The sequence below is a fragment of the Rhinolophus ferrumequinum genome, chromosome 6, assembly GCF_004115265.2.
Source record: "Rhinolophus ferrumequinum isolate MPI-CBG mRhiFer1 chromosome 6, mRhiFer1_v1.p, whole genome shotgun sequence".
NCBI lineage: Eukaryota > Metazoa > Chordata > Mammalia > Chiroptera > Rhinolophidae > Rhinolophus > Rhinolophus ferrumequinum.
This window is the reverse complement of record NC_046289.1, coordinates 42,152,200-42,214,654: the sequence shown is the minus strand read 5'-3', so window position 1 is coordinate 42,214,654 and position 62,455 is coordinate 42,152,200. Positions and strand designations below refer to the sequence as shown.

The following is a 62,455-nucleotide window of genomic DNA, read 5'->3' as shown; positions in this document are numbered from 1 at the left end:
CAACTACTTGATGGGTCTTGGAAAAACACACTTAAAAAAAAATGTGTTTGATGATGTAAAATCCACATTCTCAGGACTTCACAAATGAAAAGATGCAGAATATGGAGGCGGGAGCGTTCCTTGGAATTTTATATTTCTAACAAAAGCCTAGGTAATTTTTCATATACGGGAGTTTAAGAAGTGCTGATGTAGTCCAACCTTTTTTTTAAATGTAATTTCAAACTTACAAAAATGTTGCCCCAAATAGTACAACGAATCCCCAGATACTTTTTACCCTTCCTCATTTCAATATTTATATACCTCTTCTCTAACAGGGAAAAACTTGGCTTCATTATCCACAATGTATTTACTTACTTGCTCAATCCTAGGGTGTACACAATGTTATTTCAAAATCACTAACCCCTGTCTGAAAAAAGCCTACTAATTAGAATTCAATATATGTTTCCGTTCTTTTTGTCTTGAGCTTGAGGGCACATAGTCTAAATAGTTTTAATTACTTGGGTTAGTTATAGCCTCCTTTCTATATCAGTATGTTATTCATTTGAAATAAGGTTCGGATCATTTGTTTCTTTTTGTATCAATTTTACAGTTCCCCCCGAAGCTTGTTGATTTTATTCATTTTTTAATATAAAACATTAACATCCAATCATTCGTTTTACAAAGAGCCTGGGAATGTGAGATGATGTTTCCAAGGCCACTGAGTGAACAGCAGGGCCAGGGAGAGGCCTCTCTCCCTGGGTGTTGAGTGTGTTGGGTGTCCCAGCTCCCACAGCAGTCCTGTCTCCATTTTACCACCTTCCCTCAAACATTCTGGGCTTTGGTAGGTTCTGGTCAATGGTGTTGATTTGGTTTCCATAGCTGGACTTGCTTAGTTAGGTGCTTGAATTAATAATGGTTTCAAATCTGTGTAGTGTTAGCTCCTTCTCAGTGATTTACATAAGACCTTCACAGTCCAGTTTGGCAGTTTCTTATAAAGCTAAACTTACACTTAGCACAACACCAGCAATCCCACCCAAGAGAAATGAAAACACATGTCTAAATAAAGGCCTTTATACAAATAATTATACCAGTTTCATTCATAATCGCCAAAAAGTGGAAACAACCTAAACTCTATGAACTAATGAATGGATAAATTGTCATGCAGTCAGTCATACAATAGAAAACTACTAAGCAATAAAAAAGGGAACACATTACTGGTTCATGCAACACATGGATAAATCTCAAAACTATTATGCTGAGTCAAATAAGAGACATTCTGGAAAAGACAAAACTCAAAGGAAGTCAGAAAAGTGGTTGCCAAGAGCTGGGAGTAGAGGACGGTGGTTGACTACAAAGGGGACAGCACACAAGAATTTTTGTGTGATGGGAATATTATGCATTTGATTGTGGCGGTGGTTACAGGATGGTGTGTGTTTGTCAAATACATAGACGGTACAACTAAATGGTTAATTTTACTCAATAAAATTATACCTCAATAAAGCTATTTTTTGTTGTTTTTTAAACAGGCCTCCCAGTTCTACTCTTTCTCTCTCCTATTCTTACCTCTAGTCTGGATCTCTACTTCTAATGGGAAAAGCAATCTTTTACTGGTTGTGGGGAGCCTTTGGGGTGGGGGAAGAGATTAGAATGTATTAGGTGTGAAGTGCCTGTGGGACAGCCAGAAAAACAATATAATGAATTGGCATTTTAAAGAAAATTAATAAGCCAGGGAGCTTAATATGCACAGAAATGAGGGAGAAAGAAGAAATGGGCCTGAACAAAAACTGGGGGTGTTGTGATGTAACTGGGTCCTTGACTGGGGTGTTCTCTAAAGGGATGGATTCATTCATTCCTTCTAAACATTTATATAGTACTTCCATTGTTGGGCACTGGGGATGCAATAGTGCCATCTAGTGAGGCTGTGGGCACAAGCTGGAGAGGACACTGCAAATTGAGATGTGAGCTTTACAGCAAATCAACAGGTGCAGTGACTGGGGGAGTGCAGGGGACTGTGGATATAGAGCAGGGGACCAGCATCCAGAGCAGGGTTGGTGGCAGAAGACCTGCTAAGAACTGAGGATAAGGAGGCATTGTCTGACGAGGGAGGGAGGAGAGCTTGACAGCAGAGGGAATGGTGTGTGAGTGTGAGCCCACTGTGTGCAGGGCACTGAAGGTCAATTTGGCTGGGGGAAAGGGGGGCTGCAGGAGTTAATGATAGGTGATGAGCTTGGAGAGGAAGAGACTTGGGACCTTGTGAGAGTTTCCAGCAATGGAAAGCTACTGCAGTGTTATAAGCAGGGGTGTGACATTATCAGATATGTGATTTAGAGGTGAGCTGGCTGCAAAATGGAGCCAGGATTGGAGGGTAGCAGCAGAGAGGCTTGTTATGATACTGTTGCAGTCATCCAGATGAGAAATAGTAGTGACCAAGGGGCTGGAGAGAAGTGGAGAGGTTTGAAGGCTATTAGTACTGTCAAGATTTGGTGATTGAATGTTGGAGTAGAAGGGGAGGCAAAAGTCAAACATGGTACCTTGGACTCTGGTTTGGGTGGCTGGGTAGATGGTGATGCCATCCACTGGCAGGGAGCAGGTTCAGGGGAAGAGATTAAGATGTGTTAGGTGTGAGGTGCCTGTGGGACACCCAAGTGGAGAATCCAGAAGGCAGTTGGATAATAAGGGTATGCAAGGGTCAATTAGATTTGGCATCAAGAAGGTGGTGATCTTGGTGAGAAGAGCTCCAATGGAGAGACTGAGGCCAAAGCCAGACTGAAGAGTCACTAAGAGTTAAGTATTAAGTAGCCAGCAGCCAAGCCCAATTCCTAAATGATACAGATCCCAACTACTTAACAAACAAATTTCTAATGGTTCAAAGACTTAAACATAAAAACAAAGGAATAAGAGCACTATAAAATATAAGATATTTTTAAAAATTATCTCAGAGTGGGGAAGACTTCTTAGTGTGATACAAAACGAAACATAAAAGACATAAATTTGGTTAAGCTGTCACAAAACAACATAAAGTAAAAACCAAATTATGAGCTATAAAAATATTTGAACTCATATTGGGTGAGGACCAATTTTCTTAATATATGAAGAGCTTTTATAAATCAATAAGAAAAATGAACAACTCAATAGAACAAGAAGGCAAAGGCATAGTTCATAGAGAAGGAAACAAATGGCTCTTTAATATATGAACAGACACCCAACTTCATTCATTATAAAAGATTATTTAAACCACATTGTGATTTTTTTTCACCTATTAGATCAACTTTGTTGTCTGAGAATTGTGGCGAAACAGGTACTCTCATACATGGCTGGTGGGATTTTGTATTCGGACAACCTGTATAGAGGACAATTTGGCAATATCTGTGAAGCATGAATGCATATACTCTGACTCAGCAATTATGCTTCTAGGAATTCATCATCCAGATTTACTTGCATTGTGCAAAATGATTAATTCCAAGCTTATTCACTGTAACTGTGTAATAGCAAATATTGGAACCATCTTTATGTCAAACTAAGGATATAAAAGTATGTCTAGGGCCGGCCCAGTGGGGGAAGGCTGCCGATTGGATTCCCACATGGGCCAGTGGGCTCTCAACCACAAGGCTGCTGGTTTGACTCCCACAAGGGATGGTGGGCTGCGCCCCCTGCAACTAGCAACGGGCAACTGGACCTGGAGCTGAACTGTGCCCTCCACAACTAAGATTGAAAGGACAACAACTTGACTTGGAAAAATATCCTGGAAGTACACACTTCCCCTGCCCCAATAAAATCTTTAAAATAAATAAATAAATAAAGTATGTCTATCCTTACTGGTGTCTATCCTTATTGGTGTCTGGTCCAGTAGGAAGTTGAGGAGCTGTGACTAGAGTTCCATGAGAGCACAGATGCAGATGCATTATTTGATAATCATCAATTTAGGGGCAAAGTTCAAAGAGAGACAGAATCAGTTCATCTTAGAAAAGAGGCGTCTGGTCAAGGCAAAGACCAAATTTTATTTGTCTCTGTATGCTCAGGATTAAACATTGCTAAGAATCTGATATAACAATGAAATCTACAGGCAAGAGCTGAAGAAACCAGAGAGGGAAAACCCGGGAAATGTGAAGAAGAGAGAGAGAAAGGAAGCCAAGATGATATGATTTGGAAGCCAGAGAGGGAGTCTGAGACTGAGCATCACACAGCACAAGAATAGGACACTCGTGGGCCAGAACGATAGTGTTGACTTATGAATCAATTCTGGACCTGGTACTCCATTGGACTTCTTGTGTTGTGGGAAAATTAACCCTCAATTTCCTCATCGGAAATGGAAAGCGTTGTATTTCATGTTGAAATCTGGGTTACAGCCCCGCAGCAAAGACACCCAGACTCTCCGCGCCTTTTCCGCGTCGGTCGCCTAGGAGACGAACGCCACTTCCGGCAGAATAGTCTCTTCTTCGGAGGCCCCGCCCCTCCCCCGGGCGTGCGCTGATTGGCCTGTTTGAAATGCGCCGGGCGCGAGCGCACCTGGTCTTGTCTCGGCACCGCAGTGTTTGAGCGCCGTCCCTCAGCTGCCGTGTGCCGGTCCCCACGGCTGCTCTCTGCGACCCGCAGTCCTCGCCAGCCCTCCTCATCTAGCCCGGCGTCCCGCGCGCGTGTCTGGGCAGCGCAGAGCCTGCTGCCATGAAGCCAGCGTGAGTACGGGGCGGCGGAGCCCCGGCCGGGCCTCGGTGCTGGGTGGGCGTCTCTTCAAGCCGCCCCCCGCAGGGGGCCGAGCAGTCTGCACGGAGCCCGGCGCTGCCCGGGCCGCAGCCCCCAAAGTGGGAGTCCGCACGTGGACCGCTCAGGGGGAGCCACGGCGCCGAGACCCAGCCGGGTCGATCCCGGACCCCGAGCCCGGCGCCTGCCGCTCTGCTCCGGGCTCTCGCGGCCTGGAGAGGTTGGCCCCAAGTCGGGGGAGGTTTCTGCCACCACGCCGGTTCCCGTTAGCTGGTTGCCATTCAGCTCGCTCGCCATTCAGCTGGCTCCCGGACGCCTCCGGCAACATTTTCTTAAGTTCTCCCTTTCGCTGTGGGCCGCCCGCGCTCCAGGTTGCGTTTTGCCGAGTTAGTGCGAGGTCGTGTCGCAGGTGGGGCGGAGTGTTGGGGTCTGGTATTGGGGTTCGTTAGGTGGTCTCAGGCCCTGGAGAGCCCTGGCAGTCGTGAGCATTGCGTGTTTTGTTAGCCCACTCCGTGGCCTGGAGGCCGAGACCATCCCATTGTATAGGCTGATTACTGTTGCCCTATTCTTTGACCGCCCACATTCCTTACTAAATCCAGTACATTTTCCGCGAAGCATAATTCCTTGACCGCTACTGCGTAAAGAAATAGTTTTGCACCGAAGAGGGTTGACTGTAATTATAATTATCTTGTAGCTACTCGTTTGCAAAAGGCTACTTGTTTTCTTAAGAGGCCACAGTCAAAATCTTTTTTTTTTAAAGTGTTGAATTGAAATAAACCTATCATAATATTTTGCACTTAAAACACCAGTTTGCTTCTGTTTCATGGGAAAATGTTGAGAAACTATTTTAATAATCTATGGTCCAAGCCAATAATTTAACTTAACTTTAGTGTTAAATGTTCATCCAGCCTATAGGTAAATTGGGGTCGGGGTGGGGAAGCATGCCAGAGAATTGGTGAAATAAATCACAACAATCTTCTTTTACTGTACCTACTGATAAAAAATAAAATTCAACTGAGTAAATTTTAAAAATCTTACTGCCTTTATTCGACAATTCATAAGTCGGGCAGCATCCCATTTAGCAATAGAAAGATCTGAGTTGCTGTACAAAAGGGGAGACTTTTATAGGCACAAGGGGGCAGGAACAAGCAAAGAGCCCATTGTTTCAGGCAAGGGCACCTTCCTTTGGTGACCACGGGGGTCTATGAGGTGGATTACCTCATTAGTGCTAACCAGGAAATTCCATACCGACTGACTGAGATTACATTGCTGGGAGAGACTGAAACTGCAATTAGATTATTATTAAACCTTGTTTTGGTGATGTGGGCTTAGACAGTGACTCCATTTGGGGCCTGTTCCCCCTTTTTTTTAACACTAAAGAGAGCAAGAAATTGCAGTTTAGGGACCACATTTTGTTTGGGGTAGGATGGTAGGTTTTGAGAATTCAATAACCAATTCCTTGAAAGTATAGATGTAAATCTTGATAAAAGAATGGGCTCATCCATCTGCATTCTTTATAATTTTATTGAAGTTAATCACTTGTCAGTCTACCTTGGCAATGGCTGTTGGTGCAGTGTGTACTTGTACACACGTAAATGTCTTTCAAGATAAGTGTAGTCAATTATCTGTAGATTTTTCAAACTTGTAGTACCTGTGTAAAATTGTTGCTCAAGAAAATATCCAAGCTATTTTAATATAGAATAAGTGGGTACCAGCCGGCCTGGTGGCTTAGGCAGTTGGAGCTCTGTGCTCCTAACGCCGAAGGCTGCCAGTTCATTCCTGCATGGGCCAGTGGGCTCTCAACCACGAGGTTGCCGGTTCAACTCCAGCAAGGGATGGTGGGCTGCGCCCCCTGCAATTAACAATGGCAACTGGACCTGGAGCTGAGCTGCGCCCTCCACAACTAAGATTGAAAGGACAACAACTTAACTTGGAAAAAGCCCTGGAAGTACACACTGTTCCCCAATAAAGTCCTGTCCCCCTTCCTTCGCCCCCCCAAAAAAATCTAAAAAGAGCAAATTTAGAGTAAGTGGGTACCATAAATGTCTCTTAAACCAAATTTCAATTACTTTTGGATTATGCATACCATAGACACTCTTATACTAATGAAATTTATTCTTATTCGTGTTAGTTATTTAGGGTTTAGTGTTTTGGAACTGCTAAGGAATAATTTTATAAAAGCCCAGGAAGTTTGTCTCTGTGTAAATTATAGGTGAAGTTTTTGTATGTTAGTGTTGAAGTGAAATTTTTTTTTTTTTTTTTTAAATCTATGTCTAGGAGGAGTAAGACGCCCAGGAAACTTGTAGTGAAAAAAGGATCCCAAACGAGTCTTAAAGATCCAGTTGGGGTAAGGTCTCCCTGTAAATTTATGTGTGTGTATTTTCTCTTCATTCCTTTTATGTCTTATGTGTACCCTTAGAAGGGATGGAGATGTGGAAGTGGAGTCAAAGAACATTTAGTTAAAAAGATTGTACTAAATTGCTTAAGGCTAGTTCGAGCTTTGAAATTTTGTTTCTATGTTGGATTCATTAGTCCAGTAAAATGAAGTTTTTGGTTGTTGATTGCATACTTCTTATAACTAATTATAATTTGAAAAGTGAGATAATGAAAAATCTTCAACTGTCCCAGAGAATTCTTCGTGCTCTCTGAGACAGGGGAAAGCTTTCTGCTTGGATGAGCGTCCTCTCCCATCTTTAGGACTATTCAGCCCTAACTGATGGCATCCTTCATGAGGAAAGCCCCAAACTCCATGCTTTTGGGGACCAAGTTTCATTAAGACTTTGATGTAGAACTGTTAATTCAGTCTAATGACTACTCATAATTGCATGTACTTCACTAGGTTCAGGCTTGGGAATTTGCTTTAAAAGGAAATGGCAAACACAAGAAGGTTGGTTTGCTCTGGGGTATTTTCAATCTCCCTTTCACTGGCACTGGAGTGAGACTCTTGGTCTGAGTTGAGGGAACCAGATGCTTTGCACATACAGCTGAACAGTTTTTTCCTCAATCCTGTCACTGACCAAGAAAACCACATTTCAGCTCTTGCACCTATTTATTTGTATATTGTGTTAAGCTGCCAAGTTTTAACTGACATCCAGTTCCAGAAAATTCTAACAGATTTTCAAATAATTCTCATTGTGTGATATGTTATTGATTTTTAGAGATTTTTATGTTAGTAGTAGTGTAACTTTATTAAACCTGTGCTGATAAAATAGTGAAGAGAAGCTGTGGATTTGATGCTTTTGTTATCAAAATTTATTTTCATTTTATGTGCATTTAACATCTCATATTATCTCTAAAATCTGTTTGTATTTGACAGTATCAGGTAGTAGGCTTTGGTTTTCATAGTTCTAAGTTTATACTGATCTCTTAAATTAAGAGACCAAATATTTGTTCAATGAATGAATGGAAAGCTTAAATGGTAAGTCAGGTAAAAAGTCAACCTTTGTTCTTTAAGCACTTTCCTGTGCTTTCAGGTATACTGTAGGGTGCGCCCACTGAGCTTTCTTGATCAAGAGTGTTGCATAGAAGTGATCAATAGTACGACCGTTCAGCTTCACACTCCTGAGGGTTACAGACTCAACCGAAATGGAGACTATAAGGAGGTACTTCTTATCCGAACCAAGCTGTTTTTACTTGATATGTTCTTTCCTGAATGGCTTTTCCATTTTTTAAATTTAACAAAAGTTATGTGTTTCCATTTTTTTGAAAGACATTTGTTTACTGTAGCCACCATATCGAAAGTGTTTTTAATCCCTGGGATACACAGACATACCTGTGGTATTCTGGAATTAGAAGATTGCTTTTAGAGGATGATTTCTTATACGGGGTATTTATTGCTTCTTAGCACGTCTGTCAGGGACAGTTTAATGTGGAATGACGTATATGATAGTGCGAGGAAGCTTTTATACATACACGGAATTTCAAGTGTGGGGATTAAACTAACATTTAATAGGCATCCGTATACTTGTATCTACCTCTTATGAAGTATTTTTATTTTTAGTAAAATGTTGAGCAAAGTGAATTCAATTGAGTTCAACAAACGTGCTAAGCTGGAGGGTGGAAGGAGATTTTTAAAAATGAGTGAGACACAGTTCTTGCCTTTATGGAGATTATAGTTGGGGGCACAGATGGAAGTAAGTAACCCTCATACAGGTAAAATAGAAACAGGTGCGCTAAAAAGGATGACTGTTGGAATGCCGAAGAAAGGATTAATTCAGGCAGTGGTGTCCACTTTCGAGCTGCCATTTACTCTCTCTTTTTTTTCTTTCATTTTAACAGTTTTTAATGAAAGCTGTATATGAGATTACTTTATTCCTGCATCTTCTCAATTGTTTCTTCCTTATATTTGCCCTTTTCCTTTCCCACTTGGCGAGATTTGGCTTTCCGTTTAAGGATCTTTTGTCCAGCTTTAGTCTGGTGATAACCACCTAGCTGGGGTGAATGCCCACATGAGCTGTTGTGCCATTAGCCTTCTCCCGCTGCACTCGTTCAATGTAGATGACATATTTCTTCCTGTAAACCTGGACTACTTTGCCAATTTACTGCCCTTTGTAACGTCCTCGGACAACCTGAACTTCATCATCCTTTCGGATGGGCATGGATCAAACATTGTACTTCTGTCTCAGCTCTTTGGAAAGAGGAGAAGACATAATCTTCCTGCGAATGTGGGAAGATGCATTGAAATGTCTTTTACGGTTCTTGTTCCTGTCAGAAGTCACAAAGGGGTTGAACTTCATTTTGGCCACTGGCGCTTCAGCGATGGCTGCAGAAAGGAAGAGCCCATTTATTCTTTTATGCACATTACTCCAGTGAAATTGCTCATCAAAAGCCCACCAGTGGCCTCTTTGCTGCTAAATTTGTTGGATGCCTCTTTGTTGTCATTATAATCTTCTCAGGAGCACCCTCCTTCCTGAAGCACTCTCCTGTCCCACCTCCAACTCTCCATGTTCTGTCTTTCGTTGGCCACTCTTTGCAGGCTCCTCCTCCTTTTCTAATCTCTAAATACCAAGTTCAGCTACACCCACAGCTCTCTTATCTATTTATACTTTTCCATGGCTTTAAATGTTGATTATAGGTAATAATACTGAAATTTTTATCTCCAGCTTAAATCTTTTCTCTAGCTCTAAACTCAAACATCCACTGCGTGGATGTCACACAAGCACCTCAAATTTTACATCTCCAAAGGAACTCTCGATTTTTCCCCCCTCTAAATCACTTCCTCCTTTATCTTCCTCCTTTACGACCATGTGCCTTTTTGCTCAAGCCAGAAGCTTTGTTCCTACCTTTCTCTGGTGCCTCTCATATCCTGTTCATCAGTAGGTCCTACCACTTCTCCTCCAATGTATATCTTGAAATTGTCCTTTCATTTCTATCTCCACTGCCACCACCTTCATCTGAGCCCTGTCACAGAGACTAGTGGTTCTCAAACTCTGGTGAAGGAACAGCTTTTTTCAATGCATTGTGACTGATACTTTTGTGCAGCTTAGCCACATGGAACTAACCATGTCAGTTAGATAATAGAACCGGTTTATAATCTGTTTAGTGAGATAAACCCATTGATCGCATCCTGGGATGTTGCAGCCATGTCAAATGGCTGCAAAAGTTTCTAAACATTTACTGTCAATTTCTGCAGTTAATCTTCTGTTAGACTGGAAATAAACAGTTCTCAGAAGGCACTGGTTTACTGACCTCACTCTGAGTAGCAGTGATAAAACCATGTTGAGGCCTAACTGGACTGCCTGCTTCTACTCCAAATCTTCTCTAATCCATTTTCCACAGAGCAGCCAGAGTGATCTTTTAAAGAATAAAGCAGATCTCACCATTTTCCTGTTTAAAAGCTTCCAAGGAATATACCATGTTTCTCCGAAAATAAGACCTAGCTGGACCATCAGTTCTAATGCATTTTTTGGAGCAAAAATTAATGTAAGACCCGGTCTTATTTTACTATAGTATAAGACCAGGTATAATATAACATAATATAATATAATATATAAATATAATAAAATATAATACCGGGTCTTATATTAATCTTTGCTCCAAAAGACACATTAGAGCTGATGGTCCGGCTAGGTCTTATTTTCGTGGAAACACGGTGGTTTTGGGTTTTTTTCCTCCTTTCTTCCACCTCTCTCCCCCGCCACTCCGGTTCAAGCCATTGTTTCCCAGTCTAGTTGTGTAGGACACAGCTCCCTGGCCCATGCTGGTATTATGAGCCTTGCGCTCCCTCCAGCTGAGGCAGTCAGTCGGCCGCTCACAGCAGCTCACTCTGGCTACCGGCCACTCGCGCTGGCCACCGGCCACTCATGGCGGCACATAGCAGTCCTCGGCAGCTCAGGCCAACCTCCGGCTGCTCACAGTAGCCCAGCTCCAGGGTGAGCTGTTGTTCACAATCTTAGCCGTAGAGGACGCAGCTCACTGGCCCATGTGGGAATCAGACCAGTGGACCTCAATGTTAGGAGCCCAGCGCTCCAACCACCTAAGCCACCGGGCCGGCCCACAGTAGTTTTTAAAGAGGCAAAATCCTGCTTAATCTGCTTCCTGTCTGTCTGGCCACCTTATCTCTTAGTACTCATCCAGTCCTGGATTCCTTAGATAAGCCAGAATTCTGCTCGGGGCTATTCCCTTGGCCTAGATGTCTTTTCCCTTGGCGCTTAGCATGGATGGCTCTTCATCCTTACATTTTTGTTTTATCTTAAATGTCACCTACTCAGAGTATATCCAGAAGTAACACCTTTCCCACCTTCTCACCTGATCGGCACTCTATAAACTTCCTTGATAGAATTTACCACAATCTATAGATTTATTTACTTGTGTATTGTCTCTTTCCCCTGTAATAATATCAGCTTCAAGGGATAAGTACCTTCTCTTTTTTTTGAGTGTTTGCCAAACACTCAATAAATGTGGATTAAGCATGAATGAGTGGTCCAGGAAGGCTTCATGGAGGAGTAGGCCTTTGAGAATGTCAAATAGTTGAAAAATGACTGATTGAGTTTTACTTATTAGAGTTCTTTTTTAGTATATGTAAACAGTACAAAGAGGTTTGGTGAGGATTAAAAGTTCTGCCTTGTGACAGAAGGCAACACTGAATAATAAAAACAGTGTTGGGCTGGAAATGGTTTTGATACCAGTTAACTCCGGAGGCTTGGGTTCCTCCTTTGCTTCGGTTTTCTTTACCTGGAAAGGAGGAATTTGTTCATGAGGACTTGGAGGTCATCTGACTAACCTGTCAGCATCATCTTGTGTATATCCTTTCAGTTCTAAGATTCTTCGTTCTTTTTGTCAATTCTAAAGCTTTTTCACTGGATTAGGAAATAAAACTTCCACAAAGGTGAGAGTTGGCCTAGCTGACGTTGGTATATATGAGCTTTAACAAATTATAAAATGAGCAGAATAATTAATAGTACCTCCATTGGAGGTTGTAAGAGTGAAACGATTTACTACCAAGGTAAGGCAGTGCTTGGGACATGGTCAGTGCTAAGTGTCAACTGTTGTGTACTAATCTGTACATGTCTCCTTTTGGGGGACAAAATTGCTCATTTTAAAAACATAAGGGTCATGATATTGATATATGAGCAGGTTGAATTTAAGGTAAAGGGTGTAAAACAGAAAAAAGGGAGCCATTTGATAAAGGCTACAATCCATAATAAATTCTATCAAATAACTTAGGTACCAAATAACTCAGGTACAAATAACTTAGCACTGACATTCATGAAGCAAAAACTGCAAGAAATTCAGAAACCTGAAGAAACAATTGCAATGTCTGCAATCCAATAAAATTAGAAAATAAGAAAAGTAGAAATAATAGAATTCAAGCCCATGGACAATTAGGACATTGTAATTTACGTAATTTATACCCCGATCTCCAATCTAATTTTTAAAGTAAGAGTTTGGAAATATTTTTGGTAATATGGTTATACTTTATGATTATATTTTGAAAGTGATTTGATAATTGAAGTATTGCTTTCTTAAAGGTCACAATTTATTTAAAATTTATTTCATATAAGAACTCAGATGAGTTTATATTTAGAATTCATTGCTGGTTTTAAAAAACTAGTACATCAAAATACTTGGTTTTATGCTGCTATACCATTTTAAATGACAACTTTATAAGAAAAAATAGAAAGCAGTAAATGGAGTAATACTGGAGGATTTTCACAAGTCTGTGAATCATTATGGTGCCTTTTGATCTTCTTGGTCATTTAATTAAAACAATCAGCCTTAGTTTATGAAGCATTAGTGGACTTAAGATTTTTCTACATTCTCTTTAGTAGTTATAACTGTAAATATTTACCAATTTATAATTGGTATAATTAAGTATGTCATGACTTTTTTAAGGGTTCCAAGTTTAAAGAGCATTTGTACTTTTTTCTGTGTGCATCTGGATCTTATATGTTCATAAAGGAACATCTGAATAAATTTAAACAAATGTGTTTCTAGCCTATAGAGGAATCCATTTATGCACTTTTTATTCTTCCCCACAGACTCAGTATTCATTTAAACAAGTATTTGGCACTCATACCACCCAGAAGGAACTCTTTGATGTTGTGGCTAATCCCTTGGTAGATGACCTTATTCGTGGCAAAAATGGTATGATTCTTGCAGTTTCGTTGGATTTTCCTTTTTCTCCTCTTCTCATAAACTTTTTTGATACTTATGTATGTGGTTTATATTCATCCTTGAATTCAGATTTGTTAGGGTGATGTTAAAACTACTTTTTTGAGCTGGTTAATTTTAAGTGTGTTTCAAGACAGTGAAGAAATATTATAAGTGGAGGGTTTAAGATATAATCCAGTGTGACTTGCTCTGTTGTAGGTCTCCTTTTTACATATGGTGTGACGGGAAGTGGAAAAACCCACACCATGACTGGTTCTCCAGGGGAAGGCGGGCTGCTTCCTCGTTGTTTGGACATGATCTTTAACAGTATAGGGTCGTTTCAAGCTAAACGATATGTAAGTGTAATTCTTTTTGTGTTGTAACTGTTTCACTTGAGTACATAGGGACCAAGATACCTGTGGATACAGTAGCATTAAGGGAGAACGAATTGGAAATATTAGCATTGTGTACATTTTGAAACCTTAAATATATTTAAATAATAAATATTTCTTATTTCTTAAATATGTGTCTAACTATTTAAGTCAAATTCTCAAAATCATGGTCTGATTTTTGCCCCCAATTCAGGTTTTTAAATCTAATGATAGGAATAGCATGGATATACAGTGTGAAGTTGATGCCTTATTAGAACGGCAGAAAAGAGAAGCCATGCCCAACCCAAAGACCCCCTCTGGCAAGTAAGTGGTTACATATGTATGGCACACTAGCCTAAGGGAAACCCGGTCCCAGAGTTTCCTCAGGCATAAGAAATGGTGAACACAAGTGGAGAAGGTGATCTGACAGTTGACTTTAGTGAGACCAAAGATGAGGAATGTTCTTAAGTAAGTTTATTTGCTCAGATGTTTTGTGTTTTGATGTTTTGTTTTTTGCTTTTGTTTTTTGAGCACACTGCCTTTGAATTATTAAGGTCCAGAATTGTCCCCCCTCAGACAGACAGAGAACACGCACAATAATGCAAGTCACACAACGAGGTTTATTTCCAGCCAGCTGGGGTCCGAGTCTGCCCGACGCAGCGGGTTTTAACAAGGACCCCAAACACTTAAAGCCAAGGGTTTATATAGCATTTTCAAGGCTTTCCATAGCTTCAGAGAGTACTAGATAAACTTACAGGACTTACATAGCTTCAAAGAGTATAAGATTTACTACAGGACAAGGCGACCAGGAATATAAGATAAGCTACAGAACTTGCATAGCTTCAAGGAGTATAAGATTTACTACAGGACAAGGCGACCAGGAATATAAGATAAGCTACAGAACTTGCATAGCTTCAAGGAGTATAAGATTTACTACAGGACAAGGCGACCAGAAGTATAAGATAAGCTACAGAACTTGCATAGCTATAAGGAGTATAAGATAAGCTACAGAACTTCTAGTCTCCATGCTGCAACTGCCCACATCCTGGAATTTTATAATTATGTTGTTTCAGGCTAGGGGCTGTTAACCCTGACCTTAAGATAGCAGTTCTCATGCTAACAGTCTCTTACAGAATCAATGCTTATAGAAGGTGCCACTCTGGGTGGGAGAGGGTATAAAAGCCTGTGCTGTGTATCTGGGAGGACATGGGAGTATTGTTGGCCAACTGTGAGTGTGAATAAAGTTGCTTTGTGCATTTCTGCTTGCAATGGTAGGTCATCTATGTTATATCTTTTAGTTTCCCCTTGGGATCATTTACTGTTGATATTGACTCACAATGTATAAGATCAGACTTTTCGGCTTTCTTTCCCCCTTTTTTTCAGACGACAAGTAGATCCAGAGTTTGCAGATATGATAACTGTACAAGAATTTTGCAAAGCAGAAGAGGTTGATGAAGATAGTGTCTATGGTGTATTTGTCTCTTATATTGAAATATATAATAATTACATATATGATCTACTGGAAGAGGTGCCGTTTGATCCCATAAAGCCCAAGTAAGTAGTGAAGAGAGCCCTTTAGCTGCTTAATCTTGGGGAAGGCACTTCACCTCAGTGAGCCTTAGTTTCTTCATCTATAAATGGTGATAATGCTTTCTTTTGCATTCAAAATAAAATATAACTTGTATATTACACAGTTGGTACTCAATGAGTCGTTTTATTATTAACTAGATATGCAGGTATATTAGGGACATAGTGGGTTTAGACATCTAAGGAGAAGAAAGACCTGAATATTCATCTTAGATATTACTGTTGATAACTCTTGACCCTGGGCTATATTTTAAGAAAAACCTTAATTGTATAAGGAAGTGTCCCTACAGATGTGCCTTGGGGCTACCTTTCAAGAATCTGACCTTAAATGTTGGGAATTTGTAGCCATTTTAACCATCTGTGTCTTAGTGATCTCTACAGAATGGAGCCTAAAGCTGTTGTCTGTACAACTAATACTCACAGACCTTCCCTCATTGGTTAATATGAACTGGTATATTGTCATTCTGCCAGAGTTAAAAGCCTACTCCTTAGATTTCTTTGGGTCTTTCCCTGCTGAGAATGAAAACCAATTACAACCTGGCATCACAAACAATAAACCTGCATTTTGCCAGAACTTACTCTGTAATCTCATGTCTAATGTTAATATCTTGTTCCTGAGTTGATGGTTTCCTTCTTAAGCTAAATGCTAATCTTCAGTGCCCTCTTCGTTAGGGCCTCTCAAGACATAAATAATATGAAGACCTGTGATTTACGTTAAACTTTCGTGTATATGTCCAATCCAACATTATTGGAGAAACAGCTGGATTTAGAAAACCATTAGACTGAACAGATGTCAGTATATCCAGTTTTATTTACATTAAACAGTGTATGGACTACTTTCCCATTTGTTTCAAAGTGTCCGTTCTGTGTACCCATTTTCCTAAACTTGTGTGATGTCATTCATTCACTGCCACCAGTCAGTTTCATGTGTGCACATGTGCCAAGTTTCTGTTTGGTTTGTTCTAAATGAGATTATTTTCAAAGGAGCTTATTGTCTTGATTTATTTAGTTGCACAAAAGGACTGACTTGTGTGCCTTGTAACCTTTCTGGTAACTTTGAACTCACAGGGTGTTTATTTGGCACTGAGTTCAGGTTTTATTTGTTACAGTGGTGTATAGCCTGCCTTTTTTGAGCTGATTAACATTTATGATTAACATTTTTTTAATACAATGAAGAAATATTACAAGTGGAGGGTTTTTAAGATATGACTCATTGTAATTGTCACATACTCTGGCCTGAGCACATTGCTGAGAGATGGCTGCTGTAGAAACAGTAACTCGTAACTTATACCTTATTCCTTTGGTAGGTGGAACAGTTGCAGCACGCCCATGAGGAACACAGACTTTGTGTATGTGATGGGGCTCTTTTCTTAAGGAGAGGGGTGCAGTTATACTAGTATTTGGCATCTGTGGCATGTATTTGCATGTAGGTGATTTTTCATTGGTACTGGGCTGACTGCTACCTATGAGCCCCTCCTTGCTTCCTGAAAATCTGTCATTTACTGACTGATGGTGCATGGTAAATGTTTCTGCCCCCACCATTTACAGGACTGAGGCCAAACAGGCAAGCACCCTTTCCCATCCTTATCTTACCATATAGACTAAAACTTGACCAGCCACGTTGGAAGGATTGCCAATCCTAGTATACACCAAACTCTTTCTGAATTTGTTTTTTGGTGACACTGAGGTCAGAACCAGTTCTATCTGGTGATCTTTTAAAATTAGGAAAATGCTAGCTTTTGATGCTTAACCTGTGCATGTGATGTTGCTATACTACTTTGATCTCTAATTGTTTAGTAAGTGTTGTTTCGTATGCTTTGCCAGAACAAATTAGAGCAAAAGTTTTAAAACAAAACAGGTTCCTGTTATCCTATTATGTAACTAATATTGACTATATATCCTTACAGTCATCTGTCTAGTATTTTTCTGAGATCTTGCTTAGGCTTATTCCATTTATAAGAATGGATGTCATGTTGCCTGGAATTTTAGTCCTAGTCTTGAGATATTAGTAACTCATAATTTAGGAAACTAACTTTTTTTTTCTTTCCCATAGACCTCCACAATCTAAATTGCTTCGTGAAGATAAGAACCATAACATGTATGTTGCAGGATGTACAGAAGTAGAAGTGAAATCTACTGAGGAGGCTTTTGAAGTTTTCTGGAGAGGTTCGAGTTAAAATCAGAAAACTATAAAACGATAAATATATTTGACAGCAGTACTTTTTGGTTTAGTAGAAAGCATGTACATTGAAATAACTGAGTTCAAGTTTGATCAATGATTTTTCTGTCATCATAGGCCAGAAAAAGAGACGTATTGCTAACACACATTTGAATCGTGAGTCCAGCCGTTCCCACAGTGTGTTCAACATTAAATTAGTTCAAGCTCCACTGGATGCAGATGGAGACAATGTCTTACAGGTAAAGTTGTAGTGTGTGGAATTTTTCTTGTTCTAACTGAATCCCTAATTCTTGGAATTAGAGTTAAATAAGGGAGGTTTCATTGCAATGAAGATTGCTCTAGATTAATATATGTGTAGGTAATGACTTTAATTGTTCCATTAGATGGTGTAGTTTTGGGAAACTGGCTGTTGAATCTTAGAACCTGGAATTTTGCTGTGAAAAAGATTTACAAATCTTTATAAATCTCTTTAATGGAGGAGATAAAATAGAAGAATGTGTGATTCATTGTTTTATCTCTGAGGACTCATTTTGTGTGTGGGAATTCAGTTAATGGTTTTAAAATGTCAGTAATTAACTTTCCAGGGTGGGTACAGTTTAGGAGATGGCCAATTCTAAATTGTTCTTCTCTTGGCTAATAGGCCAGTAGGGCCCCCCTATTGGTCACCATTTACTGTTGGGCCTGTCGCGCTATAAGGCTTACATCAGTTATGACAGCATTTGAGCCCAAATATGAATCATTTAATAACTTGAAGCTATTAAAGTGTAATTCATTCAAACCGTATTATGAAGTTGTGGTATCATGAAGGTTTCCAGATGGCAGAAAGATAGGGTACATCATGGTACTGAAGACCACCAGCAATCAAATTCTGATTAATTTACTATCTGACCTAACTACTAAACTCCTCATAATGCAGAGAAGATTAAAGGAGGTAGTACATGTCAAGTTGAGTCCAGTGTTTGGCTTATATTTAGTCAGCACTTGATAAATGTTAGCTAGGAAATGCTTGTAAGTCAGGCTTCCACATACACTTGATTTCCTTTGAATCACATTTCCTATTACAATATCATACCTCTTGACTTTTATTTCTTAATAACATTATTAGCGTATTATGAAATTATTAAATATCTGATTATAGAAAAATTTAGGATAGCCCTATTCTAGACTATTTAGCAGCTATTTATTGAGCTCCTGCTGAGTGTTAGGCCTTGTGTAAGGTGCTGGAGATAAAATCATTAAAAGGCAGACTTTCTGCTCTATGGAACTTAACAGTATAATGTAGAAGACCAGTGTGCAAGTAATCGTTAATGTCATGAGTATATTTATCATATGCTTTTAGCAAACTCTTCTCCCAAAACATGTATTCTTGGCTCCAACTGGTACATTTTGTATTGTGCAAATATTCTATTCATAATACAGTAATTTGTTGATCTAAATATTTAAAGAACATTGTAAACTAGTTATACCAGTAGCTCATGTTATGTTATTGGCATTATGATCAGGAAAAAGAACAAATCACTATAAGCCAGCTGTCCTTGGTAGATCTTGCTGGAAGTGAAAGAACTAACCGGACAAAAGCAGAAGGGAACAGATTACGAGAAGCTGGTGAGTGAAGCACAGTACTTATTTATTGCTACAACTTTCAAAAACTTGCAATGACAGTCTATCATCTGCTTATTGATGAGGTTTAAGCATAATTGTCAATTTCATAATTTAGAGGCCAAGTTTAATGGTCAGTGTCATTCCTTCAGTTTTGCTGGTTTGCTATCACTCTATTACAATATACTTATTTCTTTAAAAACATGGAAAAATAGCTAACATAAATATAAGTTACATTCATAGTAAAAGTGCCTGTTATATTATTGCTGGTATTGTTGGTACTGGGTCCTTAAAGTGAAATTAACAGTTATTCCAACATTCGTAGTGGTAAAAATCAGCTTCTGGAGGTGGGAAAGATCTTTGAACACAAGAGCCAAGTGAAAGGAAATCTGTGTTTTTTTTTTCAATGTTTCATTTTGTATAGCCATTCAAGTTGTTTTATGTTAATAACACTTAATGGAATACCTACTGTGTGCCCACGGAACACAGATATAAAGGATAGGGCCCTGCCCCCTAGAGTGTCCAGCCTGGTACAGGTGATAGGCGGTTAACAAGGCCGTCTCGGTAGAGTATGATGGAAGTGACACAAGGTACTGTGGGAGTAGAGTACAGCTGCTTCATCCAGCCTGGGGGTGAAAGGCGGGTTCTGGGGGTGGGGAAGAATTCATGGAGTTGACACTTCAATTGGGGAGTGAGCTCTATGAAGAAGATAGGATTAAAGGCATCATCCCGACAGAGGAGGCAGCCACGTGTAATCAGACCAGTCTTGAGAGAATATGGCAGGGTCAGGGGAGCTGCAATGGAGGGTATGGGTGGTGAACCGTGACAACGGGGGCATGTTAAGAAATCTGAATTTTATCTTGAGGGAATAATGGTGGCTACCAATTACTAAGAGACTAGTGTCTCATAGTTTCTACTATACATGGGCTTGTATTTTTGATTCTGACTTTTCAGGATTGTATCATACCCATTTTTCAAACTAGGAAATGGATTGAGAGAAGTAATTTTTCCCAGATTCGAGCCTGGGTTCAAACCCAGGTTAGTTAGACTCTCAAAACTTGTCTTTCTACTGTTATACAGCCTCCCCTTAAAGTCAGTGAAGGATTAGTCTTTTAGAAAGATCATTTTTCCAGTATAGAGAATTAATTTACCAGGGACAAGTCTAGAGATGAAAAGCAGTTAGGAGCATTTTACAGTAATTCACATGAAAAGTCACGTGACCTGGAAGCAAAGATCAGACAAAACTGAGAGCTAATTAGGAAGTAGCTCCACCTACCTGGATGTGGAGAGTAAAGAAGAAGATGATCCTGACTAAGAAGCGGTTTGAGGCGTAGGTGTGGGCAGTTAATGAGTTTTGTGTTGGACATGTTCAAACCGTGTTTCCCTGAAAATGAGACCTAGCCGGACCATCAGCTATAATGCGTCTTTTGGAGCAAAAATGAATATAAGACCCGGTCTTATTTTATATTATTACATTATATTATATTAAAGACCCGGTCTTATTGTAAAATAAGACCGGGTCTTATATTTACTTTTGCTCCAAAAGATGCATTAGAGCTGATGGTCCGGCTAGGTCTTATTTTCAGGGAAACACGGAAGTATGCCACCTAAGAAATCCTTGTTTAGATGTACAGGGGAGAGAGTTAGCTGGATCCTAATACACTTGACTGGAGTCCCTCTGGGTGCAGGGGAGACTTCATGTCGATGAAGCCAACTGTATCCTAAAATGGGTCATGCTTTAGAGATAATATTTTAATATGAGGATATTAAACATCTGCATCTAATATATGCTTTAAAAGAATTTAAGATTGGGAAGAAACTTTATGCGTCATGAAGTGCAATGTTGCATTCAGTAGAGTCCTTTTGATAGAATCCCTGAAGGATAGTATTTAAGCTGTCATGAAACACTGCTGTTAGAATATTCCTGAAATACTGCCAGACCATGCATGGACAGCTCTTTAAATGAGCCACTAAAATCTGTTATTTGTAATTTCCATCTACCTTCTATAAAGTAAGGATTTTATAGGCAAACAGACCACATTCTAGCTATGTATTATTTTCAAATGTCTTCTGTGTACATTTTTCTGTCAGGTAACATTAACCAGTCACTAATGACACTAAGAACATGTATGGAAGTCCTGAGAGAGAACCAAATGTATGGAACTAACAAGGTAAGTAAGCAACAGCCTTTCATCATTTGTATAGTTTGGGGTGCCTTTTTACCTTATGTATTTATTTGGATTTGAATGTATTTATAGATGGTTCCATATCGAGATTCAAAGTTAACCCATCTGTTCAAGAACTATTTTGACGGGGAAGGAAAAGTACGCATGATCGTATGTGTGAACCCAAAAGCTGAAGACTATGAAGAAAGCTTGGTAATTTTAATGTATTTATCCTATATAATACAGTCGTCGAGTTTCTGCAGAGGAAACTACTATTTGGGTGTGAAGAATGATATTTTGAACATTTTTTTAAATTGATACAGAACTATCAGTTACAGAAATGAACTGATGAACAATTTATTATTTCATTTAGTAATTTCTGAAGGGCTTGGGTATGTTTATTTGTAAAACAAAAAAAAACCTAATACTCCATTTGTTTGTTTTGTATCTTAGCAAGTCATGAGATTTGCAGAAATGACCCAAGAAGTTGAAGTAGCAAGACCAGTAGACAAGGCAATATGTGGCTTAACGCCTGGACGGCGGTACAGACACCACCCTCGGGCAGGTCCAGTTGGAGATGGTATGATTTGGTGTTTGGTCATTTGCCCATTGATTAGTGTGTGTCTCTCTCTCTCTTCCCCTCCCCCTCCAATCTATTTCACACAAGAGAACTGTGTACTTCTCTTCTCCTCAAGAACCAAGTGCAAAAAAAATCTGAACCTATGTATAAATGAGATTTCTTTTGTTACATAACTGTTTTTTTTAACTTCCTTTTTTATAGCTAATTTTTTAAGGAAGTATGATTATAACTCAAGAAGTACACAGTTAATTCGATTGGGGCTATAATCACAGTGTTAAACTTGTTTAAATAAGTTCTTTCTCTCTTATGTGTAACTTTTTATAATTTTTTATAATTCCATACAGAACTGCTGGTTACAGAAATGGTTTTACAGAGTTTTCCACCTTTGCCATCTTGTGAAATTTTGGATATCAACGATGAGCAGACTCTCCCCAGGCTGATTGAAGCATTAGAGAAACGGCATCAGCTACGACAAATGATGACTGATGAATTTAACAAACAATGTAAGGGCAAACGCTGTGATCATTTTAACTCCAGAAATTTGCAATTAATCTGAGTTCTATGGTGGAATAGAGTTATTTTGTCTCTGCACTTTGTAGTGCTCGGGGCACTGTTGAATTAGACAAACAAGGAACTTTTCCCACAGTTCTTTTTTATATTCCAAGAAAATAAAAGCAAAAGAAAAAAGTTGGTGTATAGTCTCTCCCTTTTTGAAATTAATAGTGATGGACACAAAAAAATAATAGCTGATTTGTTTGTAGTTTCTACTAGTTACTTATTTGCAAGGCACTTGACATAATCACATCTTAATAACTGTGCCTTTGGGCAAATTACTCGATCCTCTATTTCTTAGTTTCCAAGTCTGCAAAATGGGGATTATAATTGTTCCTACCTCAGAGGGTGTTGTGAGGATAAATGAGATAATGTATGAAAACCATGTAGAAGAGTGAACAGCCTGGTACATGGTTAGTGCTCAGTGAATGTCTCTACTATTTTTATCATCATCATTTTAATGTTCACAAGAAAGATGTGAGATAAGGGTATTTAAATTCCATTTTGAAATGAGGAAACATGCTTGGAAAAATAACTTGCCCAAGTCATATATAACTGGTATGGTCAGTGGTATACTAGGGATTTCAACTTGAATCTAACTGTTCCTAAAATTAATCTAGTATTATTTGTTTTTGCATTTGTTGTCCTGAAGCATATTGTTTACCCATAAAGGTTGGTAAGGAGATGCCATAGTGCAAAATGAAAGACTTAATATTTTTCAGTAATAAACAAAAAGCTTCTATGAATGTGTCTTTTGTAGACTTGAGAATCAAACTCTTGATTTCCTTCCGTGTTTTCTGATTATAGATTAATTCTCCAAGAGAGATTTATTTGCTGAATAACTATTTTTCATACAGTATCAGCTAATTAAAGTAGATTTCATTGGTTATTTTGGAATTGGAGTAAACAAAAACCTGCATGTTTTGTTTCAGCTATTACTTTTAAAGCTATGTTGCAAGAATTTGACAATGGCGTTTTAAATAAAGAAAACTACATTCAAGGAAAACTAAATGAAAAAGAAAAGGTGATCTCAGGACAGAAATTGGAAATAGAACGACTGGAGAAGAAAAACAAAACTTTAGAGTATAAGGTTGGTTTGGACGTTAGTATAAAGGATGTGCTGGCTGTTTACCACTGGTCTCTGACTGAACCACTGTGTTGGACAAGCCTGTGCCCACTGCTTACTGGGAGTTATCCCATCGTCATTTACTAATATTCATCCTACCCCCAAAAGGGAAATGTGAATGAAAAATCTAAAAGGTATGTTATACTCTTTGAGTTAGATTTTAGCAGCTGGAGAGAATATTCTCTGGCCTACACAAGTGAGCTCTCTCAAGTTTAGCTTTGGTGATATTCATAGCTTGGTTTTTTACTTATTACTGGGTAATATATGTTTGTTTTCTAATTTACAAAGGATCATTTGGGGGGTACACATTCATTCTAGAGAGAAGCTAGTCTCAACCAATACAGTGAGTGTTCTCTATTCCAAAAATAGCCTTAAAAATAACATTTTAGGCCTGAATTTTAGGGTAATTTTTCACCTGAAGTCAATTATAACTTAGTCTTTTCACTGAGGAACTTGTTTAAAAGTTCTCATTTCTAGGAATGGAGGTAGGAATTCAGATGAAATGTTAGAGGAAAATCCTTTCTCCGTGATTTTTCTTTCATAGTTTGGCTTGTATAAACAAATTATGAAAGGGATTATTTTATTATTCTATTTTTCCCCCTCTTCCACCTGCCCCCCACCCCAACTCCAGTTGAAGCCGTTGTTTCTCAGTCTAGTTGTGTAGGACACAGCTCCCTGGCCGATGCTGGTATTATAAGCCTTACACTCCCCCAGGCTGAGGCAGTCGGTCGCCGGTCGGTCAGCAGTTCACCGCAGCTCTCACCAGCTGCCGGCCGCTCAGGCTAGCTGCCAGCCACTCACCGCAGCACACTGTAGCCCAAAGCAGCTCATTCCGACATGCTGCTCATGGCAGCCCAGCTCCAGGGAAAGCTGTCATTCACAATCTTGGCTGCAGAGTGCGCAGCTCACTGGTCCACGTGGGAATCGAACCCACGATCCCGGCTCCAGGAGCACAGAGCTCGAGCTACCCAACAGGCCTGATTATTTTAGAGCTACATGAAATATTTACATACCAAATACTGAACATAATGGTCTGCCTTCTAGATTGAAATTTTAGAGAAAACAACTACTATCTATGAAGAAGATAAGCGCAATCTGCAACAGGAACTTGAAACCCAGAATCAGAAACTTCAGCGACAGTTTTCTGACAAACGCAGACTCGAAGCCAGATTGCAAGGCATGGTGACAGAAACAACAATGAAGTGGGAGAAAGAATGCGTGAGTGTTATTCCTATAGTGCTTATCACAGAGACCAGTGGTTTGTTTCAGATGTACTGCTGAATTGCGTTACTTGCGGTAGGATTTGGGGGTGGTGGCAATAATAGTTGCCTGTTCAGTTCATTCTGTTTCCTTTTTCTGCCCTGAAACATTCATGACAAATTAATTAGCATTATGAAGCCTAGTTAACTCAGGAAGAATTGGAGAACTGTTACTTTTCGGAAATAAAGTGTTGCAGTAGTTTGGTGTACTTGTTTGGTATAACTAACTCAATTAGAATACATGCTGCCATTGATAATCTGTAGGAGCGTCGAGTGGCAGCTAAACAGCTGGAAATGCAAAATAAACTCTGGGTGAAAGATGAAAAACTGAAACAACTGAAGGCTATTGTTACTGAACCCAAAACTGAAAAGCCAGAAAGACCCTCTCGGGAGCGGGATCGAGAGAAACCTCCTCAAAGAACTGTTTCTCCACCACCAGTGCCTGTAAGTTATGTGTTGTTGTGTAGTAATTCAAGACTAGAGAAAATTTGTTCAGTTTAGGGACCGTTTATATAAAAAATCAGTTTTTTGTTTTATATTTCTCAAACTTCTATTTACAAATTTTTAAAATTTTGTATAAATACAAGTTTAGTACAAATTTAGTAGAAAAATTTAGCATAAATAATTATGTTCATGTGTTAAAATTATAGAAAAGTAATGAATTGTTTCTTAGTTTTTCCATCTTGCTCATTAATTTCTTTTCAATTTTTTTAGCTTCCTAGTAACTATATTGCTCAGATTTCCAACGGCCAGCAACTCATGAGCCAGCCACAACTACATAGGCGCTCTAACTCTTGCAGCAGCATTTCTGTAGCTTCCTGTATTTCGGAATGGGAGCAGAAAATTCCTCCGTACAACACACCTGTCAATGTCACATCCATTGCAAGGCGTAGGCAGCAGGAGCCAGGACAAAGCAAAACTTGTATCGTGTCAGACAGAAGGCGAGGGATGTACTGGACTGAAGGCAGGGAGGTGGTTCCTACATTCAGAAATGAGATAGAAATAGAAGAGGATCATTGCTGCAGGGTCAGTGCCAGTATTATTTTAAAGCATTATAGCAATAGATTTTAATCTTGTGTTTTTATAACTTGGTTCAGAAAGTTCAAAACAAAGATGGGTGAGCTCCAATATAAACAAGGTCTAATTTTTATGTTATTAATATGAAAGATCCAATCACCCCAAAATTGAGGCCTAGCTCTTCAGCTGAAAAAACCTACACCTATTTGGCAACAGAAATGAATGAAGCCTTGTGTTCAGTGAACACAGGTCAGTGTGGCACACACCCCAGTAATCTGCTTTTCAATTGCATAGCTAATGAGCATGTGAATATGAGTGTCTTAGAGCACCTTTGCCAATTTTTTCTTTTGGTTTTTCTTCCCTGAATTAGATTTTTTTGTTGCATTTGAACCTTTGAAAACTGTTTACCCAAACTTTTATTTTGAAAAATTTCAAACCCAAAGAAAAGTTGAAAGAATGGTACAGTATTGGCTTTTTCCCCTTTTCTAGATTTACCAATTGTTAACTTTATATAGATATGTAAACATTTTTTCCTTGAACCTTTGAAAGTAAGTCAGACTTCACGGCACTTCATCCCTAAGAATAAGGACATTATCCTACATAACCACAATCTTTATCACGCCTACAAAAGTTAACATTAATTCTGAATAAATATCCTCTAATATATAGTTCATGTTTACATTTCCCCAGTAACATCTTTTTTCAATCCATGATGTTATCCAGGTGAATGCTTTGGGTGTGGATATTGTGTTTCTTTAAATCTCTTTTAATACAAAACGATCCCCCCCTCTTTTTGATTTTCATGATACTGTTTTTTGAAGAATCCAGGCCAATTGTTTTGTAACTACTGAAAGTTTACATGCCCAATAAATTGCTTTTAATCTCAAGACCTTTATTTCAATTAACAAGGGCTCTGCCTCATTCAAGGGTGTTTAAACAAATTTACATTTATATTTTCTTTTTAAGGATTGAAGTTTCTCCTTGAATCTGAATAAATGAACCAAGTTACTATTGTGAACTTAACATTTAGTAAAATCTTAATATAGCTCTTAGAACTTTTCTTCTAAACAAATTAATCTTATGGTAAATATTTGCTTTAGATTTCTTGTATAATTTAGAGTGCGGAAAAATTTCACTCAAGTGGCCTGCATTCCTGATTATTAAGGAATGGTGATGAATTCCAAGGTATTTACAAAGGCAATAGAAATTTTAAAGTCTCTTAAGTTCTTTACTTTGCAGATATCACTTTAAAGCTTTTTAGGGAGCAAACTATGGTGACTGGTCTTTCTGATCAACTCTAGTAAGTCTCTTGATTTCATGAAAGCTTATAGACAAAACTATTCAAGGCCTGCCTTCAACATTAATGTAATACCTAATTTGGCTATGAGATTTAAGAGGATTTACTAGAGATCTTCTCACTTAAAATCAAAATCTCTTAGAAGTGCAGCAGAAAACTTTAGGCTAGTATCTATACATCTATGTTTGTTGGTCAAAAATTCTGTCAAGTGAAGAAATTATACTTCAGTGAAGAAATTTTAAGTGTCATGTATTTAATAAATGGTAGTAGGTTGTAAGGTCTATCTTTCTGAAGCTTGTTTTAGAATCTGTTTATTGCTAATGTGTTCAAGAAAACGATCACTTTTGCTAAATGGTAGATCATGACAGCCAGACTTGTTCAATATTAATTAAGCTATTTTAAGAATGGAAAGTTTCCTGCTTGCTGTGAAGCTTGGGCATCTTTAGGGGCAAACTGTATTGCCCATGTTTTATACTATCCTGATTTGTCACTGGTGCTTCATTAGTTTCTTATAATTATATAGGGAAAATGCTTTAGATCTCCAAATATGCATTTGAAATTGGGATCTTCAAAGGATTTGGCCTGTGACAGACTGTTTCATACAAAGATGTTTGAAAAATTCTAAAGATTTTGGAATTGCTTCAATCTTAACTATGCCCTGTATGTGAAATATTTTTTTATTAGGTTAAATGTGCTAAATTTAACTTTCCCAAATTTACATGACATTTGAGTGTAAGCAACTAGTTTTTTATTGTATGATATAGATTAATTTGACACTATATTCTTTATCTAGTTCTTAGAAGCTTTATGAAATGTTTGGTGAAAAAAATAGTTGGTAAACCCATTGTTGTGTTTGAATTTTCCATGACGTTCTGTTTAGAGATTTTAAAATTTCAGAAGTACTTTATTTACATCCTTTTAATCATTTTATACATAGAGTTCTTATTATACCTTATGTTCTTTAGTATTTTGTACTCTCCAGCCCCTTCAGCTTTTATTTTTATTTTCCTGTCTTTGAGTAAAGTGTACTTTTCTCTTGTTTAGAGGCCTATGACATGTTTAGGCTTTTACTGAGCTTATTGAAGCTTTTAACATGGTTGTGGGCCTAATAGATTACCTCAAAATAGCAGGCACAAATAATGGTTTTGGATCAAGAATGCAAAGTGCATCATTTGTCTTAAATAACACTTATATAGGAAAGACTAGCAGCATTACCAGAATTTATCCTTGTCTTTTGTTGAAAGGGAAGCTCCCTGGTAGATTATATAATATACAAGCTGGTGTTAAAAGATGTTGTTGGTTTTGTGTTTAAATACAAAGAGAACATTTAAATTACTTGAATAACATTTAGCTTTTGAAAAGGTTCATGTGTTTGTTTTGATATTGGCACCAACTACTGTAGCCAAACCTGCTGCACTTCTAATAATACCCTTACATTAATTCTGGGTTATGCTTGTTTCTTGATTCCTTTCAACCTGATCAGAATGTACCACCACTTCGTCTCCGACACAGACGATCACGCTCTGCAGGAGACAGATGGGTAGATCATAAGCCTGCCTCTCATGTGCAAACTGAAACAGTCATGCAGCCACATGTCCCTCATGCCATCACAGTATCTGTTGCAAATGAAAAGGCACTAGCTAAGTGTGAGAAGTACATGCTGACCCACCAGGAACTAGCCTCCGATGGGGAGATTGAAACTAAACTAATTAAGGTAAAAACAAATTTAAAAGAAGAAAAGAATATACAAAAAAGCTTAACAAAAATCCATTTCCTTGTCTATTTCTTTGATGACACACAGGCAGTGTCAACTGGAACATCAATGGGTATTGGATATAACCTCTTTGTTGGAAAACTAAAGTAACTGCTTAGGTTGTGAATCTATTAAATTGGGACTAAATTTGCTTTCTATTGAATGATGCTTAGATTCTCAGGTTTGTTAGAGGAACTACAGATCTATTACGTACTTTTAATTAATGTATATTTAATTTTAGCTCCTACTTTTAAAAAAGTAAACTTAAAGAATTGTCTTTGCTCTCTATCAGTTCAAGATAAAAAGCCCACATTAAAATTTGACCTATCAAAATGACTAAGTATTGAGCTACCCAAAGCCCTTTCCCTTCTATCTGTAGAAGAGTTTTCTCCTGATCATAGTCAGTGAATAATCAGGGAGGTAAAAGACAAGACTTGGGTGGGGAGAGGGGAAGTTTTTCATTTCAAATTTAATTTAGAGGACAGTTCTTATAACTATAGTTTCAAATAAGACTGTACTATCTTTTGAATATGAGGAGAGTGGCACACCCAGAGAGGAAAGTATAATGCCTTAGAACATTAAGAAATTTATGGTAGATGTCGAGATCCTAAGCATAGTTTTTACATTAAAGGTTAGACAAAAATGAATATTATTTCCTGCCATTAAAAATGTTACTGATTATATTGCATTGGACTTCTTTTGTTTAGTGAGAGATGCGTTCTCAAGTTTCTGAAGTATTTTAATAGTACAGACCCAGCACTCCCAAGCACCATCTGGTTTTGTGGATAGGAGTTGCCTTAAAATAGTAGTCTTAGGTTCAATTTGGAATATATATATATGTATGTTTATTATTTGGATGTATCAAAGTGTAATGGCGACCTTTTCTCTTGGCTCTAGGGTGATGTTTTTAAAACAAGGGGTGGTGGACAATCTGTTCAGTTTACTGAGATTGAGACTTTGAAACAAGAATCACCAACTGGGTAAGTATCTCTTTAAGAGAACTATCATTTTCTCACCTGCTCATTCCTGAGGAACAGAATAGCCTGTAAAATGTATCATTAATTGTCTGAAGAAGTGTAGTAATATTTCCCTATTTCTAATATTTTTCCTGTTGTTAGATGCAAAAATAATTGTTACATCATGTTTCTCCTTTTTCCATAGTCGAAAACGAAGATCTTCCACAGTAGCACCTGCCCAACCAGAAGGTGCAGAGTCTGAATGGACCGATGTAGAAACAAGGGTAGGGGTGAAAATTAAATATCTGTCGGCTTAATAAAAATTAGAGATGTCATATTTCAACAAGCCCCACAGTTGTAGCTTTTCATGCTCTTTGAAGTAGCCGAAGTCTGATCTCACGTTGCCAGTGCAGCCTGTAGACCTGTCCTAGCAAACCTGTGAAGGTATTTGTATTTCTTTAGGTCTGGTCTTACCGGAGCTCTTTGGCTCAAAACCCCTGTTTTCAGCATGGAGGGATAGAGCCCAAGAATCAAGTCCGAGAGCATCGCCTTAGGCAAGAATTCACATCAAATTGATGGGACTCTCTCAGAACTCCTCTGTGGAACTTATTCCTGATAAGAGGCTCTTGTGGAAAGAGCATGGGAGGTGGGGCCCGAGAGGCCCAGCTGGTGCTGGCCATGGCCACTTTCTCAAGAACTCTTCCTTATCTAAAATGAGGGAGTTTACCTGGATGATCTGTAAAGTAGCTGACCGGTATTTTAATGTAGGTGCTTGTGCTGAACTAGAAAGCAATACTGGATTTTTGCCTTGGTTGAATCTGGCAGAATTGTGTTTTATAGACTGCTGAGAGGAACTGAGCTTCTCTGTAATTTTCTTATCAGTGTTCTGTGGCGGTAGAGATGAGAGCAGGATCTCAACTGGGACCTGGATATCAGCATCACGCACAACCCAAGTGAGTACTGCCTAACTGGGGCCTTTCTGTATACATTTCCCCTCCTCTAGTATTTCCACTACCATCCCTTCTCCCTACCATCCACTTTCTTTTAAGAGAACAAATGTGGTTTTTGTTTACCCCTTAGAACATCTGGGCCCTATTGGCCGACTGCAGTAGGGCAGCAGCAATGCTGAGAACCTTGGAAAGTTTGATAAGAGCAATTAGAGCTGCAAGAACAGGAGGTGATGAAAGATTTGGCTCACTCTTGTTCATATTTTGCCAATGTTCAAAGCTTTCAGAGGCTGAATTGAGATCACCTATAAGGAGGGGAGGCTAAAGGCTTTCGTCAGGGATGGCAGCTCTTTCTGTAATTCATCCTTTCCTAACTTGCCTCTTGGTCTTGTTACAGCAATTAAGTATTCAGTGAAGTAAAACAATGGTGTGATTTATGGTTGGGAAAGGAATCAGACTTTCCCTCTTCTATTAAACACATACCCAAGAGTCTGGCCCATTCTTTTTCCATAATAAGTAAAAACTCCTTTTCAAATATCTACGTATACAAGTCCATGTGTCCATTTTTAACACACGGATTCCGTAGGCAATTTGGAAAATCATTGCAACAGGATAAATAAAGATGAGAAGTCCTTTTTTAAAATTTAATATTAGATAAGCATATTTTGTAAGTTATTTGCTTTCTCTCAAGGACTTAAATTTTTTCCCATAATAAAACCAGGAATTCTCTTAGAGCCTTCCTAGAGATTAAATTGCTCTGGATGTGTTACTGATTGCAAAATTCAACACTAACTGCTGGTTTTCACATTTTAGGCGCAAGAAGCCATGAACAGTCTCACTAATGAAAGAACATTTTCATTTTGTTGGTGATTTCCCCAAAACCATGCCAGGAGTCGCCTGAGTCATCTTGTAGAAGTCCAACTTGTTGAGTATCACAGACCTCAGCTACATCATACACTAGCCTAGATCAAAGATTTCTCTATGGTTCCAAAGACAGCTGGGATTCAACAACCTTTTTACATTATATGACTTGCCATATTTAATATGAATAGCAGAGAAAGACACCCCCCTTTTTTCATTGCCATATGAACTTTTTTAATAATGCTATTTTTTTTGTATATTTCTTGTATACTTATAAAGTAATTCATGCAAGTGTTTGTCTTGGGTGATTAAGGAAGAATATATCTGATCACGCTTTATTTTTTATCGTGACATTTCCAGCTCTTGTCTGAATGTTTCTTAAGGTTTTATTAAACAAAACAAATGCTGCTATTGATTAGCTGCAAGAATGCACTTTAGACATATTTAACAATTCAAACTTTCAAAATAAAGATGTCAGTGACTGGCCAATACTAAAACCATTTGAGGAAATTGTTTTGAATTTTGTATGTTCATATTCATTTTCTGACACTTAGCTATGCCACAAGAATTGAAATAAAAAGCACTAAGAAATATAAAGTTTTGTGGTAGTCAAAACATATTACAGGTAGCTAGCATTGTGCCTTGCATTTCGCTCGCACTCATTTGTGGAGTAAATTAAAAGAAAGTACTAGAGGTTTCTCTCACATTGGGGCTACTTGTTTTAGCACACACAGGAATAACTTCAAAAAGGTATTTCCCCTGCTTAGAACCAGGAATCTTACCCCAACCCCATGTATAACCTGCTGGAGTACCATGGACCAGTAAATAAACCTTAATACAGTATTTGACTTGGAATCTTCCCCTTTTTTTAACTTAATTCAATTGACTTAGCAGAGTTTCAAGAGCAGCATTCATAAATTTCCAGGTATGAAAACTTTTAATTCTTGATATTATACGTAACTTAAATCCATATATAAAAAGTGAGGTCAACATCCTGGCAGCATAAATCCTTTCTTCTTTTTTCTCTCCCCTTTTACTTACAATTAATTGGTCATTCATAACTGAACAAAAGTGTCTGTGCACATTACACCAGACCGTCTAAGATTTCTACCCACATGTGCTTCAGAAAGTAGGTACATAGGAACTCAGAGGACGTTTTGGGGTCCAAGGGAGTCAGTGAGCCTGCCCCACCCTCACTTGCAGTGATGGGGGGGGGAGGGAAATGAACCTGGAGAGAGCAAAACGGTGGAAACACAAGGGAGATAGAGAATTTGTGGAGTAGCACCGCGCCGGCGACCAGCCAACGTGGTGGGAGAACCAGGCATGCCATCAGATGGGGTAGAGACCAGTTTGGAGGCAGAGGAGAGGGAGTAACTCGATAAGCCATTTCCATTCAAATCACCAGGTGCCTCAGTTATAAAAACAAGTTGAAGTGGAAAAGTTCCCCAACATTCTTAGTATATCGTTTTTACTTTGGGAGGGGCAAGAAAAAACAAACTTTACTCATAATCCCCATCCCTTTCCACACACAAGCAGAAGGCACTTAGGATTCCAGATTCCAAATCCGGGCTCCACCGTGGGCTGTGTCACCTTGGGCTAGTACCCGGTCTACTTTAGTTTTGCCATCTATGAAATGGAGATACTAGTACTTACCTCTTAGACTGTGCGAGGATTAAATGTATCCGTGTGGCTCAGTGCCTGGGACATAGTGCGCGTTCAAATGCTGCTACTGTCGTAACGCAAGTTTCTCGTTTACTCCTATATTCCCTTACTTTACCTGAGACGTTTACTAAGCAAGGGGGCCTCCAGGCTGTAAAGGAGCTCCTGCCTCCAGGTGGTCACCTGCTTGGGGGGAAGGGGAAGCTGGGACGTCATTAAATGATTGTATAGTGTCACACAAGCTACAGTACATAGGATGACGTCCATTTACCTAGCTAACTTTACTAAAAATATTTTTACTGTACGCCCTAAGCTTCATCCAAACAAAGATAATTAATTAGCACTTACGGGTGCCTAGCAACTATGAACTCGCATACGAGCGAATCAAGCCTTGTGCGTAGGCGCCTCTGGCTCCGCCTCTTCCGCCAGGCGTGGGCACGGATTGGTCCGTGCGGCCGGTATAAGATGCTCCGCGCAGACTCGCCGGCCCCTTTCCTCAGCTGCCGGTAAGGTGCTCGGTCCTTCCGAGGAAGCTAAGGCCGCGTTGGGGTGAGGCCCTCACTTCATCCGGCGACTAGCACCGCGCCCGGCAGCACTCGCCTGAAGCATGGCCTCCGTCTCAGAGCTAGCCTGCATCTACTCGGCCCTCATCCTGCACGACGATGAGGTGACAGTCACGGTGAGTGCGAGCCCGGGCCGGCGGCGCGGAGGCCTGCAGGCGTCATATTCTCCGTCCTCCCAGTCAGGCCCTTCCGTTCGCAGCCCGGGCCACCGACACTCCCGCGTGGTCTTTGGGCTGAGCGACCATAAAGATGGGCCCCTGTGCGGGTTGGCCAGGGACCTAGGCCACGTGCTGGCTCCGAGAGGGACTGGATTACATTTGCGGCTGCGCGCTCTGCCTTCGAGAAATTTATTTACAGAAACTTGTGCAGCGCGCGTGAGTGTACTAATCCACACTTAGTTGTATTCCGGGCACTTTATATCTTTTTGGTATGACGTTCTTGAATTCTTTTGGTCCTCTTAGTAGGCCCTGTGGGGCCAGGCTGCATGGTGTTGAGGAGAGCACATAAATCCTGCTCAACCTTCCGGACTTGACTTCTAACTTAAAATAGTTGCATGACTTGGGCAAATCCCAAGCCTGTGAAATGGCAGCGATGAACTCACGGCCTTGTAAGGTGCCAGGCACAAAGGATCAAATGCGTTTAGTTTGCTCGTGACAGCCGAAAACAGTATAAGGAATTATAGTCTTAAATAAACATACATAAAATACAGGTGAAGTATTTGAACTAGATAAACAAGGTTTTGTATACGTTTTGAGTGGTTTACTTTCATTTGCAGTATTTTGGAGACGTTTAAGAAAACTACACTTTGATCTCTGATGAATTGGCATTTTATTTGTTCTAGGAGGATAAGATCAATGCCCTCATTAAAGCAGCTGGTGTAAATGTTGAACCTTTCTGGCCAGGCTTGTTTGCAAAGGTAAGGTAATGGTGGTATAGTGATTTAGAGAAATAAATTTGGGAAGACCTAATTTACTTCAGTCAGGTGTTCATGCCAACATCCAGAAGTGCCAGAAGGCCCAGTATTCCACTGGACCAACTCCAAGTGATATGCCTCACATCTCTAGTAGCTAATTAAGGTTTCAGTTTGTCTTTATGTCTTTCTTTTGTTGATCTCACTCTGGTGGTTCTTCTGTTCTGAAACCATGGTAAGAATTAAGCAGGTCATTCCTTAAAAAAGGTCATGGTTACCTCCCATTGTACAGGTTACTTAGTCTCTGGCAAGTGAAGCTCATAGCCTCAACTTCACCTTGTGTCTTGCAAAGAGCTTTGAAAGATCGAAAACATTGTACCTGTATAATGAATTCCCTTGGGAAAAGGCCTAGAATTATCAGTCTGAAAAATTGAATTCTCTGTTAAAAGGAGGTGGAACTGTGGGAAGAATCCTGGTCTAAGTGCTTAAGGAAACTTTTTAACAAGCTAAGCTAGCATTTTGGGAGCAGTTTTGTTATATGTAAAAGGAATTCAGTTAGTTGTATCTTACTAAAATATAGCAATGCGAGTACGAGATTTAAAGCTTGAGGGTTTTTTTGTGATTGCTTGTTTTTAATACAGCTGTGTGCGTCACCTTAATTTAAGTTTTAGGGAATCTAAGTTGCAGACAAACTGTCGATGGCAGACTCCAGCAAAGGAGAAGAAAGATGTTTTATGTATATATATATATAGTGATGGGAATTGATCACTAAGTTCAAAAAGGAACTATTTTTTCTGGGAGAGTGCTATAAAAGGACAGAAGTGAGCGTTTGCATATGTGTACTTGTGTTGTAGGCTCTGGCCAATGTCAACATCGGGAGCCTCATCTGCAATGTAGGGGCTGGTGGACCTGCCCCAGCAGCTGGTGCTGCACCAGCAGGAGGTCCTGCCCCCTCCACCACTGCTGCGCCAGGTAGGAAACTTTATATTGGAGGGAGGAGTGGAGATTAAAGTTTATTACAGGCAGAATTGCTCTTAATGTGCTAAGAGTAGGTATATAGAAATTCTAAAACCAGAGGCTTTGTTTGATAAGGGGCATCTTAGGGTATTTTGATCATGTAAGTTGATGGTCCTGGAGCTCTTTGGAGTTTAAAATACTGAGATGTGTAATTGACTTTTATTTTTTTTTTTTAAGCTGAGGAGAAGAAAGTGGAAGCAAAGAAAGAAGAATCTGAGGAGTCTGATGATGACATGGGCTTTGGTCTTTTTGACTAAACCTCTTGTAACATGTTCAATAAAATTCTGAATTCTGACGCTGTTGGTCTTGCTGATTGCCTAGAGGTGTGCTATGTAAAGATGATCTCACTTTTATAATGCTGGCTTTCAGTCTTTTCCGCTATAACACAAGCTGGGGTTTTTTCCCCTGCCACCATCTTGTGGTGGGAAATAATACACAAGCTAGACACAGTGCTGAGAATGCACCTAATTTTGCAGCACTGAGAAATGCATGTGGGTTGGAGAGGGGATCAGAGCAGATGCCTTGTCCAGATTACCTATGTAATTTAATGGTTATAGGATTTGTCCCCTAGACATAAGAGTAATGGGGCAAGGGGTGACCCAGACGTCACATTCCCCAAACAAAACAGTGGGTAAAAATTTGAGTTATGATGAATCATCTGAGGTAGAATATTAATTGATGCCACATCCCTGGGTTTCATCAATAATACTGAAGAAGTAGAGAAAATTCAGTTTAAGTGCCTAGTTACACAAAGTGGATAAAATTAGAATTCAAACCTGTTTGAAAAACTAACGAACTAGCTTTTGAGGGGATGCAGCTGAACAATGATGTGAGGTCGAAATTGGTTCACTTTTAAAATGCTAAGGCACTATAGGATTTGGATATATAAAACATGATTATTGTATATTCGGAGTACCTGTGATCCTGGCACTTGGACCATCTTGCCTTTTCTATCTCATTTAGTGCATAAGATTCCAGAGTTGAAAAGTACAACTTTCCAGCCATACTCACTCCACTGTAGAGGATCACTTGTGTAAGTTACTGCAACCACTTGGGCAAATGGCTGGTGTATCTTGTAAAAGTGAACAAAACCTGCACATCCGTTTCTAGGTATTACCAAAAATGAACTACATAGGGACATCCAGATGTATCTCTGGGACTGTCCAAAGCAGCACTTAAAAATAGCAAAACTCTCAGGCTCATCAATGAGAACAAATGGTTTTAAATTGTCAGCAGTGAAAAAAGGAATTCTTCCTAATAGGTTACATTAAAAACGACCCAGTAAATTACAGAACATCATCCTTTCCATAAAATTCCAAAATAAGGGAGTAGACATACAAGGTTTGACGATTAAGTTCACGAGCTCATCCTCGAAAAAGTGTTGTATACTTCTGCTGAACGTCACTGGTCACCTTCGAAGTACACCCTTTGGGAAGCTATGCACCGACGCCAGTGCCTAGTCCACTCTTCAAAGCCATTTTGGAACTTTCTGGAATGGCCATCAGAGCTGTTGTATTACCCTCATGACCTGAATGTCATCTAAATGTCTTCCTTTCAATATTGATCTTCGGGTAAAGAAGTCATTGGGGGCCAGATGAGATAAGTAGGGAGGGTGTTCCAATACAGTTATTTGTTTACTGGCTAAAAACTACCTCACAGACAGTGCTGAGTGAGCTGGTGCATTGTGAAAGAGCCATGATTGGCGAAAAGTTCAGGTGGTTTTTGTCTTTTTCACGCAGCCTTTTCAGCATTTCCAAATAGTAAACTTGTTAACTGTCCAGTTGGTACATACTCATAATGAATAATCCCTCTGATACCAAAAAAAGCAACATTTTTTATAAGTTGCCGAAAATAATTGTCAGATACATCATCATATATCTGATGGTATAAAAAAGCGATGGTAAACAATTGAGGGCCTTGAGTAAGGGGCAGGGTACAATAAAGAAAAGTACAGAGATATTACTCTTCAAATTTTGGAGTTTTCATGCATTAGAAAAGAGCTATTGTGAAGCAGTGAGGACTGTATGTAGTGTAACAAAGATCACTGATCCACACCCACCCTGATCACCTTACCTCCTTCCCTTCCTCTTCCATCAGCTAACTTAACTGAGGGCCAGCACTGCTAACTCAAGTGTGCCATGTCATTCTGCACAGCAATCCCATGGTGAGACCCCATGTCACAGATGGCTAAGTGGAAGCTCAGAGTTTAGTGGAAGGGTTAAAGGCAGGCTCTGCCTCCAAAGCTAGTTCTCTAAACAGCATCTCTCCCCATGCTCTTGCTCTTTTCTCCCCTCCCTAATCTGTAGCTACCTCAGTTCTGAGATAACAGGAATTCTTTACACTTAGCACTCAAGTGTCAGAAGGAGGAAAGAATGACACTTCACTTTACAGAGGGAATGTTTTGAATGGGTTAGAGAAAATTAAAGGAAAGCACAGCATCTAGAACAGCTGAAAATTAAACGGCAAATTGGTATATTATAAATACTAAATACAGTTATCCAAACAATGCAATTGCAAATGTTCACTGTAGCAAGACTCAAATGTTAACATGGCTTACCCCAGTTAATTCTACTCCTTCCAGCCTTAGGAAGCCTACGGGGCTATATTAAATCTCTGCTCTTAAGTTCCTTGTACTACTGCTTTTAAAAAGTAGATGTGTAATGATGTGTCTACGATAGATTGTTCAGTATCTTACTCCCTCTCCACACAGTAAGTTTGGGAATGGAGGCTGTCGGTTTTGCTCACCTGTATCCCCAGTACTTATCACAATGCCTGACTCATTCTTGGCGCTTAATATATACTTAATCAGAGTGCAGCTTCTCCTTTACCTGTAAGGAAATCATGGCCCAGACAAGAGGAGGAACTTGTTCAGCAGCAACGATTAGCAGGGCCAGAACTGGAACCCAGGTACCCAGACCAGCAAATGCTCTTTACGCTGTAGTACACCTCACAGCAGCATAAAACCTGCCCTGCCCACCACCACAGGCCTCACTCATTCATTTAATTCACATTTAGTACGCATTTTCCAGGTTGCCAGGTACAGATGTGGGTGTTCAGGTCCTGAGATGGAAACTCAGGGACCCAGATGAGGACGGAAAGCCAAAACGCTGGTACAGGTTCCGGCCTTACACGTTCCTTAATCCTAAATCCACAGGACCTGGCTCCGCAGACGTAAGACGAGGGTGTCGTGTCGAGGGATTCCCTAAAGTGATGCCAGAACCAAGCCTTATTGATGAACGAGGAATTCTCAGCATATGGGATAGTAGAACCTAGGCGCGGTGCCCCTGAGCCCACAAATTTCCTACTGGACACGGTGACCTGTCACTTCCCCCATCACGTCCACATCGCCTAGGATGAGGGAGATGATGCTGGAAAGCTCGGGGACCGAGGCCAAGTGGCTCCATGAAGTGTTCTCAGCCCACCTCAGCCCTTCATTCACGAATAACCAAGCTTTTCTAAACTAGCACAGGTGCATGACTCGTGAGCCCGCGCTTAAATTCTTCTAGCCCGCCACTCGCCAATCAACGGCCGCGCTGAGAGGAAGGAGCGGGACGAGAGGCGGGGCTAGAAGTGGAGTGTGGCGGAAGGACGCCGAACTTCTCAATTGCACTGAGACCACTGGGGGCGTTGGAGGGCCGTTAGGGCTTCTTTGCGCGTGCCCATTAGTATCTGTCCCGCTAGTAGTAACTTTTTAAGTCTGGTTTAGAGGCGGCGAGGTGGATGCTGGTTAGTGGATTAAGACAACTAATCTCTTATGAAAACTCTATATCAGGAGATTCCAGCACTTTCGTTAACCAGCAGGAATGGGATGGGGCATATTTGTAAATTGGGAATAATGATCCGTTGCCGCCACAGCGCTATTTTTTTGAGAGGGTGGGGATATTAGTAGTTAAGATCACGCCAATTAGTTCCCTAATATTTTGCTTTGGAGAATGTCGCGTCCAGCGCAACAAAGGCAGTGAGGGTACGAGAAGAGGCGGCATTGGGTTAAGTTTTAAGAAAGAAACATATAGAGACTTAACGCAGTTAAATCTCAGAAGGCCAGGGGTCTCACAGTTCTGAAAGACTGGAGCCCAGATTTGAGCCGACTGGAGGTTTTTATTGATAAGTATACAGGGGAGTAGCAGTGTTTTTGGGAAGGTCTGTGAGACTCACTTATCACCTTATAGAAACAACCCAAACCAATTATGTTGATCTTCAAACAGCCTAAGCAGAAAGTCCTTGAGGTGAGGTATGCAACTCTTTTAAGGGACATATATCATATGTTGAAATTGTTTCACAGAGCTGAGCAGAGAGCTTAATCTTATCACTCTCAAGACTTTTCTCCCAATCAGGTGAAAGGGAAAAGTCAGAGCCAGCAGCCGCTTTTCCCAGGCAGGGGGAAGGAGAGACAAAGCCTCTTCCCAAATCTTTTTAAGGGAGCTCATCGGGGGTCTCCATGGGGTTCTGCCTGGCTTGGATCAGGGCTCTCCATGGGGTTCTGCCCCCCCCACCTCCGTGGGGAATCTTATTCATCATTGGCCGCAAACCCTCTTTTGGAGACTAAATAGAGAGAAATATACAGTCCCAGAGATGCACAGTCTCAGACTATTCTTTCCTTAAGAAAAGACGGGGGGACAGTCTGCTAGGCTGCTGTGTGACAACCAGAGAAGTGGATCCAGACTGTTCCTAAGACCTTCATTTCCAGAAAGCGTTTTTGCCCAGAGGAAGAAGTGAAAATATTTTCTCTACTTTTGGCTGCTTATCATCTAGCTCAGTCACCTAGAAATCTGATTTAAAAAAAAACAAAAAAAGAATGACACAAACTATAACAAAACAGCTTCCTGGGCTCCTCCACAGGCCACTGAACCAGCACCTCCTGGGAGGTGGCTGGCTGGGAATCTGCAATTTAACAAACTCCTGAAGAGTGTGATGGTTAGGGCTGGGAATTACTGGATTCGAGCAAACCTTGCTCTTCCCACAGTGCTTGACAAGTAGAAGGTGCATACTAAACATTGAATGACTGAAGAACTGTCTTCAAGTACTGAAGGAAGATTTAACGATTGGATAATAAGCCATGTTGACAACACTTGGAAAATGGACTGTTGCTGTGAGTGTAAATTATTACAACTTTTTAAGAAGTGTAATTGGGTTCTATCTCAGAATGTTAAATGCTCTTACTTTCCACCCAGAAATTTCACTTATAGGAATCCATCCAGAAATATATGTACGATTTTACTGAAGCATTATTTGTAAGAGGCAAAAAAATGAGCATGAGAGGAAGGTTTCATGCAGCCATTAACAGGAATGCTACTACTGAAAGATATATGGGATAACTTGCCAAGTGCAAAAGGCAAGTTGCAGACTAGTATACATAATATAATCCTAAAAGATTCACCTGCATATGTTTATCTGTGTAAAGAAAAATTCTGGAAGGATGCAACAGTAACAACAGTGATTACCTCTGAGGCAAGGGGTTAGTCAGGATGGGAGAGAGATTTTTTTTCCATTTCAGTTTATCTTTTTCCATATTGCTTGGATTTTTAAAAACCATGATCATGCATTACTTTCAATAGCTTTTAAGTCTGGTTTAGTAATGGCATCGTGGTCTCAGGTGCTGGTTAGTGAGTTAAGGTTACTGATCTGTTGTGAAACTTCTGTGTCAGAAGATTCTAGCACTTTCATTAACCAGTAGGAAAGGGATGGAACATATTTGTAAATTGGGATAATGACCCCGTTCCTGCAATAGGGGTGGAGAGGAACAATTAACGCTATTGTTAATTTTTCAAAAATTGGAGGGGCTTTATATGGAAGAGAAACTCAACTTATTCCAAGTAGCTCTGGAGGGAAGAACTCTGGTCAACTTTGAGACAGTTTTAGCTCAAAGTAAGAAAAGCAAGGGAAAGCTTTGCTGGGCATCGGGCTGAGGCTAGGATGGGGAAGATAATGTCTGCTTCGGAAGGAGTGTGAACCAGAGACCTCTTGCAGCCGTGAGACCCCAAATGTCTTTTGGGATGCAAGGTTAAGTCGTCTGTGTCAGAATGTCTGAGTTCATTCAAATCCCACTCTGCCACTAAATAGGGCTGTGTGACCTTAGGCAAAGCACTTGAGTTGCGTGTTTTTTTATATGCATGGTGGGGATAATGACGCTACCTTACAGAGTTCTTGTAAGATTAAATGAAATGGTACATGTGAAACATTTAGCACAGTTTCTTTTCAAAAACTGTTAGCATTTCTTTGCTCTCATAAAAGATTGACACTTAAAAAAATTAACGAGAATCTGAGAAATAATTCCTATTATTGAAGTAGCATTTTTATTTTTACACCTTTGAAATATTTGTGAAAGCAGCTGAATATTGGATTTTTGAATTAGTAGACTGGTAGAATTGCATATACATGCGGATGGCTTTGCTTACAAAGGAAATTTTTAAGTGTTCCGGATTCTTGTTCGGTGCTGCCCTACAGTGGCTAATCATAGGAATGGCTAAATTGGCCTTTTCATATGAGTGCCCCTGAACCAGGGTGGGGGAATCAGGCAGGCGTGGGTGTCCACTGTCGGCCCAGAGGTGAGCGAGTCAGTCCACACATGGGAAAGGAAAGGCATGTTTTTGTGTTCACCAGGGACCCAGCCAAGAGGAAACCAAGTGCACTTTAATATGGTCTTGTCTCCTGTGTAATGTACTTAGCACATTTGACTTCTAATATGCTCAAGTTCATTTCTTGTCTAAAAACTAAGAACGTTGCTGAGCCACTGTGCTATATCTGGTGTGCCCTTGGCTTTCCTCCAAGGTTGTTGGAAGAAACAGCCACATGAAAACTACTTCTGCTTTTGTCATAAAACTTGTGGAAGCTGCTATGTCCTTACTGTCCCCTAAATAAGGTGGCCTGTGAAAAACTCTTAAAATTTAGGGCCAGGAGAAAGTTTGTATCCTCTGGGGAATTGGTAGCCATGCCTCTTTTATAATAACAGGTTCTCTGTGACTTAACATACTTGCTTCTCTGCCTTCGTTGCTGAGAAACAGTGCTAGGCTTGATGTCCAATCTCAGCAATTAAATTGACCCAAATGGATATTTGCTCTCTCGTCCTTTTCTAGTCTCTCCAGCCCTGGATTCTCCTTATCCCTGAAGAAGTCCTGAGGGCAACCTACAATGCACAACTAATGCCCATTTCCATTGTGCTCAGTCTGATTTGTCCTCTTGGCAGTGCATTAGCCTTGCTTCCCCTCCGTAAGGGCAGGCAGTGGATCTATCTTCCTGGACAAGCCCAGCATGTTATATTTACAAGGGACTCAGAGAGCATACAACACTCTCCTTTTCTACGTTTGTGGAAGAGGAAGCTCAGAGTGGCGAGGTGATGTGGCTGTCCAATTTTGGGATCACACCCAGGGTGTCCTTCATCCTTGCCTCCACATCAGGTTACAAGCCCCTGCCCCCTACTTCCCAGCTTGTCAGGGGAAGGAGCTGTGTCTCCAGAGGCCTCCTTGGCTTGGATAGCATCAGCCTTCCTGCAGGTCTGTCTCATAGACTGGGAGGGCAGAGGCCAGAGCCTGACTTCTGGGCACTGTCTCTGAGGCCTAATTTACCCCCCTGCTCCAGCTGGACGCCCAGAGCTGCACCCCAAGTCAGCAGCAGGACCCAAGTCTCAGAATGGCATAGAAGTCCTTGCCCTCTGCTGAGGCCATGCCCCAGGGAATGTGACCTCAGGCCAGTCTTTTGCCCAGTGGCCGTTTGGACCAGTGCTATTCCAAGTGTGGTCCCTGGACCCATGCTATTGGTTGCCTGTCCATATGAAGATGGGTACAGGAAGTACTTACTGAGAGCTTGAGAGTAAGCTTTTATAGCGATTTGACATGGTCACATCGTTAGAGCAGCATTTCATTTTTTTTTTACTAATTCATTTTTATTGCATTTTACAAAAAGCATTAGTCCCCCACAGATTGGAAGTTAAAAAAAATAATGACACTCTGTTCCTTGTTCGTGGATGCTTTGGGAAGTACTGCTCCTGATCCTCTTTTCCAGCGGGCACTGGCCTTGGGGTGCTCTCCAAGGGCTGTGGTCCTGTGAAGTTCTCCTTTGGGGCAGGTGGGGGCGACAGAGACATAGGTAATATTTCCATCCCCAAGCAAGCGTCCATTTGACCATTCTGGATGCTAGGACACAGGAGAAAGGCAGGGTTTGGTCTTCCTGTTTGCCTCAGCTGAGAGCAAAATCACCAGGGCAAACGTCCAGGAGGACCATCCACAAGTAGATGGAAGGAATGGGAGGCTCCTTGCTAGGGGTCTCTTCCTAGAGAAGTATAGCTCTGTGGCTTGGGCTCTATAGCACAGGACTCTGAATCTAGCTGCCTCCCTATCAGTCAGTTGCTGTGAGGCCTTGGGAAAGCCATTTAGACTCTTGGAAAGCCCAGTTTACTCAAGTGTAAAGCGACCATATTAACAGAGAAAGTATATTAAATCATTGTCTGAATATTACTGTTTCCCCGAAAATAAGATCTAGCCCGACAATCAGCTCTAATGCATCTTTTGGAGCGAAAATTAATGTAAGACCCAGTCATGGTATTATATTATATAGACCCGGTCTTATAAGTAAAATAAGACTGGGTCTTATATTAATTTTTGCTCCAAAAGACTCATTAGAGCTAATTGTCCGGTTAGGTCTTATTTTCCGGGAAACGTGGTAATAACTGCCGGAAATAAACACAGTAAGTTTATTTCAGGCATGATCTACCATTATCAAATTTTATTAAATTATGTTAAATACTTAAATTATAAGTATTTTCTTAAATAAAAAGTATGTTACCATATGCCATTTTACCATCTTCCTTTAAAAAAATTTCGTTTTTCCTCCCCTTGGTTCATTTATTTTAAGCTTTCACCTCATTTTAAGCCTCTTTATCACTATGATATAAAAAGGTTTCCTAAAGTCTTCCACAAATATTATTTAACCCTCAAATGGGGTGGAGAGAGCAAAGCCAGTATTACACTGTTTACACATAACAAACTTCGCAAGGTTAAATGCCTAGATCCAGGCCACAGAAGTAGTCTCTACCTGATTCTAAATCGTATGCTAAGATTATATCGTCCATGCCTCTTAAAGAATGGGTGGGTGGATAAGCAGCTACTAATACACTAAAAGGAGGAGATATTTACATACGAAAAGTTATCACCTTCTAAAAAGTTTAAAGTGCGGCAAGGTACAGGAACTCTTGATAATACTATAATTTTTAAGAAACGTGGGCTGGTCCTGACGAGATGTATAAAGGCTCAAATACTCAAAGGGCTTCAGAGCAAACCCAAGCCGGTAAAAGCACCGCATTGACTGGCAGATTCCATACGAAACAGTTGTCTCCCACGTGTCTTGCAGGAAACCCACAGAGCACGAGGAATAAAGAAAGCCAAGGAGAGGTGGGGGGAAGGTAAAAGCAGCGGATAGGGCTTCCCTGGGAGCCCGAGTGAGCGCGAAGGTTGGGACGGGATGGAGGGAATTCTCAGCGGATCTGGCAGGCAGCGAGTTCTGAGAAGACACCTGGCAGCAGCATGAGGGAGGCGTTCGGCGTGCGAGCGGGCTGCCCGCGGGCCGCGCCCTGGGCAGCTCCCTGGGGTTTTTGCTTCTCCGGTTCGAGAGGTGTTGGAGGAGAAAGCGCGGAAGACAGCAAAAAAGGGAGGAGACGCTAGAATAGCCACAAGCGGGCAAGAGTCCGAGTCCGCGCGAGACTCGGGCCGGGGGCTGGCCGCACCTGCAGGCCCTCCCGAGCCGCCGTAGCCCCGCCCCCTCTGCTCGTGGCGCCAATGACGCTTGGCGCGCGGGCCGCTCTCCTTACAGAGGTCGCTCTTGTCCGAACGGTCGGCCTGTGCTGCGCCTGCGTGCTCGGGAGGGGAAGTGAGGCGGTTTCCTCGGCGCCTTTTCCGGTGGCGGCGGCGGCAGAGCTGGGAGGAGGCGGTGGAGGCCGGAGGGAGCCCGCGCTCGGGGCGGCGGCTGGAGGTAACCTCCCGGGCCGAGCTGGAAAGGCAGGCCACCTGGACCACCGCTCCCCTCTGGAGCTCCGGCTGTAATTCCCTTTTCCCTCTCTGTGTCTCTGCAGGCAGCGCACCGAGTTCCCGCGAGGATCAATGACCTGACGAGGCGCCGGAGCCTCGCTGCCTCGGGTGGCCTGGGTCGGTGGTGAGCCCGGCGTTCGCGGACCGGCGGGCGGGCCACAGGGTCGCAGTCTCCCGCGGCTGAGTGAGGAGAAGGCGGAGGAGCGGGAATCGCAGCGGCGCTCGCGCGGCGCTCGCGGGGGGAAGGGCAGTTCCGGGCCGGGCCGCGCCTCGCCTCAGCAGGGCGGCGGCTCTCCCGGCGTAGACTCAGGGCCCCGGCGGCAGCGGCGACTGGAGAAATCAAGTTGTGTGGTCGGTGATGCCCGAGTGAGCGGTGGGCCCGGGCCTCTGTCCCGAGGAGGCAACTCCCACGCAGGCCTCACGGGCGCCCTCGCGGCTGGGAGGCTTCGTTTCGGTTTCGCGGCGGCGGCGTTGTTGGCAGAGGGGACTTGGGACACCTGAATGCCCCCGGCCCCGGCTCCTCCGACGCGATGGGGAAGGTGCTATCCAAGATCTTCGGGAACAAGGAAATGCGGATCCTCATGTTGGGCCTGGACGCGGCCGGCAAGACAACAATCCTGTACAAGTTGAAGCTGGGCCAGTCAGTGACCACCATCCCCACCGTGGGTTTCAACGTGGAGACGGTGACTTATAAAAACGTCAAGTTCAACGTGTGGGATGTGGGCGGCCAGGACAAGATCCGGCCGCTCTGGCGGCATTACTACACCGGGACCCAGGGTCTGATCTTCGTGGTGGACTGCGCCGACCGCGACCGCATCGACGAGGCCCGCCAGGAGCTGCACCGCATTATCAATGACCGGGAGATGAGGGACGCCATAATCCTCATCTTCGCCAACAAGCAGGACCTGCCTGATGCCATGAAACCCCACGAGATCCAGGAGAAACTGGGCCTGACCCGGATTCGGGACAGGAACTGGTATGTGCAGCCCTCCTGTGCCACCTCAGGGGATGGACTCTATGAGGGGCTCACATGGTTAACCTCTAACTACAAATCTTAATGAGTGTTCTCCACCCATCCCCCGGAAGGAGAGAAATCAAAAACCCATTCATAGGATTATCTCCACCATCACCTCTTTCAATTGCCACTTTCTCTTCTTTTGAATTTGAACTCTGGAGTTGCTCTTCTACAGTTTGGGGGGGATTAGGGATTTCCTTTTTGTTTCTTTTTTCTTTTTTTTTTTGCTTTGCGGTAGGATGCTCTGATCTGATATTTGACATGAACACAAAGTGCTAGATGCTCTTGTTGACTTCCAGCAAATGGGATGGGGGAAATATAGCAGTTCTTGGTAAAGTCCTTTATAATAATGGTATGATTTTTTTATTTTGACAGAATCTTTCCTTCCAATGTATGCTTTTTTCCTTTTTGCCCAGTTTCCTTATCACTTGCTGTAGATGGCTTATTTTGCATTCATGCAGACTATGTTGCAAGTCTGTTTCATCTAGTAAACTGAAAATTATTGCTTAATCAAACTGCCGTTTGTCTTTTATATTTAAGGCCTTTCCCCCCTCCCTTATGAGTTACAACTTTAACTTAGTAATTTCAAATGTGACCTTTTATATCTAAGACCAGTATAGAAAACTCAGCCCACAGTGGCAAGTGAGTAATATTGTAATATGTTCCAGTTGCACATCAGTATGTTAAACAGGTAATATAAGAAGTTCTTTGAAATGTCAGCTATTAAATTCTGAAACATACATCATGCATGAGTAGGGATAAAACTCAAGTTCCCCATTACATAGCTAACTTAACGCTGCATAAAAATATAAAATTGTAACCCGTCTAAGGACACAGATTTTTGTCACTGCAAAGTTAGCAATTTTGCTGTGTTTTCCCTCTTTTCTAACTTTAAAAAGACTTTCCAGAAAATGGAGCAATAATGGTGTATCCACCCACACACAGTCAAAATATTTGTAGATATTTTAAGTGACTTGGGCAAAACTGGAATATATACTTTTACCATGTTTCAATGTCTAAGACCAATAGTTTTTAAATTACTAGAATGTTTACTTTGTTCATTAATGAAACATTTAACAATTCAAATTTTATATGCACCTTTTACCTAGTTGGAAATACACACATTCCTGTTTTCACATTACAGCAACTGATTGAAGATAAAGTCTTTCTTTTTATAGTTTAGTGATCCACACCTCCATGAATTAGAACACTGGAAGAGTTTTATAAAAGTATTTAATTCTGTTTGATTGTAGAATTAACTCATGCAAATAGTAAGTCAGATATCCTGTTGGTTCAGTAATATACTATCTTCTTTAAGGAAGGAAATGTGATGAATGAATGTGTGTAGACTTAAGGAATGACAAAGGGGACATTGGATGAAGAAAAAGAACTTACAGATGACAATGAATGTAAAATTATTTTTCTTCAAGGATAAGCAGTGTGCTCACTGATACCAGATCCGAACAAGATTACTTGCTGAACTGGTTAGGACTGGTAACTAGATTATTGAGACCACTATGATAAATGATACTTTGAACCAAATGTTAATGCCTGATAGAAAATTGTGAAGCAGCATCTGGTTCTTATGTAGCCTTAAGGATTAATTTTAGAGATCCTCAAGGAATTAAACTTAGGGAATTTCAGAAATGTAAAGGCAGTATACAGGAAAAGATGTGGGTTTTATGAGGGTGTCTGACAACTAAAATTGAGCGGGATATCATGGTATATAGTTGGACAGTATTGGTCCATCATGCTTTGGCCATATCGTATAATGGAGCTTTTACCAAAGATGTATGGGAAACATAAGGTGATAAAAAAAATTAACTATTCAAAGTAAAATTCGACATTTTACTTAAAGCAGATGAGCAAAGGTGCTATGACATAGGCTCCTGATGGTGTAGAGAGATTTTTGAATTAAAAATGTAACTAAAGTATAAAGATCTCTGTTTCACTTTAGTAGATGTATCTCTAGAAATGAAGTTGACAGACACATCTTAAGAACATTTTAGTTGCTTTTAAAATTCCCATAGTTCCATTATAAATTTCTTAGTGTTTTACATTTTAAGGTACATACATGGGTAATACAAATATTATCAATGCTATAACATCCTGAAACAAGACAAGCACAAAGGTATAAATGCCTAAACTGGAGGAAACTTGAAACCCTCGTGTTAATTCTTAAATGTAGTATTTCTAACTTGTGACAGATTGATAGGCAGCCTTTTTTTGTGTCTTAATAACTGGGGGCATAATTAAAATTTTATACATCAAGTGATTGCTATTGAATGTTGCAGGTGAGATGTGGTTATTAGTTTATTCGAAATGTCTAACTGAAAGGGGGAATGGGGGGGAAACATTGAAATTTGGAAAACCCTAAAACTTGGTAAGAAATTGTAATTTTCACTTAACGTTCTCTTCAAGGATATAAAAGGCTGATAATTGATGTAGTTAAATTGAACCATAGCCATTGATGATCATGGGGCAGGTAATTACAGCCTGCTGGAAAAGTTAGAGTCTAAGAATTTGAAACATGAGATCCTGAAGTTTTTGTTTAATTGCATCAATTTCTGTATTTATGTGAATTTATAAACTGCAGTAAGTTTTGAATGAGGTTAATCTTGTCTAATATAAGTAAATGAGTCTGTAGACTGTGATTGCCCCGAACTAAAAAGTACAGTACTTGGAATTGTGCTCTTAATGGTTGTAGTGTTGGTAAAGAACTAATATGAAGAAAATAAAGGAATTACACAGTGCAGTTTCTCACGTTATATTACTCGTTTGAACTAGATTAAGTGGGACATGTGGTGTGTTGGGCCATATTCTCCAGGGATATATGGTATAAAGTGGCATAATTTGAACGTCACCTAGCTTTTATAAGGATAAAAAGAATCAATTTGGTTCTTGTAATGCTGACTCTAAAAGGTTTTGCCCTAATTTAGTTCCACCAGACAATATGATAATCTAGTACATTACGACAGTTGAAAATAATTTTTAAAACAATTGAAAATAATTTTTAAAAATTAAGGTTCTATAGCAGTTTTTATTATGCTAGTTTTGTGTGTGTGTGTGTGTGTGTGCAAAATCACAACCTCAGAATTTTTAGGAGTACAGAATTTTGTCTATAAAGAATTGGCCTAAAGAATCATCTTGACCCTTGGCAATTGACTTGGATGTTAGACTTTTAGAAGCCAAAGTTGCTTATCTGATAAGAATGGCAGAATTGTAGACATTTAGAAAGTAAAATAGTAGCTGAATAACTTGTTGGATAAAAGGGATTTTTAAATACATTTCCTTTTTTGTGAACATTCCCTCTTGTATTAGTAGTTTTCGTAGTTTGATTTTAGAATTTCTTAGTGTAATCACTAATATGATTTAACCCCCACGTTAATGTTAATATATTTAGTATTGTGATTTTACTAATGGCTATCAAGTATCAATTTATCAATGATAGCAGTAGACACTTTTAATCTTTAGTGGGTTTTTATGTTTTAATGTAAGTTTAGAAATACAGTAGCCATAATCTGAATGGAGGTGGCACTTACAAAATTCCCAAAGTTATTTGCTCAATACCTGGCCAGGTGTATATCAAGGTTATGGTAAGGCAAATCTTGTCTCTTTGTTTATAGATAAAAATTGTAAACCCACATGTAGCAATTAAAAATAACTTTTTAAGTCTGACTAATCACTGAGCATAATGTATTTGGAGTATAACATTCAATAGAAACTCGCTTTTTGCTTTGCTCATGTTGAATGCTAAAGACAAAGTAGGAAAGATTGTGATATTAGGAAGTTTATTAAAAGTGTATATTGGGAGATGGAGCCATAGAAGAGTCCAGGTAAATTTTACCTGCTTTGCTAAACTTCCAAGTTGCCAGACTGGGTTAGTGAGTTGAATGGGCAGAGAATACATACAGATGAGATCAAAGAGGCAGAACAGGTCTGTGGAGGAGTTTAGGAATGACAATTGAAATTTGTTATTAAATAAGTGAAAGAATGGTAACTTCCAGGGAATTAATATATAACTTTGTGGGACAGTTTGAATGTGCTTTTAATTTTGAAACTTTTTTTCCCTTATTAAAATGTTTTATGACTACTTGAAGCTAATTTAAAATGAAAGTGTCTGTCAATTTGGTCCTTGAATACCTTTTCACTTGTTAAATTATTTCATTTGGATACTATATATTTCTTTCATAGTATTTATGAGTGTGAGGGTAAATTTATTTATTAAGCGCCTACTGATATGCCTGACACTTCTAGGGATAGGAGACAGACATCAGTGAAAAAAACTATGCCTTCCTGGGACTGATCTTGGTGGTGGTGGGCAGGGGTGGGGGTGGGGAGATAAAATCAGATGATAAAAAAAAATACATTAGGTGATGCACTATGTATTATATACTATGTTATATATATAGGGGGACAGGTGGGAATGTGTTCAGATAAGGCTTCACTGAGAAGAGGACATTTGAACAAGTATTTGAAGGAAGAAAAAATACCAGTGGAATTGACATAATAACAAAAAGATACATATGTATAGTTGTAAAGCAGGGATGGGGAAACTATGGCCAAGGGCAAATCTGGCTGCAGCCTATTTTTATAGGGACTGAGCTAAGAATGTTGTTTACATGTTTAAAGGATTTTTAAAGACTACAAAAAAATGTGGTATGCAGCAGACAGTATTTAGCCTGAAAGCCTAAAATATTCACTATCGGGCCCTTTATGAAAAACATTGGTTGATACCAGATCTAAAGCCCAATTTTTAAAAATACATGTATAGGAAATTAATAGGAAACATAGGAAATCCAACAATTTAAAGTAAAAGACCATTGTTCAATAACTGAATCTAATCAAAAGTTTAGGAAACAGTGGCACATACAATGTATCACATTTAAACATTTTAGTGATCCTTGCGACTTACTACTGAGTAATCTAACCTGGATTTTTTTTCCCTTAAATAAGTTTAAATGTGAAATCAATTTTTCAGTTTCAATTTTAACATTCTCTAAAATATGAATCATTTCATTAAAATTTTTTTTCTTTTGTAGTGATTTTACTGGTCTATGAGTATAATTTAAATGTGCTTCTCTGTTAAAGTGCCCTTTCCTCCAGATAACCTAGATTAGTTTGGAATAGGTTCAGATAACATCATTGAACTGTGGCTTTTATTCACTTGGTATTACTGTAATCAAGTCCTGAGGCCAGTATTTTATATTATGAAACTTTGTGTAAGGAAATGTTTTATTGACTTGGAAACTAATATGTTGCATGATACTTGGTTTCTTCTAGTATTCCTCTAACCTATACAAACTAGGAAAAATAATGGAAGCAAGTTTCATAGAGGACGTTTACAAATGGGCTTTAACAAATAAAAACACATAGTTCATAGAAAGGCCTATGTGAAATTGGTTATTCATGATCATAAAAGCTGTTTCGCATTATAGCTGAATAGAATGGCCTGAGAAGGTCATAGCATACGAGAGGGGAAAACAAATTTGTTACGGGAGTTACAGAAGCAGGGATTTGGATCTTTGAAGTTCACTCTAACGCGGCAAATCAAAGTGCTTTCTCTCTGTATCTTTTTATTTCTAAAAGTTAAGTTTTGTGAATAAGTCCTAAGTTGGAGCTAGGCCTAAAGAGATCAAATTGGAAAACATTCTAAGAATAGTAAGAGCATTTTTTCTTTGCCATGTGCCAGGCATCGTCCTAAGCATTTCATGTGTAGTAATTAATCCTCACAACCTTGGGGAAAGGGTTCCCATTTTATAGTTGAGAAAACTGAGGCTCAGAGAGAAGTATACGTTAATAAGTAGCAGAGCCAAACTTTGGACTATACTATGAATGTGACTGAGGTGAACCAGTAGTTAATAATGTACTTAATTTGTGTGTGTGTGTGTGTGTGTGTGTGTGTGTGTGTGTGTGCTTACAAAAAGCTTACTTTGAATAATACCCCATAATTTTCTTATTTGATCATTGACAGATTTGAGTCCTTGTATAATTTGAGTCATCTGTATAATGGAGAATGGTATTAGATTCTGCTTGAGAAACTTTTTTGTCTGTAAAAATCACATGTGACTGATAGATTGAATTTTACAGATCATTGTAAAAAATAGGAAAAGTTAAAGTTTTAACTGATCTGATTATTTGCATGCTTATTTATATATAGGCTTCTTTTGATTCAAGAAAAATATTTTAGAAAATTTACAGTGCACAATTTATATTGCATCTTTACCTGATAAATTCATAACTACAGACATTTTAGGTATTATTTAAAAAGTGAATTTCTTGCTTTTTAGATGCCATGATAGCTCATGATAGTAAGGTTTACTTAATACTATATCCTGTCAGCAAGAGCCTAGAGTCTAGGGTCAGCTAGAGTGCTTTAAATTTGTGCTTTGGAGTTTAAGCTGGAATTTAGGAGTAAAAGTTGATAATTTTGGTAAAAATGCAGAATGCCTTAAAAATTCTATTATTTGTCAGTAATTTCTATATGACATTGAAATTTAAGATTAGGTAAAACGTACACTTGACATGTTCAAAGTAAGTAATCAAGTGCTCAAATTAAATACTAGAAAGAGGAGAGAGATTATGTTGTGGGCTAGAGTTGGCTGGAGAGACCAGTGGGGACTGAGTTGGATCCACAGTCAGAGGAATTATAGTATTACTGTCTATTGCATGCTCATTGTGTACTAGCCACTGTCCTAACTGCATTACATGCGTTATGTCATTTAAAATATGTGTGCAAAGGTACAGGGGGGAAATCTACACATAGTATTTGGGAAATAGAGAATAGACTTGTCTGACTAGGCTTGCCAGATTTAGCAAATAAATATACAGGGTGCCCAGTTCAATTTCAATTTCATGTAAACAGTAATTTTGAGTACAAGTATATCCCAAGCAATATACCGAAATTATATACTAAAAATAGTTTATCTGAAATTCAAATTTCAAATACCGGGTGGCTTATATTTTATCTGCAATCCTATATCTGACTTGAGTGGTAGGAGAGAAGGTAAGGTTCAAAATGGAAGTTGAAAATGAGACTTTTAGAAGGCCTCAAGAGCCAAACCAAGTATTTTGGATATTGTTTTGTGTGTAATGGGAGCCAATGAATTTTTAAAATATTTATATAGCAAGGGAGAGTCACACTGTTTAGGAATATTAATCTAGTAACTTTGTATAGAATCACGTATCAGGGTCATGGATCTAGTCTAGAGAAAAGAAGTCCTTTCAAGAAACTGGTAATAATTTAGGTGAGAAAATGAAGACTAAGTATAACAGAGAGAAAAATGAGAAACAAGTGAGATAAAATTAATTGGTGGACATGAATATTAGCTGGAGGGAGAAAGATGAAAGATTTTGATCCTTAATTCTTATGTAAAAGATAGTGATAGCACCATGGATAGAAAGAAACCAGAATACACAGCAGATTTGAATAGAGACACTTTGATAACTGAGTAAAGTCTCTCATTTGCAATCTTGTAAAGAGGTTGAATCTGTTAGGCATATTGTCTTCTATAACTATTCTGTCTCAGAGCAGTGCTGTCCAATATAAATATAATGCAAGCTACATATGTAATTTTAGATATTTTAGTAGTAACATTTTAAAAAGTGAAAACAGATGAAATCAATTTAATGTTTTATTTAACTCAATGTATAAACTATATTTTTCAATGTCACCAGAATATAATTACTGAGATATTTTACATTCTTTATTTCATAAAAAATCTCCAAAATCCAAGTGTATATTTTATACTGAAAGCACATCTCAATTCGGACTAGCCACATTCCAGCACTCAACAGCCACATGTGGTTAGTGGCTATCAGATTGGACAGTTCATTTTTAGAGGGTGATTATTTCTTTCTAACAGCATGCCTTCTACACTTTCCGTAACTGTACTAAAGGTACCAGTTAAAATCATTGAAATATGATGAACTTTCTAGGCCAGGGATTGGAAAACTATGATCTATGGGCCAAATCTGGCTCACTGCCTGCTTTTATTAATAAAGTATTATTGGAATCTAACCATGGTCATTTATTTGTGTATTGTCTATGGCTGCTTTTGTACAGCAAAAGCAGAGTTGAGTAATTCTGATAGAGATCACATGGCCCACAAAGCCTACCACATTTACTATCTGGCCCTTTATAGAAGTTTGCTGACACCATTCAAGGACCCAAACTAAAATTTCAGGAGTAAAACACTATACATTTAAATGAGTTTTCAGAAAGAAATAATAATGAAATGGTTAAAAGATAATGCACATATTAATTCATTTATTCACCAAGCATTTATTTACCAGGTTTCAGGCACTGTACTAGGCCCCAAAAGCAGGAATAAATAAATGTCCTTAATCTTCAAGAAGTTGACAGTCTAGTTGAAAAATAGAGATGTATACACAGGTAATTACAAAGATATAGATGGTGCATTGAGTGCACACCAGTCAAGCACCTTCCTCTGACTGGGGGATGGGAGATAGAAGAACGGAGGGCTTCAGGAGAAGGGGTCTATCTGCGGTGAATTTTAAAGCATGAGTAGGAATTACTCAGATAAATGAGAAGTGGATGACATTTTAGGCAGTGTACCCTTATGAGTAAAAGCCAGGTGTTTGCATAACAGCATCAGGGATTGACAGCTATCTTATGCCTGGACTGGTGTGAGATGAAGGAAAGATAGTCAGGGGCTGCCTTTGGTGTTTTAAGGAACTTTGGAGTTTATGATTTGGGCACTAGGAAACTAATTTTTAAGCATGAAACTGCATGAGGTTTACATTTTAGGGCGCTTACAGACTGCTGTGTAAACCATGAGTCAAGGTCCTAGGCAGGAAACCTATTGTAGACTAGGTGAGGGAGCATTCCCTAATTGAAGCAACGGCTATGGCAGTGCAGAGGGGAGAACACATTTGAAAAATACTTGAATGGCATTTTGTAAAGTGTGTTCTGTAGAACACTGATCACAAAAGATAATCCTTGGAAGAGAGGTCATGCAGGGTTGCAGACGGGGTCTCTAGTCCCGCTCCCCACATAAGAACACAGGATATGGTGAGTCCAAAAAGCAACACCCACGGAGCCATACCACTCCGTGGTATGTCATACCACTATAGGGAGTCATACCACTATGGTCTCAGTGGCGGCTGGATTGGAGACACAGGAGGCAGGAGCCACACGATCTGCAACCCACCATCCACTTGTCTCTGCCAACCAACCTCATTTGCTAGCTGCAATCCACCTCTCTGCAATCCGTAATCCACACTCCACCACGCCACGCCACTACACCCCCACTTTGCTAGCTTAGCCGTGGCAGATATATCAGTGGCTAATGGCTAACCGGTAACAGCTGATGACCATCTACTACCCGAGCCAGGACCTTTCTATGTGAGGCCGAGAGCCTGGAAACTACTCTCTGGGGCTCTGTCCCAAGAGGCTTCCATGCTGTTTGGCCAACGCTTCATATTTTATCTGCACTTGGGATTCAAAAGCACTTTAGCAGTATTTGAATGTTCTTAGAAGTCCTGCTTTAATCCAGCATTTCCCAAACTTGATCACAGAACCCTAATTTTTATTTTTATTTTTTTAAACAAGTACCCATCACTATCCTATGGAACAAGGGGTCTAAGGACTATAGTTTGGGAAGCCCTATTTTAGAGGCAGAGTCAAGAAGTTTTGGCCAACGGAATGAGAAGAAACACGGGGAAAAGTCTACGTGAGTGACTGCTAATGAAGGTTACAATTCTAAAGATATAAATTAGAGGGAAAAGAGCAAGTTTAAGGGGCAGAAGGAGATTACGTGCCCAGTTTTGACAGTGGGTTTTAGGCGCCTATGGCATGGACACCTACAGGGAGCTATCCCGTAGTTAGATCAGGAGACATCTAGTCTACAGACAGATGTTTAGGAGTTAGCTTGTAAATGGCTTTTGAAATCATAGATGCTCGTGAGATTTCCTGGGAGTGAGAAGAATTAAGGGCAGAGGATGGAAACCCGATGTTTCGTGGGTAGGTAGAAGAAGAGGGTATTAACAGGGAAAACAAGAAATGGGAAAGAATATCATATTCTACAGGGAGAACAAGAAGGTTGAATTTCAAAATGAATTCTATGGAATTCACATTTGGACCTTCTTTAGATAAGTTTGAGAGAAGTGATCATAAACTAGTTTGAAATGAAAGAGACAGGAGGCAGTAGAGAAGCTGCTAATAGAAGTGTTCCAAAAAGCCAGAGATGAAGGAATGATAATAGATGTTAAGGGTGTGATAGAGGGAGGTGCATGTGAAAGTTTATAAAAAACACTGTAATACACGAGCATCATTTAATTTTCAAAACATTGTTCACATAAGTGCTGTAGGTATTGATTGTTGAGGGTGGCGTGGGGAATGAGGAATATGTGCTTTCCATCACTAGTCCTAGAGGTAAAGGAAAATAGAATCTATTTTAAAAATGTTAGGCAACGGCTCGGGACTGCAGGCCGGGAGGTCAGAGTTGACTAAGAAATATTCAGAAGCCAAGTCATGGATCCACTTGCACGTAAAGAAAAATCCAAAGTTAAAGAACCTGTCAGCAGAGTTGAGAAGGCCAACAGAAATCAGCCCAGCAGGAGCTGAAGCAAAGACAAAGGGCAGAGATCTATGCCCTCAACCGAGTCATGACTGAACTGGAGCAGCAGCAGTTTGATGAGTTCTGTAAACAGATGCAGCCTCCTGGTGAGTGAGCCGAGAGTGTTCAGAGGAGCTGGGACCCTGGAGGCTTTGTCTGTGAGCTCCCAGTTTTAAGCTGAGATGGCCCATTTGGAGCCTTGTAGAACTAAACAGGAAGACATTTGTGTTATTCCTAAAACTGGATACATCTGAACCTGTATGTAACTTTTGCTTCACTGGTTCCTCCAATCAGAATTGGCCCTTGGGGCCAGCCAGGTGGCTCAGGCGGTTAGACCTCCATGCTCCATGCTCCTAACTCCGAAGGCTGCCGGTTGGATTCCCACATGGGCCAGTGGGCTCTCAACCACAAGGTTGCCAGTTCAATTCCTCAAGTCCCGCAAGGGATGGTGGGCAGCGCCCCCTGCAACTAGAAAAACAGCAACTGGACCTGGAGCTGAGCTGCGCCCCCTGCAACTAAGACTGAAAGGACAACAACTTGAAGCTGAACGACACCCTCCACAACTAAGATTGAAAGGACAACTTGACTTGGAAAAAAGTCCTGGAAGTACACACTGTTCCCCAATAAAGTCCTGTTCCCCTTCCCCAATAAAAAAAAAATCTTAAAAAAAAAAAAATTGGCCCAATGCTTGATGAAGAGACTTGTTTTATTCTTTTAAGAGAGTGTTCTCTTTTTTTAACCTTTTTTATATTGTTTGAGAAAAAAAAGTCAGTTGTTTCTTGTGAAACTGCAAATCTTCTCCAAAAATACAAATAAAATACTAATAAAAAAAATGTTAATCTCAATTCCTTTAAGATGCTTTTTCTCCCCTTGTTAGTGCTCTCCTATAGGAAATGCCTATAACGACCATCCCCAAGTAAATTCTAGTCCCACTATAATTACATCGTGGCTATGACTTGTTCAATAAATCACAACAGTTAATAATATAGCGGAGACCAGACTCAAAATTTCTTTGCATTTATCACTCATGTAGCCCTGGAATGGAATTTAAAAGGATTTCTAATATGTAGTAGGCATCGTGCTGATTAACTGAATTCCTATTTAACTAAAACATGCACTTACCAATTTACTATGAAAATTCTCTTAAGATTAGCAGACTGAGGTTTAATACTTTCTGTCAGCATCAGTTCTGAATTTTAGGATACAGTTGACCCTTGAACAACGGAGTGCTAGGGGTGCCCCCCTGCCCACCACGGCACAGTGGAAAATCTGTGTATAACTTTGACTCCCCCAAGCCTTTAGTAATAGCCTACTGTTGACCAGAAGCCTTACTGATAACATAAACAGTCGATTAACACATACTGGTATTTTCTATGTATTCTTACAATAAAGTATTCTTATAATAAAGTAAGCTAGAGAAAAAATATTATTAAAATCATAATAAAGAGAAAATACATTTACAGCGCTGTATGTATTTATTGATTCCGTAAGTTATAAAAACTCATATAAGTGGAACTGTGCCGTTCAAACCTATATGGTTCAACTGTATTTTCTTCCACAATGATTTAGGAGTTAAAGGGAAAAAATCTATAGGATATAAAATGGAATATAGAATTAAATAACAGTCCATGTTATTGAATAATTATTGTGTGCCTGCCAATGTGCTATAGGCTTTAAATGTAATCCTCACAACAGACTAGCAAAAGAGGTGGTATTATCTCCCATTTTACAGATAGGAAACTTAATGCGCTAAAATTTAAGTAATTTGTCCATGATACCACAGCTATTAAATGGGATCGCCTATATTCAAACCCAAGTCTTGTTGACCCCAAAGCAATAACCTTTAAGAAAGGGGCGGTTCTAACAAACTACAATGTATTTTTTTTAACATCGAATCCAGTAAGACATGGTGGCTGTGATCCAGCAGATTTGTCTGTCATCAATCCAGTTTACCAGGTGCTTGTGCTCCTGGAGGCAAAGCAACAGTTTGGAGGGGCAAGGACTTATTTGATGTATATGAGGAAGGCGCTTCCCTCCAGTGAGTGAAAGTGTTGGCAATTTTAAGTAACTCTCAAACATTCTTTATGCGTCCACTAGCACCTGAGGGCCTGGTTGAAGAGAAAGGCTTTGGTGGTGGTGGCTGTGAGTAACAGACAGTGAGGAGGAACAGGCATTCCTCTCTCCCATTTCACGGTAGGTAAAATGACATCAACTTAGTTAGAACTATAATTCTGTTATGTTTTTGATTAGGTTATGGTTTGCAAGTTGCTCTTTTTCCACAGCAGTGTCCCCATGATTTCTGAACCCTTTTTAGCTGCCAGATCCCCTCTTGCCTTTGCTGGGCGAGGAAGAGCAAGATGTATTCTGTGTCTGTTCTGCATTTGGCCAGGAGTTCTGGGCTTGTGTAGACGTGCCGTCAGTGTATTCATGTTTAATTCTCTTCATCTATTTTTGTGGGTCTTGGACTTTGTGTTAGGAAAGCTCATGAACTTATTCATCAGGAATTCAACAGTTTGAGACCATATAAATATTTAAAGAATTCATGGAAAAACAAGATGAAGCACAGACATTTTCAAAGGTTGGTGCAGGGTGGCAGAAAAATACACATTTTAATGAAATCATCTTTGTGGCAGTGACAATTTGACTATTCATTTATAAAGAGATGGGAAAAACATCCCTGAATTTTTTCAATAACTTTTAGAAAAATCCATGTAGCATGTTGGAGTTTGATCTCCTGTTAACTGAATTATATAATAGGATTTTCATATCAAAAGTGTATAGAAGCTTGAAGAAAGACTTAGTTTATTTAAAAGATTATGAGGCGGTAGCACAGGAAAGCTAGCTCTACAGTATCAGCGGTTTACTTTCCCCTTGTACTGAATTAAAATTGGAAGGGGGAGGGGAAGGCAAGGCAGCATTAAAGCCGGGAGGTTGAATCATGTAAGGAAATGAGTCAGTGGCTATGAACCAAAACTTTCCTTTTTCTGAGGCTTTGACTTTGAGAGCTTAATGTTGAATTATTTAAAAAGTCTTCTTGTTTACTATAAGTAAGTTAAAAGTAGAGTTATGTTTTTAGAAATCTTTTAATAGTAGTTCATTCTTTCAACGAATATTTAGTAGAAATACAGGGATATTAAAACAGTAGTTATATACTTCAAACTAAGAAAATATGTGGTGATTTGGTAATAAGGCATGTATCTTTGTATGTATGTATTTAGCTTTAAGTAACCCATAGTGATTCTTAATCAGCTTGTAAAGTAAGACCTTTGAGATTAATAACTGATGACTGCTTATGTACTTAGGACAAACCTGAGGTGCTGGTAGCTAATGACGAATCATAGTTCTATGTGATCTACTTGAGTTTTTTCCTAAGCCATGAATAGTTTCTTAGGAACCTTGAACCCTTAACGAAAATGAATACCTTGCATTATGGCTTATTTTTAAAACTTTAAAAATCTGAACTGTAACTCTCAGGTTTGAGAGTAAAGATAGGCAGGTATCTCAAAGTAAACACTAGCACCATTATATGGAAAATTCTCAGCCTTTTGTGGCTGATTGCTTATCTTTATGATTTGAACTCTTTTTATCAGATTGGATAGCATTTTTTATTCTCTCCAATTCATGAGTAAGAAATGCTTTCAGTTAGTGAATGCATTTCACACAAGAACCGAGTATTTAGAAACTGACTTGAGGAATCTTATGTCCTATACTCAGAGACAAGCTTGAATTATAGAACAAAACATTAAATTTTTATTTTATTTTTTTTACTTAGTATAATAATATGGTAGTGGTATCTTGGAGAAATATTTTAAATAAATGCTAATAGGTACTCTTATTATTTGTTGGCTATCTCATTTAATAGAATCTATATTTTAGACTTGCATGACAAATTTTCTAAATTACTTCCTAGGTAACTAACCTTCTGATTAGTATGGTTGGCAAGGCTATTGTTTCCATAAGCTTAGACATGTTAATTTTTCTCTTTTGGTGATTTCTAGGCTGTGTTTTTGTTTTGTTTTGTTTTGTTTTGTTTCTTGCTGCATTTTCTACCCTAATGAAACCTAAAGTATGTCGCCTACTAGTACATCTCAGAGTCCACAATTGCTTTGCTGAGCATCAAAACTGTGACTTAGGAAACTTTATGACTTTTGGACTCTGGATTGCAGTGTCAGAAATACTAATGAAATCAGGATCTGGAAACATCTTGTATGATGTTGTGAATGTCATCCATAGCATGGAGGGAGGCCTGAAGATGGAAGAGGTCCCCTTTTCTTTGAATAGGTCATATAAAATACTTCCTACCTTTTCACAGGCATATTTAGTTCCCTGCCTACCAGTATTGATTTGGGGAAAGAACGTAGGGTTTTGAGTCAGATAGACCTGGGTTTGAATCCCAGCCCTGCAAACTCAATAGTTAAGTGATATTGGAAAATTTGTCTCATCATCTGTTTCCCTTTCTAAAAATGGGAATGGTAACGTAGACCCAAGCAGGGTTTTATCAGTAAAAGTAGTAACTTCGGAGAAAGTCTCTAACATAACAACTGGCATGGTAAGCACTCAATAAAAGTTAGTTTTATTTTCCTTCTCCCCTGTAGCTTAATAATTAAAAAAAGAAAAAAGAAAAGAAAGCAGAAATAAAACTCAAGCTTTGTGCTTAGTATCATTGAAATATTTAAAGATGAAAATATAGGGAGCATTTGAAATCTTGCTTCCTGGCATATGTTGTTAGTTTGACTCAAATAAACTCTTAAAAATCCAAAAAAAAAAAGAAATTATATGACTAGATTTGTATTAAAATAATCTGGGAGTGGGGAATAGGCTTATAGATGAAACACTTTTGACCATGAGTTGGTAATTGTTGAAGTTGAGTGGCTGTTCAGCATTTGTATGTTTGAAATTATCCATAATAAAAAGTTTAAAAATCATGCCCTCCACACACACACAAATATCCAGTGAACAAATACTTTCTCAAGGAGATGAGTAACCAACTATGTGCTGTACCTTTTTAAACATGATGATTGAGAACAGTCATTATTGATTTATGAATGGTGGTAGTTTTTCCCCTTCAACCACACAAAATGTGTAGTCACTAGTTCTTTGACTAAGAGGAAGGAATGTCAAGAGGGAAGCCTGAAAAAATCCTGAAGAGGTTTAAATGCGTTTGTCTAATTATCTGA

General features: G+C 39.7%; 4 protein-coding genes and 2 pseudogenes across 6 annotated transcripts; 5 read left to right on the top strand and 1 right to left on the bottom strand.

Moving 5' to 3' along the window:
- The first annotated feature begins 4,475 nt into the window (after positions 1–4,475).
- Positions 4,476–32,018, top strand: KIF23 (kinesin family member 23). 3 transcript variants are annotated; one of them, XM_033109392.1, is made up of 24 exons: positions 4,476–4,652; positions 6,955–7,024; positions 8,151–8,279; positions 13,158–13,263; positions 13,489–13,625; positions 13,855–13,964; positions 15,024–15,194; positions 16,535–16,576; positions 17,281–17,393; positions 17,524–17,645; positions 18,909–19,011; positions 21,097–21,176; positions 21,264–21,383; positions 21,624–21,750; positions 22,095–22,253; positions 23,235–23,392; positions 24,473–24,646; positions 24,952–25,131; positions 25,402–25,713; positions 28,485–28,715; positions 29,652–29,734; positions 29,916–29,994; positions 30,593–30,663; positions 31,471–32,018. In XM_033109392.1, exons 1-24 carry the CDS (start codon positions 4,642–4,644, stop codon positions 31,484–31,486), a joined length of 2,904 nt encoding a protein of 967 aa, XP_032965283.1. In that variant the 5' UTR covers positions 4,476–4,641; the 3' UTR covers positions 31,487–32,018. The 3 variants fall into 3 exon arrangements, with proteins under 3 accessions (XP_032965283.1, XP_032965284.1, XP_032965285.1); XM_033109393.1 differs by lacking the exon at positions 16,535–16,576; XM_033109394.1 differs by lacking the exon at positions 25,402–25,713.
- LOC117024037 (60S ribosomal protein L26-like) lies at positions 8,986–9,413 on the bottom strand (annotated as a pseudogene).
- A 1,631-nt stretch (positions 32,019–33,649) lies between the features above and the next one.
- Positions 33,650–35,962, top strand: RPLP1 (ribosomal protein lateral stalk subunit P1). Its single transcript, XM_033106918.1, has 4 exons — positions 33,650–33,856; positions 34,582–34,656; positions 35,505–35,622; positions 35,845–35,962. The coding sequence occupies exons 1-4, from the start codon at positions 33,785–33,787 to the stop codon at positions 35,922–35,924; spliced, it is 345 nt and encodes a 114-aa protein (XP_032962809.1). The 5' UTR covers positions 33,650–33,784; the 3' UTR covers positions 35,925–35,962.
- Positions 35,963–45,434: 9,472 nt separating this feature from the next.
- Positions 45,435–46,184, top strand: LOC117023123 (collagen alpha-1(I) chain). Its single transcript, XM_033107615.1, has 2 exons — positions 45,435–45,627; positions 45,769–46,184. Exons 1-2 carry the CDS (start codon positions 45,435–45,437, stop codon positions 46,182–46,184), a joined length of 609 nt encoding a protein of 202 aa, XP_032963506.1.
- Positions 45,484–49,453, top strand: ARF6 (ADP ribosylation factor 6). Its single transcript, XM_033108655.1, has 2 exons — positions 45,484–45,627; positions 45,728–49,453. Exon 2 carries the CDS (start codon positions 46,214–46,216, stop codon positions 46,739–46,741), a length of 528 nt encoding a protein of 175 aa, XP_032964546.1. The 5' UTR covers positions 45,484–45,627; positions 45,728–46,213; the 3' UTR covers positions 46,742–49,453.
- A 3,414-nt stretch (positions 49,454–52,867) lies between these two features.
- On the top strand, positions 52,868–57,655 carry LOC117022889 (small vasohibin-binding protein-like; annotated as a pseudogene).
- The last annotated feature ends 4,800 nt before the right edge of the window (positions 57,656–62,455 follow it).

Excerpts from the sequence above, each read along its gene's own strand:
- KIF23 (XM_033109392.1), top strand. Across the intron at positions 17,394-17,523 it reads TTTTGAAGTTTTCTGGAGAG|GCCAGAAAAAGAGACGTATT; the intron begins GTTCGAGTTAAA and ends CTGTCATCATAG. Across the intron at positions 29,735-29,915 it reads AAACAAGAATCACCAACTGG|TCGAAAACGAAGATCTTCCA; the intron begins GTAAGTATCTCT and ends CTTTTTCCATAG.
- RPLP1 (XM_033106918.1), top strand. The coding sequence starts at position 33,785 with ATGGCCTCCGTCTCAGAGCTAGCCTGCATCTACTCGGCCCTCATCCTG. Across the intron at positions 33,857-34,581 it reads ACGATGAGGTGACAGTCACG|GAGGATAAGATCAATGCCCT; the intron begins GTGAGTGCGAGC and ends TATTTGTTCTAG. Across the intron at positions 34,657-35,504 it reads GGCCAGGCTTGTTTGCAAAG|GCTCTGGCCAATGTCAACAT; the intron begins GTAAGGTAATGG and ends CTTGTGTTGTAG.
- LOC117023123 (XM_033107615.1), top strand. The coding sequence starts at position 45,435 with ATGACGCTTGGCGCGCGGGCCGCTCTCCTTACAGAGGTCGCTCTTGTC. Across the intron at positions 45,628-45,768 it reads GCTCGGGGCGGCGGCTGGAG|GCGCCGGAGCCTCGCTGCCT; the intron begins GTAACCTCCCGG and ends TGACCTGACGAG.
- ARF6 (XM_033108655.1), top strand. The coding sequence starts at position 46,214 with ATGGGGAAGGTGCTATCCAAGATCTTCGGGAACAAGGAAATGCGGATC.